Source organism: Indicator indicator, chromosome 19 (assembly GCF_027791375.1).
Source record: "Indicator indicator isolate 239-I01 chromosome 19, UM_Iind_1.1, whole genome shotgun sequence".
Lineage (NCBI taxonomy): Eukaryota > Metazoa > Chordata > Aves > Piciformes > Indicatoridae > Indicator > Indicator indicator.
In genome coordinates, this window is record NC_072028.1 from 13,619,369 (window position 1) to 13,691,152 (window position 71,784).

At 40.5% G+C, this 71,784-nt stretch overlaps 4 protein-coding genes across 4 annotated transcripts in view; 2 read left to right on the plus strand and 2 right to left on the minus strand.

Moving 5' to 3' along the window:
- Positions 1 to 6,494: 6,494 nt before the first annotated feature.
- SHCBP1 (SHC binding and spindle associated 1) lies at positions 6,495 to 20,783 on the minus strand. The gene is made up of 14 exons (XM_054389519.1): positions 20,596 to 20,783; positions 20,338 to 20,474; positions 19,921 to 20,088; positions 19,232 to 19,347; positions 18,123 to 18,331; positions 16,983 to 17,075; positions 13,995 to 14,228; positions 13,734 to 13,902; positions 12,414 to 12,534; positions 9,387 to 9,518; positions 8,859 to 8,977; positions 8,032 to 8,118; positions 7,549 to 7,690; positions 6,495 to 6,811 (listed from the first exon to the last, which is right to left on the minus strand). Exons 1-14 carry the CDS (start codon positions 20,781 to 20,783, stop codon positions 6,495 to 6,497), a joined length of 2,232 nt encoding a protein of 743 aa, XP_054245494.1.
- An 896-nt stretch (positions 20,784 to 21,679) lies between these two features.
- On the plus strand, positions 21,680 to 39,475 carry LOC128973259 (histamine H3 receptor-like). The gene is made up of 4 exons (XM_054389520.1): positions 21,680 to 21,865; positions 35,543 to 36,122; positions 36,202 to 36,368; positions 38,588 to 39,475. The coding sequence occupies exons 1-4, from the start codon at positions 21,680 to 21,682 to the stop codon at positions 39,473 to 39,475; spliced, it is 1,821 nt and encodes a 606-aa protein (XP_054245495.1).
- A 2,489-nt stretch (positions 39,476 to 41,964) lies between these two features.
- Positions 41,965 to 58,396, minus strand: VPS35 (VPS35 retromer complex component). The gene is made up of 16 exons (XM_054389536.1): positions 58,343 to 58,396; positions 56,796 to 56,892; positions 55,995 to 56,118; positions 54,443 to 54,625; positions 53,933 to 54,146; positions 53,102 to 53,185; positions 52,541 to 52,650; positions 50,127 to 50,223; positions 49,887 to 50,035; positions 49,175 to 49,382; positions 48,483 to 48,638; positions 47,246 to 47,368; positions 46,153 to 46,332; positions 44,753 to 44,992; positions 43,972 to 44,115; positions 41,965 to 42,820 (listed from the first exon to the last, which is right to left on the minus strand). The coding sequence occupies exons 1-16, from the start codon at positions 58,355 to 58,357 to the stop codon at positions 42,641 to 42,643; spliced, it is 2,304 nt and encodes a 767-aa protein (XP_054245511.1). The 5' UTR covers positions 58,358 to 58,396; the 3' UTR covers positions 41,965 to 42,640.
- Positions 58,397 to 65,845: 7,449 nt separating this feature from the next.
- The window catches only part of ORC6 (origin recognition complex subunit 6), a 7,651-nt gene continuing 1,712 nt past the window's right edge, over positions 65,846 to 71,784 (plus strand). The window contains exons 1-5 of the mRNA XM_054389521.1: positions 65,846 to 65,910; positions 66,571 to 66,700; positions 68,409 to 68,572; positions 70,187 to 70,276; positions 71,289 to 71,401. Coding sequence (XP_054245496.1) covers positions 65,846 to 65,910; positions 66,571 to 66,700; positions 68,409 to 68,572; positions 70,187 to 70,276; positions 71,289 to 71,401 — 562 coding nt within the window. The remainder of the gene's footprint in view (positions 65,911 to 66,570; positions 66,701 to 68,408; positions 68,573 to 70,186; positions 70,277 to 71,288; positions 71,402 to 71,784) is intronic.

Here is a 71,784-nt window from a genome sequence, read left to right on the forward strand (position 1 = left end):
GCTTCAAATAACTAATGGGAAAAAGCAAAATCAATATTCATCTGTGTGGGTTCTTTTGGCAAATTCTTTATTGATCTAAAAGAAATTGCAATTTAAGTCATCAAAGATATTAATTTACTGTATCACTTAACTACTATTCAACAAGCAGCAAGAGTAAGCTTGGTGTATATGGCCAAAAAAAAAAAATATCCTAACAGAATGTCCATGCATAAATGGATAAACTGAAACAACAACCTAAATCTGGTCAATTCAGCTGTTTCTTCCTATCCAAAAGAAAATGCAAGGCTTCACAACTGAGAAGCAATGTATTACTACAGAATACAATATCAAAAAGAAAATACACAAGTGTCTCTGAAACACCCCCAAGAAAGGAAATTGGATATAAGGAAGACATCTTCCAACGCTATATACTTGAGGCTGCCACATGTTTTACGATACATTTCCACTTAATGTAGCACAAAGAAGACACTTTAAAGAGCAGAAAAACTGTGAGACACAAGTAAAACAAACGGGAAAAAAAAAAGGCAAACAAAAAAGACACGAAATCAGTAGTTCTGTCTGCCCTGAAAGTCAAATGCCAGCACCTAGAAACAAGGAAAGAATGGCACACTATCCCAGGCTGCTTCCTAATTCAAGATCCAGTCTTACAATATCTGACTCTTTCTGCATGTCCTACCTTGCTTGTCGTGTCTTGTATCACCATGAGCATTCAAAAAAGTGAAACATAATACAGATGTCAGTCATAAAATCCAAGGATGCATGAACATGAGTTTGTGAGCTATCAAAATTTGTAAACAGCATTAAAGACTTACACAACCACAAGTACAGCCCCTCCGGAAACTTAAACAAGAAGCAAGTCACATGTCATCATAACTTCCAAGTATATCACCCACGTTTTCACATTACATTTTCTGTCTATAAACACGTAAGAATTTAACTGAAGCATGAAAACGTATTTTGGCTTCTATTTAGAATATTTACTTGGTATAAATGGTAGCAAACATTAACTGCAAATGGGCACAAACAAAGAATGTGCTTGAGATATCCTGAAGAGAAAACAGAACCTGAATCTCAATTTAGGAAGTATTTCTAGAAGGATTTCTCAAAACAACCAAGTCCAAAAATCCAGAAATTTACAGACAAAGGAATACTAACTGCAGGAAAAGCAGAGACGTCAGTGATGCAACATCTTCACAGCAACACAGAAAGTGGGGGGGAAAAGAAAGTGTATCAAGTTTCCTTTTTACGAAAACTTTGAACTTTTATGAAAGCATTGCACTTTCAAATACTAATTTCTGCACTTACACAATCTGCTCCAAGGCCCTAATGACAATAAGAATTATTGTCTGCTATTATTATAAAGTGTAGAAACTAGGATAAACAGAGTCATCTTTGAACAGAGGAAGAAAGCAACAATATTACAATATGGCATCATAGAGTAAAAAGGAAAAGTATTTGCAGGCTGCAAAGAACTAAGACAATGGACAGATTGACAGGAAGTTATGCACAAATTGACCTTCACAGAGATGTAGATAGGAGTTAAAATAGACTCAAGTATTGGAAATACCTTCCTAGAGTCATGAAACACTATTGGCAGTTTACATGAACCAATATTTCAGTCATGATCTCATTTGTTTCAGAATTTAAAAAAGGGGGTGGGATGGGAAAGCCTTAGAAGCACTGAGCACTAGCCTACTTCATTTCAGAGAAGAGGTACAGCCCATCAAACATTAACCCACAGTTTTCTCCCAAACTGCAGTAGAGACATCAGTGAATAGCACTTCCTTTAAAAACAGCTGTGACTTTGTGAAGACTAAGAATGTGCTAATGTGATAAATACCTGTGAAAAACATGCTTCACACTTAAACAAGCACTCCAAATGGGGAGAAACCCGTTTGAACAAAATGGAATGTTTTAAAATAAGCTTTTGAGGTAAAGTTCTGAAAGACTCTTTGAGGACTCTCTAGTAAAGTGGTACTTTCTATTATACTACTGCTTTAAAGTTTTAAGTGGGTTAAGACAACCCAATCATTTACCAAAAATCACACAAGTGCATCATACAGTGTGAGGGATTCAAAAACTGCAGTCTGCATGCCATGAAACATGCTGGTGGACCTACACAGTGCAGCAATCACAGGAGTGATTGCCCACAGGAGCTCAATTAGAAACAAACATGATGAAGCAGCTGAAATTAGTCAGAACAGTGCTGTCTTTCTGTAAACCAGAGGGATGAAAGGGTTTGTAAAAAGAAGGAAAAGGTAACTCTTCCTGCTAGAACTGGATTATCAGTTCACTAAGTCAATAAAAATAAATCTTCATACCTGTGGGCATAAAGAGGAACTCTGGGTCAAGGAGTTTTTTGTAAAGTTCTCACTCTGCTGAGTACTGAAAAATCCAGCAACTCCAGCCTATTACCCTGCATGCATGACATTGAAAAGGATGTTGTTGAGTTGCCTTAGTATTTATCAAGATGTGGACAGTTAATGCATTTCAGTGATGTAAGCTTTGTCTTCCAAGGTATTACAAGTATTTGGACAATGATGTTAGGAGCTGCATTGAAATTGTATGAACGCATAGATTAATTTCCATTTACTCCATTTCCTTTTTTCAATAATGGATCAATACAGTGCTTAATTTACATGCTATCTAACCCACCAACATTATTAGCCTCCATCATCTTCCTTTCTTTCCAACCTTTCTTTTTGATATGAAAGAATAAAACATGTAAAACAATAGCCGTCATCTAATCCAAGACTACTTGATTATAGTGGTTTATTTGGGTCTGTTTTTTTCCATTAATTGAGACAGATAATCATATTTGATAATTGTCTTAGACTGTCTCTGGCTGACATTTTGGCCTTTTATTACCAAATCTCAATTTGGAATAATTATACTCCAGTAAGATGTTTGGTTTGGGGGTTTTGGGGTTGTTTTTTGTTGTTTTTTGTATGCAAGGTGTGAGAGCACTGCAGCAGGAAGGGAAATGCATGGCTAAAGCCCAGTTACTGTGGCCTTCTCACCTAACATACAACAGTCCTCTATCTACATGTGCTGCAACAATGTACTCCCATCTGGAAGGTACAAGAGGGGAGCATGGAGCCATCATTCCCAGAAAGAAAGCACAGGAAAGTCTAGTATGACAGCCAAAATATTGTCAATTGCTCTGCTGCTTATGGGGTATTCTAGGTCTTTTTCCTCCACTGCTGCAGCCTGACATATCTTCCCTTACACCAATAAAGTTCATCCCAACAAAATTTATACTGTAGCACCTTTTAGTTTACCATAGCTAATATAAAAAAAACCCCAAAACACAAACTCACAACATGGTGGTGAGCTAAACATTATGACAAACCTTGCATCACTTGAGTTTTACTTTCCATGGTTTTTTTTCCATGAAAACAGAAATTATTTTTTTTTAGAGAAAACTACTTAATACAGAGAAAATATACAGATAATTATTAATTTTGCTTTGTCTAATTAATCATTTACTGAGCTTTAGACTAGAAACTCCAACTCAACCGATTTGCCTCAAAAGCCATTTCATATACTCTAGGCTCACAGTACAGTTGTAAAATCTTGTCTAGAACATATAATTTTTACTAGCTTAGATGAAGACATGTAAATATCAGTGCTTAATTACCAGAATCTGTGTTGCCTAGGAATACTTTGAGAAAAGGGTATTCAGAAAGCAGGAATATAAACCCAATCTGCTGTCAGAAAAGTGAGCTTAATACAATCTGTCATACATTACTGTCAACGGTTCAGGTGTGATAAGATAGGACAAGAATGATGCATGCATCTTATTCCTCCTGGAAATATTTGTGTGGCAATAATTTATCTATTCAGTAAAGATACAAAGGGACAGAGAAAAGGCTAAGGCAAAGCTCAAGTTTGCCCAGATTTAAGAAAGGAATAGTGGAAAGGTCAGACAAACAATAAAATGAGGCCAAGACCAACTATGGAAACCAGGGGCTAAACTTAAATGCACGTTTAGTAAGTGTCAAATATAGTAAATCCCAAACAGACTAGACACATAAAGATCCAATCCCAGGAGATCTCATCCCGGGAGTTATTTTGCAGCTGCATAAAAACTTTTTTATGCTAAATATTTTCTCCAGCTTTTCTAACAGCTAGATTCTGGAATTAGTATCTCATTTAAGGGGCAGGGAACACTGACAGAGAGGTGAGCAGATCATTAGTCATTGCTATAACATCAAATACCTTTAAAGAAAAAGAAACCAAGAAATTTAAGGAAATTTTAAAATGCAAGACAAAAAAACTTTACAGAAGAGGGAGTTATTTTCTAATTTCAAATATATAATCCACTAACAAAATGCATCACTCAAAGTTAAGTGTACAAACCTTGTGTGCTCTCCCTTTAAGTATTTATCTTTCTGTACTCCAAATGGGAATTAAAGCTGCAAAAAACAAAAAGAAACTTCCATTTATCAGTGACATAAGCAATTGGAAGGACAGAACTCTGAGATTGAGAAGATTCCATTCAAAACTTAATGACACTTGAGCCCCAAAGGACTAAAAATTTAACCACGATTTCATCATACAGTTCCCACACAAAGGAAGCGGCTGGAAGTTGTACTAGCAGCCTCATCTTTTCACATTTTCTACTTGACCTACCGACAACCTGCACAACAGAGTCACCACTGGCATCTAGCACAGGAAAGGAAAAACTGCTAGCATTGAAAGCAGAAGAGTCACATTTTTATTGTTATGTTCATAAATGTAAAGCTGATTTTTAAAAAAAGGAGATAAAAGGCTGTCAAGAGATAAACCAGGCTTAACACGAAGTACAAGGGAAAGAAATGCTACCTATACATCAGGAAGGCAGTTCACTGAGAATTAGTTTTCAGAAGATGAAAGAACCACAAAATTAAGTTTTTAGCCCCAGTCTTTCAAGGATTACACTTGGGAAATAAAGGGACAACATCAAAGCATGAAACATGGCATGTGACCTAATGAATAGCTTAAGCTATGAAAATACTGCCAGTAGTAACATTAGGCTTTCACTTCACTCAAGTATTTCTTTACAGTCACTAAGCGGCAAACATTTGTGGGTTTGTGCACGTTAAGATATTGCACATTTATCAAAACGCAAAGTTTAGTCCTGATACGAAATGTCTGGAGCAGAATAAAAACAGAAGCAGTGGGCTAGCAAAGCTGCCATGAATACTATGGTTCACATAATGGGGGGATAAGGCTTGTAAATTACATCTTTCTCTTCCTTTCTATCACCTGTTCACTAGAGTGAATGAATTTTGATTGTCATCTCACTTTAAAAATGGTTAGAGCAGAAAAATCTGCAGACTAATTACATCCGCTTCTAGGCAACACATTTCTAGTGAAGGCATATGCCTGCTAGGCTACTTTCAGAAATTATTCCAAAGTCACTTTGCTGGCAATGTGCTCTTCTTCACAGTACGTATGATTGTTTCATAAGACATACTGAATCACTCTAAGAGTTAGTGTTTTCCTACATACATTTTACGTACCAGTTCAAAAGCTGACTCTTGAACACAGTACAAAAATTTAAGGGCAGCTTCTAGATTTGTAATTGAAGAGTCCTCCATCAGACAGTCCCTTCCAGTTTTTCCCTCAAGAGAAAATTAATGCACTGTGCAACTGAGCCACTGAATGTTCACAGCTGTGGGTGGGAAGAGGATTGCAGTTGAGAAAGCAATTTTAATTTTCCATTCATTTCCAAACCCTCAGCTGCTACAAATGGCATATGGTTTTAAAAGCTTTACAATAATGCACTGAAAGGTACAGCATGAATACCACTAACAAAGACATCATTTTGATTTCTCTTTATTCAGATTAATGGGATTTAGCTAGATGTTGTCCTCCCTCAGAAAAAGGTGCACAGGCACTGATAGCTGTTGGAAGTAAACAGCTAGGCAAAGAAAAACACAGAGGGCTGAATTATGCTACCTTTCCAAATGGTGTGTTTTTCAGAAATCCCAAGTATGAAACATGGCAGCCAACCACTACATTAAGGAAGAGCATTTCATTAGCTTCTATTTAATGTGAAAAAATTTCAAGTACATCAACGTTTAACAGCAGGGAGCTGCAGATGAATGACACTAAAAACTATGGAGAAAGATGTACCACTAGTTGCTGAACATTTGTTGTCCACTCTTCCATGATGAACTCTGTATTTTCTTTCTTTGAAGATTTCATTTTTTCCCCCCACAATGAGAAGTATAATAATAAACAAACGAACAACAAAAAAACCCCACACAACACTGATTAGTAGAACACATGCACAATCTCCAATTTGGGGTTGTTTTCTACCATGTTATCCATACTTGCAGCAATGCAGCAAAATTTCCATATGCAATATATACACTATTAATAAATATTTGTCACATTTTATTGACATTATGCAAGGCTAATGGCACAGGTTAACTCCTTGGAAAGCAGCAGGAAAAATAGATTGTGCAAATATCTTATTGCAATGCTATTAGGAGTCAGGTCAGTCAGAAAAGAAAGGTACCAAAACTTCCCTTCCCATTCCATTTGAACTGATTTCCCACAATAGAAACAAACACTTCCTGCGACATTAAGTTGTCATCAGCTTCTGTGATACCCAGTTCACTCAGTCTTTTCCTGTGCATCTGGTTCTTCTTTGCAGAAGTAGTCCCAAGTTCATTTGCAATTTCGTAATTGCCTTCAGTTTCTTCAGAAATCTCAGCTTGCTCATAAAGCTCCAACTCAGTTACACATTCAGATAGTTCTTGTCTGAAGCCCCCTACACAGGATGTCCCACCACCTGACTGGGTCGGGTGTGTATCCCCTAAGTCAGGAGGCAATAACAATATCATCAATCACATAAAACCAACAAATCATTTAAAACTCCTAGAATTATATTTTCTTTAGTATTAAGGTGTTCACCTCATCCCACCCACTTTTGGGGTAACTACTCAGTGACAGTCCAATATTCCAAATACTGTGCAAGTTGTTTAGGAAAAAGGTTCTTTAAGATGACTTCAAGTTGCCAAGCAATAGTAATAATACAAAATTACAGAGGATTTACACATTGCTTTTAGTGACAGTTCTTAAGGTATGAGAAATAGCTGTCACATTAATTGCAGAGGAAAAAATTAAAAAAAAAAGAAAAAAATTGTGCTATGAGCAGAGCCCAGCTCTAACACATGAAAGAAAATCTGAGGGGGAAATTAACATAAAGCAGAAAAGCTATAAGAGAAGCTGTATTTGCTTTCCTGATGGTTTCTGTATGGCCAAGGAGGCCAGCAGTCACACAGGCTCTACTTAGCATAGGGAACACAGATCAGACACTGTGGATGTCTGTGCATACACATCACGTAGCGCAGACACCCACAGAATCTGCAACAAGTTCACCCGTTTGAAAATTCCAGTGTTCTGAAAGTTACAAAGAATTATTTCTGCTAAATCTATCTAGATATTATCAAAACATTTAAGAGGCTTGATTATGAATGAGGCAATCAAAAAAACTGGATATAGTAGATTTACTAGTTTGAGGACTTCCTACTAAGAAGAGAAAAAAAATACCTTTTCTTGTCTCTGCAGAAGCATCCTTTACATCACAGGGTATTGCTGGTCTAACCAGGACCACACCATATCCTTCATTATTATGGATCATATTATTGACCATGGTTATCTTGGGAATGTCATTGTGTTCATCTAAAAAGTTCTACAGCAAAGAAACAGCAATCCACTATGTTATGTTCAGCTGAAGGGATGGAAAATCTTCCAGTTTTCAGCAGAATTTATAGGTATTTGCTAGAACATTATTCTTTGTCTATAGAAGTGACATGGCAAAAAGCATTTTCTTCCTTGCAGATAAGTTACTTATTTAAGTATACTGCTATGGTGGACCAATACCAGGCAAACAAGTACCATCACCATCCTATGTGACACAGGAGTTCTACCATAACGCAGCAAGGCTATAAAGCTGAATTAAATACAATTATCTACGTGAATTCTAGTAGCTCAAAGCTTTTGAAAAGCAAGAACATTCTGTGTTGAACTGACCTTTATGAGTATTCCCTCCTTGCAGTGATGTATGCCATTGTCTATTAGGGTGCATGTGCTACCTGGATATATTTCCACACCAGCACCCTACAAGATAAAATTGATAGCAGTTCACAGATAGTTTAAGTGCATTTCCAGTTGAAAACTTGACAACTCCACAGCAGATCTTTGTATTCATCTACCAGTTTGTGCAATGCAAAATTGTATTATCACTCCAGCTTGACGGTCTTAATCAACCACATTCAAGGCAAGTGTCCTCATGGAAAATATTGCCACCAGTTCCTAAAAGCTTTAAAAGAGAGTAACTGCACTGTATTAACATTGCTTTCTTGTTCTTCAGTCATCCACCTCAACACTCAAAGATCCCACCACTCTTCAGACTATCCTAGTCAAAGTTCAGTTCTGCATTTATCATCCTTCTGTAAGAATCAATGGACAAGGTCTCAAAAAAGGTCAATCACTTGCAGAACAAATGCAAGGTTTCATGAAAAAAAAATAATTTATGATCAGAGAAAACTGAAAGCCATGCTCAGCAAGAATTTTAAAATTAATCAGTCCAACAATGTAGCAATGATTATTTCACAGTTGTCCCATTACTACATCATTTTCACATCACACACAGATCTGCATGAGACACCTCATAGATACTATTAGAGTCTACAAGACCACTGAGACCAATCTCTTAAGTTTAGCAACAGGTAGCTGTCCCAAATGAATTTGTAAAGGTTCTTTCAACAGAAGTCACCCCATTACCAACTGCATTATTTCCAAGCAGAAACCTTTATTTTAATCTAGGCAATAAGCCTGCATTAAGAATTTGTTTGTACCTTGGCACCATACAGATCTGACTTCTGCATTAGTAGTTCAGCTGACGTTCGTACTGTTATGCCTGTGGTTTCACATTGTAACACACAATTCTCCAGGGTGGTTTTCCCCTGATGGACATCTACACACACAGAAAACAAATACTATTAAATTCATCAGTTATGGGAAGGTTAACCACTCCAGGGAACAGATGAGCTTCTAGTATTTTTGCAGTGTGAATAAATTACTATTTTGAAACAATATACTTAAGGTAAATTTTAATTATTTGCTCATGCTATTAATCTAGTGTCAGTAGAAACACTGCTGCAAGGGAGCACCAGATTTGTCTTAGAGGTTTTGGAGCTTTTGTTTTTTTTTAAAAGTGACAGTGACTATTTTTGTCATTGCATTCCTGAGATTTGTGAATTAGTAAGATGTTAAATACATGTTAACGCCTGTGTACACGTTAACATCTTCAACACATTAGCATGTTTACAATGCCTGTTGAGACAAAGCATTAACTAGTGACATCAAGATGCTTTAATACTTACTTAAAATCCCCTCCACAGCATCATGTTGTACTAACTTCAAACTGGAGATCCTTATATTGGCTCCTGTGCAGTCAATAAAGTTGTCTCCTTTTCCCTGTTTTTCTATCACGATGTCATCTGGCAGGCCATAGCCTTATAGCATAAATGAAAGATGCAAGTTTGATGAATAAATGTCAACAGTCAGGTAGTCAAGTAAGGAACACACAAAACCCAAATCTTGAACAGGATTTTCCATCCAGCAGTCAGGTTACACCTGTGCCCTTTGTAATGAGGCACAAGCACCCCAAACCAAACTCAAGAGTTACCTTGATAACATACAATAAAATGCAAAGTTATTTCAGACAGCTGAACAAAAGGGTAACATCTCACACTTGCCAATGCTGAAGTTCTCAGTCACAAAAGTTACAACAGACCACAGAGATGCAGTAACTACAGACAGGTACGTGCAGTCTGCTTGCAAAGTACAGAAGTTCACTAAGGCAAGCAGAAGGTCTAAAGAGCACAATGGAAAAGACAGTTGTCACCACAACACAAGAAAGCAAGTAGAAAGGACTTGATGTTGTTAGTAAGCTTTGCTCAGCTTCCCTATTTAAATGAAGCTTGGACAATGCTCCTGTGTTGCTTCCAGACTGATGCAGATTAAAAAGAAACTTTCACAAGCACATGCCAACATTGATTTACTAAGCCATCTACAGTTGTCAACATTCAACCACTTACAAGGAAATTTATGAGCATGTAAAGTTTTTATTGCTTGTCACTGACAAGAATCATGATAAGGAAAGCAATAATGCAACATCTATTAAAGCAGCATGAGTCCTATCATTTTCTGAAACCACATGCAAGCTCAGATAAGAAGTGACTGAGCAGGATGTTAGCTTTTAACCAAGTACATAAACAAATACTGTAATGTGCAAGTCAAAAGGTTAAAAAAACAAACAAGCCACACAAAAGAAACCCAAACAACCAACCTTTGAACAAGAGTTGGCAAAACATTTAAGACAGCAGACTAAATGCAAAGTTAAGTGACTTACAGGGTAATATCTAGAAATCTTTTCCCTCTGCTACCAATTTAAGGTCACCCCTAGGGAGGGGGTGATGTGCAGCAGTTCACTTCCAGTATGTAAAAGAGCACCACAGGACAGCAGATAGTAAACCTAGTTTCACTTCACACCACTACAGAGAGAAGTCAACATCCAAGGCCATAGTTTTAGAAGTAACTGTCCTACAGACTACTTACAGATTTTCTAGCCATTCTTTTAGCTTGCTTTACACTTCACCTCTGAAGCAACTGCTCAAGTAGTAAGAAGGAAGTAGTAATAAGCCAGAGTCACGTGCTGTCAAGTGGTGTTCAATGCACAATCATTGTGGCTGTACACTGTAAGCTAAGTGACTCCACTGAAGCTAAAAGCAGCTGCCATCCAGTAACACTGATCACAGATAGATGGACTGATGCTACAAGTGCCTACCCAGCTTGAGCAACTACTGCACAAGCAGAAGGGAAGTTCCTAGGTGCCTTTGCAATACATTTTTGTCAAGTGTTAGAAGTTAGCCTTTCCATAATTTCTGTCAGATGCTACTGCTTTAGCCTTATTTAGTTCTAGTAGATTTTTATGTATCCCTGATTTACTAATCCTCATACTTTCAACTTTGCACAGTGGCTGGAGAAAAATAAAAGCTCTACTAAGCAAAGTGACATTACATCTGATGAGTCCTTCATCCCAAGAAAACCACTAAAACAGCCAGCTGTTCAGATTAGTACCAGCAATTTTTTCTTGAGGCTCCTGCTTCAAATGTTTTTTGGCTGATACTATTGCTGTAGAGTCCATGTAAGATTAAATACCCTGACATGTACTCATTACTCAGATTGGGTCATACTAAAGATACCTATGTATGTGCCTTGCTCATTAAAGAACAGCTCATCTTTAATAGGTCTGCTACTGCACCATTTATATTACTGTTTCCCCAAAGCTAAAAAAGCAGTAAATATCACCCCACACAATTTGAGAACAATGTCATTCTTGCAGATAAAGCATTCTGAGGTCCTTTATCCTACAGGTGTATTACCTATCAGCCTACATATTTATATAAATCAAACATACATGAGAGAAGGGCAAGAAAGAAAACAACACTAACAGAACAAGGAGGACAAGAAAAATAACTGCAGGAAATTAAACTCAGCCTTCTTCCCATTAAGAAGTTTTGACAAGATAACACAGCTAAATAAGCATCTGAACAGCTGCAGAAGTCCCAATGATATACAGATTATTAGATATGCAGGCTGTTGCAGTATAAAGCAGAGAAATTACACTGAGAAATCAAGAACTGCAAGGAAGAGAGACCAACATACCCTAGACAAGGCAAAAGTATTTAGAACAAATGTTTTGCAAGAAAAATGCAATCATGTGCTGTATCCATTTCTACAGAAAAGACTCACATTAAATCTACAGTTCCCTTCTCTACCTACATGCTTCACATAATGGAGACTTACATTGGTAGCCCACACACTCATAACAGACATGCAGTAAGTGCCATAAACTAAGCTCCAAATGCACTTGGCTCTTTCCCTCTGTGCTATACTGGCAGTGAGTCTGAGTACACCTCTGGAGCAGATGAAGACATGCAAAGAACAAGGACATCTCTCAAGTACTTTTAGGTTAATGAATCTAAAAACTGAAGGCTCTCAAGAATGACTTTTGTGATTCCTAGATTTAAAAAATAAATAAATAGTAGATCAAGCCTGACATGTATCTCTTGAATCCTCTCTATATAATCAGGATTTATCCTGGCACATAGAGGGGGAATGATGAATTTATTAACATTCAGCAAAGTCTGCAGAAGTCATTGTGGCTGAAGAAACTGCTTACTCCATCCTGCATTAGACACAGTTCTACAAGGAGAAAGGGGAACACTTTCAAGAAAAAAGCAAATGCTATTGCCAAACTCTGCAAAAAGTCAACCCTTATGCAGAGCTAGCTTAAGACATTCAGATTACTGTTTTAAAAATCTCTGTGCTAGCAAACTTTCTACCTTCTAGTTGAACTGAATCAGCAATGCAAAACACGCCATCTACAACATAATGACCAGGACAGATGATGACTTTGTCTCCTTCATAACAGGCATTTACAGCTGTCAGTGGATCATTGTGAAACTGTAAAAGAAAAATAATACAATCAGCTTCTGAAGAACGCTATAAAAATAGATGTATTTATGCACTCAAATCTTGCCTTTCAATTAAATGTTGTCAATTTTTGCTTCAAAGAGACCCTTTTTAATGGCATCAATAATGTGTAATTTCTACTTTTCGCTCGAGCGTCACAGCACTCTACACAAAGGAACCCCAAACATTCCTATGGTTTGTGTCATGACCATTCCCCCAGGAGAAAACTAGGGCAGAAACACAGATTTAAGAGGACGTGCACCAGAAAGCAAAACTCGATACGGCCTTGGATCCATGCCAACATTTGAACTGAATCTTGCTACAAATTACTGAAGAAATTGATGGCAGAAGGTGAAGAAAACATAACCAACCGACAAGCTGGTCTGAACACTGACATAACTCTTTACTCTGTTGCAAGTCACCCCAAAACTGAGTTTGGATATAAGAGTGGCAAACATCCAGTCCACGTAGTCCTTTTTCTCACTCAAAGAGGACAGGCTGATACCCTTCATAAATTTTGATGGGGAATTCTGCACTGGAGGATAAACAAGTGTACATAAACACTGGACATTTACTGCTCCAGGATAAGTATAGTGAGAGTGTTTCTCAATTGCCAAGCCAGAAAAACCTAATTTGTAGCCCCAAAGTTAATCCAGGACCTTCCACATGGCTCCATTTAGGTTATCTGTAATTCATGAACTTGATCAGAATACAACAAACAATTTCATTTGGGCCCAAGGAGTCCAGAATGTTCTTAACTGCTGAAGTGTTAAGTCCTGCCTGAATTCACTGAGACTACACCTAGCTGTAAATGTATCTCCTACACAGAACTGGAGCAACAGAAGGACATTTTTCTTCAAACTCTAGATAACTATCAGTAATATCAAAAGACACGGGTATTTCAAAACTAAATGTAAGCATTTCATCTTACCATGTTTCACTGTAGAATTATTAGAGGTTATCTCATTTCCTACACACAGGAAAAAAACTGCTTGTATAGAGCACTCAGCAGAAAAATTAAATTATTTGCATTATGCAGTCATACCATTTACTCTTTAAATTACAGTGGTTTTTTGAACTGAAAAAATAACTGTGCAAATGTAGTATCTTGCACACAATAAATAAACTTATTCTTCCATACTGTTTCTTGTGAAATAGTATCAGCAGACAGACAGTTCCTGTTACTGTACCTGTATTTCTAGTTCTTCACCACAAGTTTTAGGGCAAAGTTTGTCCCTCATCAATGACTGCAGCAGACTTGCCATCATGGTTGATGATACAACATGAGTGATCTTGGTACCCATTGGTCTCAGTCCTTTAGCTTGGAAACCACTGTATTTTTTGTAGCCAAACACATACCTTAAAAAGAGCAAAGCCATCAGTTTTCTTCAGCAAAGAGCATCTGTGTGTAGTTTCACGTATGGCCCTCCTTGCACAAACCCACCAATTACCTCAGCAGAGGATTCTCAATTATCTTTAGCTTCTGTTTTAAGTGTTCTATTTTCTCATACAGTTTTAGTCCTTCCACCATGGAGACGTTTTCTACTTCTGAATCCAAATCACTGCTTGATATGCTGCTCCTCACATTTAAAAACTTCCTGTAAAGCTCTTCACATTGAGACAGCAAGTTCTGATAATCAGCTACAAGACCAGAAGGCACACGGTGTTCAAGAATGTCATAATGCCTGCAATTCAAGCAAGGGCTCAGTATATTTCACATTTACAATTTTGAAAGATCAAATATACATCTGGAGAATCTGAGCAGTACTGCATCAGTACTTCAGTCAAGATTCTCTGCAGTCTACATCAACACTGCTCATTCTTTTTTGAAAGCAAAAAAACCAAAACTCTGAACAGACGCAACCATTGAAAAATTACCAAAGCCCACTCTAAAACAAAGCCATAAGCATAACTATAAAAAACAAAACAAAAAAAGCCCTAAACAGTAAGAATTGAGAAAGCAATTAGGTATAAAAATTAGTCTAGCTTTAAGCATTGGAAAAGCCGAAAAAATTATGTCTGAAGTAGAACAATGTGAAGTCTCTATTAGCAACAATCTAAACAACTACCTGGACAAAAAAAAATAAAATGCAGAATGCGCAAGACAGACAAACCAAGAATCTGAAGGCACCACAAATTTACTTGTCTCAGAAGACTAGAACAACCTGATGTACAGTGTAACGACACTGTTCTCATTAATAGTGCTCAGAGATCTGCAAAGTATCACATGTTGCCATGCATTAATCTCTGCACCCACACGTCAGTGCTTAGATCTCAATGTAGGATAGCACCAACATCAGTGTAGCTTGGAGAGTAGCCTTTACATCAAGTATGATATGGAAATATAAGAAAGGATAACATTTACTTTTCTTCTAAAAGACAAAGTTTAAGTGTTCTGCATGCTTGCTAAAATGGCTGTAATTTTTGGTTTTTTTTCTTAAAGACACCATTCCATGACACATCCTTGCATGTGGTTTCCTTCCACACAGTCTCCGTAAGACTCCAAAAACGCAACTGAATAGCTATTTTCTGGAGTGCAAACACTGCAGAAAGGCATACAAATTCCCTATATAACACTTCTGCTTTAATTTGTGTGACCTCAGAAAAACACAGGCAAATCTGAGTCATATGTCATATTGTGTCCCGTCTGAAATTCAGAGAGGCCTACAGCTACCTTCATAGTCTGGGTAACTCTACAAATTTTATTTGTAAAGCACATGCTATAGTCTAACTTATATAATGCCATATTCTAAATATCATTTCAGGGTAGGTTAACAAATATTCTCTAATCACAGAATGGTAGGGGTTGAAAATGCCCTCTGGAGATGTAATCTAACCCCTCTGCTAACACAGATTCACCTAGATCAGGTTTCATAGGAAGGTATCCAGGTGAATTTTGAACGTCTCCAGAGAAGGTGACTCCACAACCTATCTAGGCAGCATGCTCCAAGGCCTCCAGCACCCTCAAAGTAAAGATGTTTTTCCTTAAGTTCAAGCAAAACCTCCAGTGTTCTAGTCTGTTGCCCTTGGCCTATCTCTGAACACCACTGGAAGAAGCCCAGCCCCATCCTCATGACCTCCACCTGTTAGATATCTATCAACACTGATAAGATCACCTCTCAGTCTTCTCCAGGCTAAAGAGCTACAAGTGTTTCAGCCTCTCCCTGTGAGAGAGATGCTCCAGTCCCCTAATCATCCTCATGGCCCTTCTGTTGGACTCTCTCCAGTATTTCCTTCTCCCTCTTGAACTGGAGAACCCAGAACTGAACACAATACTCCAGGTGCAGCCTCACCAAGATAAGAGTAGAGGAGGAGGAAAACTTCCCATAACCTGCCAGCCACGTTCTTCTTAAAACACCCCAGAAGACCATTGGCTATTTTGGCCACAAGGGCACATTGCTGCCTATGGTGAACTTCTTATCCACCATCACTCTGGTTCTTCTCTACAGAGCTGTTTTGCAGCAGGTCAGCCCCATACTTGGACTGTTGTATGGGGTTATTGCTCCCCAGGTAGAGGACTCTGCACTTACTCTTGTCGAACTTCATGAGGTTCACTGCTGCCCAACTTTCCAGCCTGTCCAGGTCTTGCTGAACGGCAACAGAGTGTGATGATGTGCCAGCCACTCCTCACAGTTTTATAGAACGGTTTTGGTTGGAAGGGACCTTTAAGATAATCTAGTTCCAACACCCCATTTTGTATCAACAGCAAACATGCTGAAACATGCTTCCCAGCATCAAACCTGGATCTGCATAATACATAAACTTCCAGATATTCATGATGCAAAGTTACAGGTGAAGGAACTGAAAAGTAACTCTCATTAACAGTGTGTCAAATCTCAGAGGAAAACCTACAGCAAGAATCACTTTTCAACTATTTGCTCAAGGTATGCTTTCTGGTGTGCTTTGTTTATCTTGCATTCAAATTTAAGCAGATTGTGTCCTTGTGCACGGCCTCAGTTCCATATGGCAGGACAGCATTAAAAACGCACCTTCAGAAAACCTAACGCAGACTAATCCCACTAGGGAAGGGAATACACACATTCCTCCTACAACATGACCAATTTACAAGGTATTGTTTACATTCAGTTCCACTCTGGTTTTTATTCTATGCCAAGAGGTATCAGAGCATCCCACACTAGCTTTAATTAGGATTAAAGTTGGTATGTCGGTGCTTCGAAGACAACTCTAGCTGGGTTTGGAGTGCCATCTGATGGAAGGTTATGGATTATTGGGAAAAACAGGGTTCAGAAATCATGAGGCAACTTCCACTGTACCTTCTTTGCATACAAAATTTTGACTATCAGATAGTGAATGCTGTTAAAACAAACTCACTTTGACCTACTAGTGAACAGGTAGGGGTTTTTTAAACCTAATTCTGTGTCACAATTCCAACATTACTGTGGTTCTACTCTAATAACATCAAAAGGTGTTCCACTTACAGTCTCAGTCGAGGCTCAACACATCGCACAAAGTAATCAAAATCATCCTCCTCCTCCTCATCCCAGGTCCTCCAGATGCACTGGTAGAAGAACCTTTCGAAGTAAAGTAAGTATTGAATCACACAAAGCAAGCCACGTTTGCCCGTGCTGAGAAAGTGTACTAGAATCATGACTGTAATCAATTTGATAATTTATCACAAAGCATTACCTCTCTCCCGTTCCATGTTACTGCCCTGTAAACTATTTAGTATACAGAGCAGTTATCTTTCTTGTCCTATACCTGCATAAAGGTTTTCTTGTGTATAAAAGTTCAAAATTCCTAATAGCCTGAGTCCCACTTCAATAAAACAAAAACGAGCAAACAGCTAAAAGATGGATTTGAACACCAGACTTACACTCTTATGATCTTGAGGCTTTTTGGTTTGTTGGTTTTGGTCAGGAATTCTTCAGCTAAACTTTCTTTTTGACAATGAGTATTACCTCTCTCACCCAATCCTCGATCTCAATTACTGAAATATTCTCAACAGAATGTGTCTCTCCTTTTCATCTTGCACTGACCACTTCTGAAACTCACACACTTCTGGACAGGAAAGTCATTCCTCCTATTTTTGCTTTTTCATCCAGTTCTACTGCCTACTTGTAGACAGCTTTCAAACAGCATGGAGTATATGAAAAGAAGGGAGGTTGAAAGAGAAAGATGATAAAGAAAATAGAACAAGTAAGATGTGAACAAGCTCCTGAGGAATAAAAAGCAAATTTGGGAAAGAAGGCAAAATGCAGAAAAACGAAATAAAAAAAAAGAGAAAATGTTGTAGAAAAGAAACACTACACCAGAACCTGAAACTGATACAATTCAAGGAAATCTAAAGTGAAAGAGGAAAGCAACACAATTATTTTTTCCCCTCCTTTGACACAGAAGCGTGACAGTGACAATAAGTTGCAGCCAAACACATCTTGTAGTTGTGCAGCTGCAGGGGACAGATATTTTCTTTGTGAGCAGTCTCCTCCCAAAACCCATCATTAGACTTAACTTCATAAAGCTTGCCTTGTGGAGCTGCCAGCATGACCACAAGAACTCAGGGCATCACCCAGGGTGCAATTGATCAAGAAAAAAAAAAATAACATTGAGCATTTTCCTACCTGACATGCTCTACAGCTAGTGCTGTCTGGTCAAACTCCCCTGTCTCATCATACACAACCCACAGCTCCTGTAGTGGTATCTGACGCTCCTTCAGCTCCAGCAGCTCCTGCATGCACTCCAAGGTAAAGGTGCTATCCTGTGATTCACACAGGAAAGGCTCTCTAAGTCGCACAACTGCTTTCAGAGCAGAGTACTCCACATCAACAACCTGTTGGAACAAATAGTTTTCAGAATCTTAGGTACAGATGAAGAATGGCTAACAAGGAGTGCCTAAGTCAGCAGGCCACACTGCCCATTGACCCACACAAACAAATGTACTCTGAAGCAAAGAATCTTTTCAGCTGAAGTGATGAACCTGGAATTTTTTTTCAGACCACACATCTAGAGACTTTTCTACATTTAAAACTCTGTTCAAAACCCTCATAATACTCATACAAGGCTAGTAAGCTTATCAATTTTGGTTTTTTTTCATTCTTTTTAAAAATAGGTGAAAAACAGTAGTATCCTCAGACTCAGACAAATCAATACCTTAGAGTTCTTTGGGACTCTTTTGGAGTTCATTTTGCAAAGTATCCACAAGAAACAAACAATCCAAAGAGTTAGCTTGAGCCAGTGAAAGCCATTTGTCACTGACAGCACTGAAAATTAAACATCCAAGGATTGCACAAAGATATTTGACTTGGACACTGGCAGACCTAGAAATAGTACACCAAATCAGAAACCCTCAGTGGGCCTATGGCAGAAGCATGCAATGGAGAAGAGCTGTTGTCAATACCAAGGTGAGTTAAAAGGAAAAATTATACTGATAAAAAACATGTCAAATTATTAGAGCCTCAAAATTTAAAAAACATTACAACAGCCAGGTCTGGCCCAACTCTGTGTACAAACAGCTCTACCCCACAGCTCATCAGCACTGACTTGGGGTTCCTCCTTCCATTTTCAAGAAAGAAGCACTTTGAGAAAACTCCAATGGCTTTAGCCATCACTGGCAATTAGATATGAAAACATTACTATTGTCTCATGAACTTCAGATAGAAATGATCTGCCTGTTGCAGAGGTAAATTGTGATAATTGGAGACAAATGCCAGAGCAATTGCATTCCATTTACCTCAACAAGGACCTCAAACACATTAGTGCGCCAGACTGCCTGCCATCCAGATGGTTCAATGACCTTCTCCAGGTACTCAGCTGTAAAGTCTTTCACTTCAGAAGCTTTACAGTCAGCTAAAAAGAAATTGAAGACAGTACTTTTATGAAAGGAAATAAAAAAATTCATCCAGATCACTGGAAAATTACAGTCACCATAACTGAAAAGTTCCTCTGCCACATGGAAAGTTGGACTTCATTCTGTCTTGCTCATAACTATCAGCATTTCTGCTCTCAGTACTGAAAGAGCAGAAAAGTCATCTGTTCTTCTCTAGAAGAGGTCTAGTACTCAGCCTTCCAAGTACTGAAGGCTTCAGTGCCAGTGGTGTTAAGTATCTTTGATCTGTGCCTTATCTTAAACAGTCTTACAATACACAAAAAAAAATCTAGCAAGACCAGTTAAAATCAAGGCCCAGAATCCACTATTAGCACCTTTTTATTTACTGATATTAAACCATTGCCCCCCAGGCCACTAGCTAGAGCAACTAAAATTACAACATAAATTACAGTAGCACACTACATCTTTTCTAGTCCCTGTTATTAAGTGCATCTCATGCCATTTAATACAAAATTGAGTCCACTCAAACTGGATCATCTAAACAGTCAGAGGAAACCTGACTGCATGTTCTTTTCTACTAAGAAATTACTTACCTAAGATGTAATCCTGGTAAGCTTTAAAGCGCTCATAAAACAAAAGATGATCAGTATGAAAAGTATCTGGAAAAAGTACATTCTTATCAGGCACAGTCCTTCCTAAAGCAGTCCCTGGTTTGTCATGACTGCCATAATCACTGCAAAAATCATCTTCCTGGGGCAGATCTGGGAAGAAGAGTGGGAACAAAGCAAACCCCACAGTCAGTTCAATGCTATCATCACTCACTCCTCTATTACCAAAGAATTTCTGTTCAACCCTAGTTATATCACGAACCTACTATCTACAACACAAATTATACTTGGCGAAGAGACTGTCTCACTTGGTTACTTCATAGATTCATAAAGTGGCTTGGTGTCCGAAGACATCCTCCATTCCCACGTAGGGCACCATTTCCCAGTCCCCATGGCACGCACCAGCAGCCTTGGAGCCCGGGGAGAGCCAAGCCACACCACGGGCTAGCCCCAGGCACCGCAAGCTACACAGGGCGGGCTGAAGATAAGAAACATTGTCCCTGTAAGGGTGGCCAAGCAGCAGGACAGGGGAGGCCGAGCTGTAGAGCAAATAGCCGGAACAACTCTGAACAGCCCTAAAGCTAGACGGGCGGTGCCAGCGACCCTCCAGCGGCTCGCCTCTCCCTTTCCCAGGTGGGACATGTGCCTGCGCAGGTATACCCCAGCCCCGGCCCCTCGACGCCGCTCCGGGTAAGCCGGCGGGGAAACCGACGACGGCGCCGGGACGCACCCGGCCGTCGGTGGCTCCCAGCCACCTGGGACAGGGGACCCCTACCTGTCTTCCCCTCCTCGACGCACTGCTGCAGGCCGGAGCTGCTCTGTGCCAGCAACGCCCCCGAATCGGCCATGCTACCGCCTGCCCGCGCGCCTCCGCCCGCAGAAATTTCAAACTGCCCTTTCCATTCACCCCTGTAACGTCACTAGCAGCGGCCGCTGCGATTGGCTAGCGACAGCCGCGGGCGGGCGGCGCCGCCAGAGCCGTTGGGACCGCCTTGGGGCGGGCTGGGTGGGCCTGGGGTTGGGTGTGCTCGTTACCCGCTGCTGTGCCGGGCGGCAGGGGTGATTGTGCCCTGGTACCCTCCCGTTTTCCAGACGGATGGTCGCTCTCCCTCTGGAGCCGGTTGTCAGCCGGAAAGACTGAAACGGAACAGAATGCTTAAAACCTTCCACCTATCAGTCATAGCCAAAGCGATACATGTGGCCCATTCTTGCAGAACAAAACACCGAAGTGCCAGCGAGGAAGGGCAGCACCTATCCACAACGGGGCTTTGCTGCCAGTGGTGTTTCTGTCCCTACGGAGAGGGGTTTCCTCAGTGCACTAAGAGAAGGAACAGTCAAGCATGGCCACAGAAACATAAAATGAAAACCCAACAATCTCCTCAATCCCCAATAAATAAAAAATAACTAAAATAAAACAAACCCGTAATTCACTGAACAATTCCTTCACTCAACTCCAGGAAGTTACATGAAGCTTTGCTTGTGGCTCAGACAGCTACATAAAAGACACGTGACAGAAATACAAAGCACAGGTTTGGCTCGGGGCTTTTGACTTTGTGTCTCAGCCATCTTAGCATCACATTTCTGTCTCAAAATCTCTTCATATTTCACAACACAGCTCTTCAAGCCACCATTGGTGTTTTGAGCTCTGCTGCCACAAATGCCAATATGGATAAAGGCCAAAACGGTGTAAGTAGTAGGGTTGGACAAAGCAATTGGAAGACATTAATTAAGTAGGTATGATAGGATGACTGCAGCTGACTACAGAATCATGGAACAGGCAGGAACTAAAGAAAAAGTCAAGATGCTCTGCAGAAAGTGTGCAGCCCTCTGTGCAATACAGTTCAAAGAACCAGGATCAGAGTCCTGTGACAGAAGACTGATTTGGGACAACAGAGTCTGCTCATGTAACACCAATGCTGAAGCTAGGGATGTAAGATTCCAGCTGTAGGCCAAGCTTTAAGAGAGTTGCTCCTGCCAATTCTACGACTTGAGATCAATACCACACAAAACCTGGTTTTGACCTGTATTGTCGCCACAGGCTGTTGATGTTATCAACACCTTTAACAGCATTACAGCAGAAATGTTAAATCAGGAAGCACTCATTTCTCCTCCAAACAACGGCTATTTTCAAACGGGGTTTGAAACAATTACTTCAAAACATCAACGGCCACGAGGGGGCTGCCTTAGATTTCTAACAGCCCAATTAAACAGCAGCCAGGTCGAAGTTTCATCTTTATTTGCCAAATATTAATTGCTTTTGCAGCAGCAGAGCAATGCCCACAGCAGTTTGGATATTTAGGATAAACCCACATCCTGGCATTACACGAGTCTGAGTTGCTGTAGGTCCACTGAAATCAACCCTTGCTTTTCATAACTCCAGAAGAAAGAGTCTCTTAGTCCCTGAGACTTTTCTGCAGTTTGCTATCAGAATTTAACCATTATACTGGGGATGTATGTTTAACCATATTCATGTAGTTTTCCTCTATCACTATCAGTTACATTACACTAAAACTTCCAAATCCCACCACCTCTCCAAACTTATTTTTGTGGTAAGGCCAACCTTCAAAGCAGTGAGTTTGTAAATGAAAAGTCTGTAAACTGGTAAGTTTTAAGTAACTAAGAATTGAGAGTTTGTCACTACTAAACCTGGATAATGAAGAACAGCAATAAGATCTTCCATGATAGCAACGAAGTACTGAAAAAGGGATCTTGCACCAAAATGACAACCGTCTTTTCGCACTTAGGTCTAATCCCTACGCTAGTGGGATTTTCCTTGCCTTGTACTCTTTTCGACAGCTAGAATGAAAAGAGACTATCAGAATGACAGGACAGGAATAGTAAACACAACAGGGAAAAAAAAAAGCTAAATAACAGACAGGAAAAGCAGAATGCCAAAGATAGCCTAGATAATCTTTACTATTACATATTTATTTATAAATCTTGGGCCTGCAATCTTGCCTGTACATAAAACTTACATACACTTACAATTGTAACGTTATGGATATGTAGATTCCCATATTATTTAAATGCTTAGATTACTTTTTCTCTAGATAGCTACAATGAATTCAGGAACTCATCAGGGCTCCATTTACCCCTGTTTGTTCAGTTTTCAGCTGAGCTGAAGGCAGAATTACTATATGAAATATTATATATCTTACTACATGACACTTCTACAATGTTCTGTTAATTATCCCAAATCCTTGAAATTATCCCAAATCTTTGAAGCACAACAGAGCTGTTGTGCTTCAAAGAAGCACAGTCCAGGAAGGTACTCTTACCTAGAGTTCTTACTCCAGGTTTGTGTGAAGTGCAGAGGATTGGCAAGACTTTACATGGAACATTAATGCTCCTGAATTTGAAAGGAGGAAGAGGAAGTGGTTGCCCTCATACTCTGTATTCTGCTCTCACACTTCTGAATGAAATCTTACTGCTATTGCTCCTGTCAATGAGATGTGTGCATTTCAGTCACTCTAAAACCCCTAGCCCTATCTTATGCCCCAAATATAATTTTCTCAGCTGCTTTTAGTTTGAAATATTAAAACAGTGAGGAATGCTAGTTTGCAAAGAACTCTGACATTTGAAATCTGAAATAGACCTTCACTCGAAAACAGGGCATGACAAATAGAATTTGTAAATCACAGAAGGCTTTACAGAAATTGATGCAGGTATAGCTACATAACCTAAGGAAACTCAGAAAGCACTAGAGCCTTAGTACTAAAAGATAATTTTCTTTTGGTATTTCACTAAAGGAACACAAAACACATCCCACATGTGGTATTTGTCTAGTCCGGGTGTCCTGACAACATGCACGTCACAAGCAGCTGAACTGCAGTAGCTCCCATGCAGGTTCAACACAGGAATCAGTAAGACTGTGCTGGCTCAAAGTCTGGTGGTAACCCACAGCCCTGGCTAAGCGAAGCAGCAAGCCAGAAGGGCTGCTGAAGCTGACACATGCAAGTCAGACTATAATTGCATGTGGAGCCAGATTGGCATGCAGTGAAAAATTATTGCTGTGTAAAGCTATGCTGAACTGTTGCTTCAGCTCTCCATAGTGTATGTGTAATGGCTGCCAGTTATTCAAGATAAGAGCATGCAGTTCACAGCTAAGAATAGCCCTTCCTTTTATATGTGGGCTTATGATGAAAAAACACCCATTTACAGAAATGCATGTAGGATAACAAACTTACTTGATTATTTTGGATCAGAATTCATTATGTGCCACTAAATTCACTGGAATAATGGATGTTCATGCCAAACACAAACTTGGTTCCAAAGTTAAAACCTGAAAGAAAAATAGCAGTGTTTTACCCAACATTCTTACAGAAAGAAAAAAACCAGGTTAATTCTGATTCACTTCTGGAAGATAAAGGCCTTGATATTAGTTCTCTTTTGTGGACATCCATATCTCAGTTAAGAGCGCTCTGTTTTAACATAATATCTTCTTTGTCATATCTCATTACAATGTTAAAATACCAATGTTATCAAATTATCAAAGATCAAATTATTTTATTACACAATGAAAAAAATTGCTAGTTAATACAAGGCTTGCAAATCAGAAAATGCCTATCAAATGTGTGAAATAAGCAGTTGAGACAAGCTAGCAGAGATGTGATAGTAATGGGAAAGAAACAACAGATATGCACAAAAGACACTAAAAAAAAATACCTGAAAAGGGGCTGCTACATAAGACAGGAAAAAAAATTCTGTATACTTTTCCTCATCTTGACATGCATTTTTCTCTGTAGCCATGGCAATTACTTTAGTCTCTAGGCCTCCATTCGCCTACTATAAAAACGCAGATAGAATTTCTCAGTGATTATGTTTTATTAATTAATTTGCAAATCACTTTTATATCTGCAGATGAATGGTTCAGTTTACATATTGACTTAGAGAAGGAATCTACGTTACAATGGAAAATTCAGTTCTGTGCAGATTGCTTGATAAATTACTCTTCTTCAATACAAGTGTTATTGATCATGCTCCCCTAGTATTGGGTAGGCCCCTTCTCCAGATACTCAACTCTCTGGCAGAAGGTTTGAAAAAAAAGCCAAGAAGCAATCCTTTTTTAGATGCTTCAAAGCTGTCAAGATCTCTGGAAGATACAGTGAGCCTCACACAAGGTGCTTCTCAGTTAACGTTGGAGGTACAGCAGGAACATAGTCCATAATAAAATGTTTTCTTTCTTTGGAGACAAACAATAGGCAGACAGATTTTCCCACAGATGTTAAAATTGAAATTGAGTGGGAATAAATAGAGACTTTGGGAGAAAATGGAAATTGTAAACAGGCTTCAGCTTTATGACTAACACTGTGACATTTAGTGATCAGGCATTTAACATTGCATAGCCCAATTTCTGTCAAAATTTTCATTTGCATTAGTAAGAATCGGCACCGTTGCCATCACCAGCCCATTAAATTTCTGCCCATCTAGCACTACTGACCACACATTTGAAAGAATAGCAAAGATGCAGTGATTAAAGGATGTAATCATGATTACTGCAGATGGAGAACACAACACATCAGTAGACATAATTATGTCATGAAGAAGGCATGCTCGAATTAAGGCTCTTTCCTATAACCTGGAATGTTTTACGTTGTGTGCTATTCAGCTGTGAAAGGGCTCTGACTCAAAACTGCCTACGTCTTGCTCCAATTGCTGCAGAAGAAGCGGTAGCCCTGAATTCTCTGTTCTGTTCTTACAGTCTCCTCACAACTCACCCTTCAGACAAAAGAATAGTTTATAATCCAGAATGTTTCACTTTGTGTGCTAGTCATCCGAGAAACGGCTCTGGTTCAAAACTTCATGTCTTGCCCAGCTCCTGGTTCAAATGGGTGAGTTGCAACCATTCCAAGTTGTAAAGTAAAGATCCTAGCCCCACATACAATGAATGTAACAGAGACTTCTGGGCTACCACTTTGTCCGGCAGAAGCTGAAGCAAGACATACGCAATTTTTATACAGAGCCAAATAGTATACAAAAATGAAACATTCCAGGTTAAAAGCAAAAGTACAGAACCTAGCCCCAAATTCCTTTGTTCCATGGGTGAGTTGGAAGGAGTCTGTAAGAACAGGAACAGAGAAGTCTCGGCTAGCTCTTTCTCTGCAGGAGCTAGAGCAAGACATATGTAGTTTTAACCCAGAGGCCTTTTGTGGCCGAATAGCACACAAAGTGAAACATTAACATTCCATGTTATAATCTAAAGAGCCTATATCCAAATTCCTTTGTAGGGTGGGTGAGTTGCAAGGACTCTTGTAAAGTTAGGACTCAGGGTTACCGCTTCCTCTACAGGAGCTGCAGCAACACATATGCAGTTTTGAACCAGAGCACTTTTTCAGCCAAAGAGCATACAAAGAGACACATTCCAGGTTATGAAGTAACATAAAGAACCCAGCCCCTAATTCCTTTGTTTTATTCATAAATTGCAAAGAGACTGTAAGAGTAGCACAGAGAATTCAGGGCTATCACTTGTTCTGCAGCAAACTGGATCAAGACATACGGCATTTTGAACCAGAGGCCTTTTTCATTTGACTGGCACTCAAAGTGAAATATTCCAGGTTATAAACTGAAGGACAGAGCCTATCTCCAAAATCCTTTGTTTTAGGTGTGAGTTGCAAAGAGACTGTAAGAATGGAACACTAGTGATTATGCATGATTATTGCAGCCCCAGAGGTCCCTTCCAACCCCTAACATCCTGTGATCCTGTGATCTCTTCGTTCACTGTAAAGGAACCAAAATTAATTTTATTAATGAGGCAAAAGAATGCAGCTGCTCATGATGGGTTATGTTGCTTTGATCAGCGCTTCCTTTTGTTTCAGTTAAAATTTGCACATGGCTGCTCAAAAGCAATTCTCCTATAATGTTGTGATAGTTCAAGTACTTTAAGATCTTTTTTCCCAAAGAAGTCGGATGTATCATTAACTTGACAACTAATGTGTAGTGATGATGGCTCTGGTCTTAAAAGTCAGCTATTGAAGTGTGTTGAAAAAGAGATTAATTAGCATGAAGTGATTTCTGACAAACACTCGTCAGTGAGCTTACGAATATATCTTAACAGATGGAAATCTGAAAGGCTGGAACTATCTGAACTTTGACTGATAGTCAGAACAGTGACACACAGAGAGTTCATTTTGGGAATTATAAATCAGGCATGTTATACTTTTGTAATTGTTTTTCTCCTATTGACTTGTTTTCCTGTGCTCTGCAATCTGCTTAGCAATTTGTGCATAATCACAATAATTTTACCACATACTACATTAATGTATAATGTACAGAACCACAGAAGCATAGAATGTTTTTCTTGGTTAGGGACCCTAACCCTTACCTGAAGCCTTGTCTTTTCCAGTCTGAACGAACCCAGTGCCCTCAGCCTGGCCTTGTAAGAGAGGTGCTCCAGCCCACTGATCAGTTTTGTGCCCTTCCTCTGGACCCATTAGGTCCACATCTTTCTTGTGTTGAGGGCCCCCGACACAGACACAGTACTGTAGATGAGATCTCACTAGAGCAGAGCAGAGTGGCAGAATCAGCTCTCTTGATCTGCTGGTCACACTTCTTTTGATGCAGCCTTGTATGCGATTTGCCTTCTGGGCTGCAAGTGCACATTGTTGGCTCATGCCGAGCTTCTTATCCACCAGAATTCCACATCCTGTTCAGCAGGGCTGCCTTCTAACTGCCTGTAGTGACGACTGTTCTGACCCAGGTGCAGTACTATGCACTTGGTCTTATGAGGTTCATCTGGGCCCGCATCTCTATCTTGTCCAGGTCCTTCTGGATTATTATGATAAAACAGATAGCTACTTACATAATTAAATATCACAGGGAAGTGTGGATGTGCTCAGCTGTGTGTGCAGTGGCTGGCAGCATGGTGTGGATGAAAAAAATTCTATTGATGATGGTGCTGATAAATAAAGGCTGATCGGCATGCCCATCGCCTAACTCATCTTTGATTACTAAATATGCAGCTTCCTGATAGACACATAAAACTCCAGCACTCCAAATTTTGTCTACTGAAAAAGAAACAAACCAAACCAAACCAACCTCTTTTACTAACTTCCCTCTATGGATATCAAGTATTCAGCAACACTTATGTGCTTTCAACTCGTTTTATTTCTATGTTACCTAACTCCATTCAAAGTAATATGGATGTTCATGTTGTCAGCGGCCACAGTATGTTAGTCACCTGTACCATGATGCCATACATGGCACATGGTACATGCTGAAGCCTGGAAAAACCTCTTTCAATCTGGAAACCTCTTTCAGCAGGTACTGACATACAACAGATGACCTGAAAAGCCTTTGCAGGTGTATCATCAATATACTTATAATAAACATGCTCAGTGAGAGATCACACTTTTGACAAGACTGCAGACAAACTCTCTCAAAGGCTTCCAAGAAATTGCACAGTACTAATTCCCCACATGCGGCTTCATAAATAGCTGGTGTTATCCAGTGCTAAACAATGGTACCTAGCCAGATCTTTCACCTTTGGGGGGGAAAAAAAAAAAAAACACAGAAAACAAAAAAAAGAGGCTGGGAGAGACAGTGCTTTTGTTCAGAGCTCTCTTACTGAGAACAGGAAATGGTTTTCTCTAACAATCTAACCTGGTCCAAAATGCCATATTTACATGTATTTGCTTGCTTTACACCTCACCCATTCTGACCTTTAGCTATTTCCTTTAATCTATCAAACGTCGTTCTGTGTGGAACTCTGCATACAAATGGAACGCAACATACAGGCAGGCTTTTTAAAACACGACAAAATAAAATGCCTCAAATATCTGACTGCTGAAACTGAAATACAATATTGTACTAATAATTTGTCAGCCTGGTAACAATGACTTGTCACAACCCCTTGCCAGAATTCATATATACTTAAGAATGATAAAAAATTACAGCACTTAATAAAAGGCCAGGACTGAATCTGGTTATTTGCCATGTGAATCATACCACAATACCACTTACAGTGAACTGCTGTACTGTATGGGAACCAAATGGTCCTGCAGAAACTTGCACAGTCAGGACAAACAACTCAGGGATAAAACATAGCCTTTGGTTAAAGACCAAAAGAGTAGCACAAATACAAGCACAAGTGAGTTTTAAGGTAGGACAGAAAAAAGTAGAGTGTGTGTATATATGAATACATATAACACGCATGGTGAGACCTTACTTAATCTAGAATCACACTGGCTTACCTGGGGATAGAAGTAGGTCCTTCATACCATGAAAGTTTAGTAGAATCAAAACAAATGTGAGACACACAAACTACTGAACTGTTAGCTGGAAAAAGGCAGCTGGTTCATTTAAAGCAGCCAGCAGCTACCGCTTCTTTTTTGGGAGTGTTGTGAGCAAACTGGAAGTGAAATGGAGACTGCTCAGGATTTGTTGATAAATGCACAGGCTGTTCAGGGAGAATTTCCTGACACTAGCTTAGTAGCAAAGTTTGATCAATATTTTGTATAAAAAAGTGAAGCTGTTATCAAGATACCAAATGAGGAGAGCAAATTAAAAGCAAAGCCTTTTGCTATAGGGAACTAAAGAACCCTTATTTTTCTTATTTTCATGTCCTGGATGACTAAGTGGAAAACTATTTTAAGATAACACTCTCTGGTTGGTTCTATGACCTCCTAATTGCCAAGAATCCCAGGCATTGTGCATCTCTGCTTCTATGTAAAGTTTTCATGCAGACACAACCTTTGCATGAAGACTGGAGAATCCTAGGAGGAAAAAACACAAACTAAAACAAAAGGTGCCACATACAGCTTCCTCAGATGTTGATATATGTCATAGGAAGGCAATGAAAGCTATGTCTATGGAGCAGATTTTGCTTATCTTATAAGCTCTTACTGGTTAAGCATTCCTTCCATGGCTGAATTCAAAAAGCTGATCCACAACCTGAACAGATGCATCAGAGCTTGACTCTAACTACAAGGAGCTCTTGAAAACTTAGCCAGATGATTAAGGGCATCTAACACAGGAAAAATTGCCATAAAAACTACTAATATCAATGCAGTATCAGTCATCATTTACCATAGTCTCATCTCTCAAAAAAACAGTATGATCTTAATCATGACTGGTGAAGGGCAAAAATCTTTGAGTACTTTTTTTCAGCTTAGGTCTTCACTGATGAAAAGTTCACTAGTAAGACAGAGTAGACAAGCAATTGAAAATTGATAATGAAATACTTAAGAATAGCATACTGTAACAGGCAACTGGGGAGAGAAAAGGAGAACATTTAAGTAAAAAGAGAATTGTTACATGCTCTTCACTGTGACATTTCCCAAAAATTAGTTCATCTTGCCCATGGAATAAATTAGGCTTTTGCTGTGTCAGACAAATATTTTTGAATGGATATCTGATGGTAGAAACCCCATTAATCTCTATAATAACATTACAAGTTCATTACATAGCACTGTATGAGTACAGAAAGTGCAGCACCTGTATTGCCACTCCATTTCAATTTTATTTTTTATACAAGTAAGAAAAGCTGAATGCATCCTCTCTTTTTCAGTCTACCATAAAAACTAGTTTTCTAAAAAGAAAGAGGCAGAGAAAATAGGTCAGATACCTGGGGGACCAAAAAAAAAAAAAAAAAAAGACACACATCTTCAATTAACCCTCCAGGTCAGCAATATTACTGGAGATTAGTTAAACCATATACCTGGACATTAGCAGTGCAGATGAAAGAGGTGACAGGCCAGGAGGAAAAGGAACTTTTCCAAAGTTTAAGGAAGAAGGAACTCAGAATGAGTAAATCTGGGTACCTCTGATACTTGCAATGTCCTAGTCACTAGTACATTGAGAGATATTTTCTGAACATCTATCCATCTGAGTAAAACTGAAAAATATTCAATCATTTGTAATGTCCTTGCAGCCAAGAGACACAATTGTGATGATAATTTCATGGTAGCAACATAAATGAAAGTGTCCAAGTGAAATACACAGAGGAACCAGGATGGGAAGGGTACAAATGCCAAATATGCTGCATTGCTAAACTTGGTAATACAGGATACTTGTACTAATAAGTGAAACTGATGATGTATGCAGAAGGAACAAAAGGAAATCAAATTATTTGTAGTGCTTCTCAATGCTAATATCATTTTGGTGTAACTTTATGGCAATTGCCTGTGGAATAACTACTTCTGGTACCTTATTGCAGAGTCTCATCATTCAAGTCCTTTACTTAAACCACGTTTCAAATCTCTCATCTATATTAATCAAAACCATAAATTTTACTTCTTGAAAAATTATTATTAAAAGAATAAAGCCAGATGTAGAAGGGCTCTCAGGCTCATGATATTTGGATGAATTCATATAGAGAGACATGACAATCGTGACATCACCTAAAGTGCAGAACTGAATCATCCTGGCCTAGCCCCTATTATCTGACACCACATTCTTATATCCATGTAAGTGCAACAGGACTTGATTGAACACAAAATCACAGCTGAAGCAGATGGAAACCAGTTTGTTAATGTCTGAACAGGTGGCTCATCAAGAACTAAGGGGATAGCAGTCTGTTTTCTTTATACTATTAAGAAAGTAGTACATCACCTTTAAGCTCAGGCCATGCCTTTAAAAGTGTCTTAAAAAAAGTTGGAATAACTATAGACAGGTGTTGGTGCTGATACCTACACCAAACTTCGCAATCCTACAAGCCTCATTATACACAAGACTGAATGTTTCTTTAATGAAAAAAAAAAAGAGAGAGAGAAAATGCATAATAAGTAAATGGTAGGTAATGCTGTGTACTCTGAAGCAGATGCCTTTCCCCTGGCACAGATCAGATAGGTGTTTGTTCTCTACACATGCAGAAACAAGAATTATTTTAAAATATTAATTGTATCATATGCATGGAGACATGTACAGAGCATTAAACAAAATGAAGGGAATCAGCATGAAAGTAAAATCCTGACTGGCAAAGACTTTAAAGTTAATAGGAAATCATCTTAACAGAATTTAGTTTTCATCCATTTAACTAGGATGAGCTCTGACAACAGAATTTGATGTATTGGTTGATAAAGCCATGTATACATTCTCTAAGTCTAAAAATCATTCCTCATTTCCTGGCCCAGGAACCTTTTTCTCTGCCAAATACCAATCACTCATAGTCAGAGGAGAGTTGACAACAACCTGTAAATATTAAATAGGGCTGTTAGCAATTAAATATTTTGTCAGAAATTTGGAAAACTACTACTGAATAGTTTGCTTTATGTAAGTGAAGGTTCCAGCTATAGTATGCTTCCATATCCTTCACTGAACAATTGCCCTCCAGTTCAGTAGGCAACACAGCTTAAGTAGCAGACAGCGTGTGACATACAAAGGAGTAATCCTCTATGTGACATCCAATGACTAATACTTAGTGTCATTAAAAGGCACAAGCAGAGGAAGAAACACTATGTGCAATATGTTATTTGGTAAAAGACACAATTTAGCTTTGAGTTCAGGTTCAAGGTAAGCATGCTGACTGCCTTACTTAAGAAGATAGCAGCTGAGAAAGCCTTCTGCATCTTCTGCACCACAGGCTATACACCCAGCCTCTACCTAACTCTATTTGGAAGTTGAATTTGGCCTGTTCCATTGAAAGTGTCATCTGTCTGTGGTGTGTGAAAAAACATTCTGGTTTTCTATCATTTCTGCAGAGACACTCACCCACATACATAAGAGGCATGGTTAACAGCATGATACAGACAACTCTCTATTTCAAAAATTATTGCTGAACTTGGTAATACAGGATACTTGTACTAATAAGTGAAACTGATGATGTATGCAGAAGGAACAAAAGGAAATCAAACTATTTGTAGTGCTTCTCAAAGCTAATATAATTTTGGTGTAACTTTATGGCAATTGCCTGTGGAATAACTACTTCTGGTACCTTATTGCAGAGTCTCATCATTCTATAAGGAAGCCTTATAGAAAAGAAAACAAGTATAACTAAAGAAATCTCAGGAAACAAAAATTAACATTTCAGACCAGGACAACATTGATAGGCCTTGAAAACTGTTGCATTTTTCGTTATCTTCTTGGGCTGTTGTCATTCCTCCTTTACCAGTTCTAATCAATTCTGTCTTTTGTTCCAAGGATTAGATAAAGAACAGAAACAAAATATTTTCAGAAGTCTACAATTCAGTCTTACACAAAGACACTTTATAAAGAGTTATTCATTGATTTTTACTTCATCCTACCAGGATCCATTAATCAGAGTGTTCTCCTTTCAGGACAGACTGCTTGGACCAAAGAGCTGATAAGGTACAGCTCTCTCCTTCTTTTAAAATATTTTTTTCCAGTGTGTGAATGTATCTACATCACCATAGCGTATGTTATGACGTAAAGTGAAGCTCTTCTTGCAAGAATTAATGTTCTTAAAAGAAAATCAATATAGCTCACTAAAAAATATAGTAACTCATGGGTACAAAAAACCCCATCATTTTTTCAGGAAAAAGAAAATGCTCAAAGTCTGGATTTTTAAATCCTGCTGTTCCAAGAGTGCTGGCCATCAGGTGCACATTTGGATTTGCTGTCTGCAAGGATCTTCAGACAGGACTAGTACAGTCTTCAACAATAAGTCCCCAAAAGAGCAGAGTCAGGCACTAACAGTTCATGCTTCTAGCATTGTGTTAAGAGTTGCAGTCATCATGCCCTGCCAAAGCAGCAGTAATAAAGGAGCATCAGAAGACAGCCAAGGTGGTGATTATGGAACTAACTGAGAATCTGCCATGACATAATACATTACAAAAGCTACTTCAAATACAGTTAACTGCAGCAAAATTGCCTTACATTAGAGGCATTAAAGAAGATAGTAATTATTACTGAAAGAATAAAATAATTATCCCATGTTTTCCTGGTGATTGAGATACTTGTTCTTTTTTCTTCTTTTTTGCATCTCTCAGCTGCCTCTTTTGCATTTTATACTCCACAGCACAATCAGACAGCAATAATTATGAACAAGCTTTTTCCTGCCCAAACTCAAGTCAATGGAAAACTGCCAATTTGGCTCAAAGGGAAGTGAAAAATGAGTCCCCAAATTAGACAATAATGATAATCACTGTAGTAATAAGCTAAAAGGATTCAGTGCTTTGTGTGGCTTTACTTATTTGCTTTAGGGAGATAATGATACGGAGGTATATTTTGCTCATTGCCATTAGACACGCAGCTGCCGTTTCTGTCCCTGGACTGACATAAATAGAGAGGCCATATCATAAGCAGTGGAAATTGCAAAATCTCCTCTGTGGAGCTACTAACTTATAGGGATTACCTAGCCTGGAATTTGTACTTCCAGCCTTGAAAAAGGCTTGATACTTTCCTCTAGGGAAAAGGCCAGTCTACCCTGAGAATACATGCTCAACCTCAGACAAAAGTAGGCAAGTTATTAAGCTGTTCTTGTTTGTCACACCTGGTATACATCTGAACAAGCTTTTAGAAAGTGGCAGTAACTGCTTCTAAATTGGTTATTTCAAACTGTGCATTTATATAGATCTTTTATAAAAGAAGAGTTTACCACACGTGAAGCATTGGCTGAATTAAGTGAAGATTATTGCACCTCCAGTGACTCGTTTTGAGCAAGTTCTGTTTCCTTTTAATGACAAAAGGGCTGTGCTGAAGGCAGCAAGTCACAAAATCCTTACAGTCTCTAGGAAACTCTCATGGAAAGGAATGCAAAGCCTGTCAATGGCCACGTATTTTAAGGCAGGTGCTTTTTAACACCTCCAAGGATGGAGATTCAACCACCTTCCTAGAGAGCCTGTTCCAGCGTTTGAGAACCCTTCCAATGAAGCATTTTTTCTAATATCCAATCTAAACCTCTCTTGGTGCAACTTGAGGCCATTTTCTCTCATCCTGTGATGACCCAGTAGGACAAATCATGAGAACAGAGGTAAGCTGCATTTCCTCTCTAAATTACCCTTCAGTTTTGACAGAATTCAGCAGCCTCTGCAGCTTATTCAAGAGTCATTGTCTCACTCCTCCTCCCCAATACCAACACAAACATCTTAGCAGAAAGTGATAGAAGACTTAGCCCTTTCCTGGCTACTTGTATTTGGTTTCTAGAATAGGTCTGCCTTCTGTGACAAAACTGCCTCTCCAAAATTGACACGATGCCCTTTAAAATCCTGCATAAATCCGCTGTCAGTTTTGAAAAGAGAGGTTGCAGAAATACTGTGTTCCCACGAGTTTTTTGAAAATGAGCACTGAAGCCTTCTTAGTGCTTCCGCAGGTGGAAAGGCTGAGGTGGCCACAGCCTCATATGCCCCATGAAGCAGGGAGTTGACCCAAGGCCACAAGATGGCTGCCCAGTGCATCACCGTGACACTGGCTCTGCTGGGCCAGTCAATGCGCAGTGGAAAGGAAGCAGAAAGTCAAATAGACGTGTCAGAAAAAAAAGATAATTTCAAGTCATTAAAGTTGAATAAATCATCAATCCAACACCATCATGCCCACTAAACCATGTCCTGAAGTGCCATGTCTAAACAGTTTCTGACCATATCTAGGGATGGTGATTCCACAGCCGCCCTGAGCAGCCCATTGAGGACCCAGCGGGCTGCAGGAAAAAGATGTAGATACGATGTAAGGCAGTGAGTCACAGAAACAAAGCAGACAACTGAAACTACCCCACCAGAAACAGCAAACGAGAAGTGAACTGGGAGCGCTGCGGAGACCGCGGGCGGCACTGGCGAGCCACAGAACGGACGAGAGGGAGCCAGCTTGCGGCAGCGGGGCTCTCCCGCCCACAGCACCGACAGCACCTGCGGTTCCACTCCGAAAAGTTTTACCTCACCTGCACAGTCTCAGCAAAAGCTCGGAGATAGCCTGGTTGCGGGCAGCACCGAGCCGCGCTTTCAGCCCACCGCAGCCGGCCCCTCGCTCCGCCCTATGGGGGCTGTGGCGAGACAGGGGCGGTGCCAACAGCAGAGCGCGGCGGGCGCCGGAGCCGCGGGGAGCCATGGACCAGGGCTGGCCGTGGCTCAACCATTCCGCCAGCCCGCGGGCGGCGGGCAACGCCTGTGCGGCGGCCGGACAGCGCGGCGGGCCCTTCTCTGCCGACACTGCCGCGCTGTTGGCGGTGCTGATGGGGCTGCTAGTACTGGCCACGGTGTTGGGCAATGCCTTGGTCATTCTAGCGTTCGTGGTGGACCGGAGCCTCCGCACGCAGGGCCACTTCTTCTTCCTCAACTTGGCCATCGCCGACCTTCTGGTGGGTGAGTTCTGGTGCGCCGGGAAGGGCGGAGGGCTGCGGTCCTTGTCGCTGCACGTGTTACCGCCGAGCTCTGTCCGCAGGCGGCTTCTGCATCCCCCTCTACATCCCCTACGTGCTGACGGGAGAGTGGAGGCTCGGCAGGGGCTTGTGCAAGTTGTGGCTGGTGGTAGACTACCTAGTGTGCACCGCTTCCGTCTTCAACATCGTCCTCATCAGCTTCGACAGGTTCATCTGTGTCACCAAAGCGGTAAGGGCTGCGCAGGTGGTCCTGGGGGTGGGCTGGAGCAGCTCCAAAGCTGCCCTCGTGTCGAGGGTGGTTTGCTTAGGGCATCTGGCTCTCAACCCCATTCCATCTCACAGAAAACAAGCGGCTGTAGGCACTTTCCCATGGTCCTGAAAATAGTTCTGGGAGCAATGAGATTTGGCAAAAAAAGACACGTACCTCTTCCAATTTAAAATCTGCTTTAGAAACAGGCACTTTGCATATGCTACTTTCTCAGCACAAAGGGCAGGAGGGACATGGTGTGCTTACTTCCTCCCCAGCCACACCTTAGATAAACTTACAAGTTACTGTCCAGCTGAAACAGACCATCTCCCTCAAACAACAGCAAGGCACCTGTTGACAACTTGGTAGCCTATAGCAGCCTAGCTGCATCCCAGCTGCAGCACAAGGCAGATAGATCTCTTGGCAATAGGTACCAAACTCACAGGGAGAATTAGATGTTTACTGCTGTTTACGGTTCGAAGGTGGCAAAATATAAGTTAACTAACATCCTCCAAAGGAAGCAAATGTTATTTCCATCTAACAGCCACAGAAATAGATAGAGCCATGCCTCAGTCACACAGCATGTCAATTACTGAAAAAAAGAGACTAGACTTTGGAAAATCTAATGCTAGCTTCATTTTCACCTAGAACATTCTGCCTCCACGTATTCAGGATGGTGCCAAAATAATACATTTTCCTTGATAATAGATATCAGTCTTCTAAATGTGCTTCTTGGTTATTCTTCACCCCCCCTGTTCCATCCCTATTTCCTCAAAGCATTAATTTACCTTCATTGCTCACTCCAAATCACACTAAGAGGCAATGATACTTTTTTCCAAACAGTATAAAGAGAGGCTGCAAGATCACTTTAACAGCTTACAGGTGTTTTGATAACTTTTTTGAAAAGAGAAAAATGAACAGATTAATTCTTGAATAGTCAGCACTCACAATTCCTTTATTTTCTAGGTTCTGAATTAGCCATTAATTTTGCTTTCATAAGCCAAACTCATGACTATACATGGTGTATAAATATATAGACTGGATGGTTTCAGAAACAGAAAACTGGTCATAATAAATGAAAAACAAACAAACCAACCCCCCCCCAACACTTCAAAATACTTCACATTAATCCTCCATATAAAAATCCCTCCCCAAGCAAGAGTACAGAAGCTGCCTGTTGGGTTAGGGCAGCATAAGAATAAATGAACAGGAATATATGAAGTTCAGAATTATTTTCTATCTCAATGAAGATGGTAATCATCCTACAAGACTGCTGCTGAAATCATTAGCAGATTTGTCAAGGACTGCAAAATCAGACCTGATTCTGACAAACTCAAGATTCCTCAGCTGTGCAGGTATTTAACCAGAGCAGCAGTGGCTTTGTAGATGAAGATCCACAGGTTGGGGCAGTAAATTATGACTCGTATACAGAATTCAGGCTTGAGGACTTAACATTCCGAAACACTGTATGGGTAGTATAGAGATGTGAAGCTTTAATTCCAATTAATTATATTAATATTGTCCAAGAATTAGAATATTGAGAAGCAGACGATTTTCAGATTCCACTGTTCTATTGTTGATATGGTTTATTGACGTACTAGGACCTTTTACACCTTAGCTTCTCTATTTTCTAAATAAGGAGAATTAGTCTTCTGGGAAAGCAGTTTGCAGACCAAAACACTCCATCTATGCATCTCCATGGCAGGTAAGAGTTCTGCAAGTACTCATAGAAGAATGAAACTAAGGATGTCAAAGAGACATTAGAAGCTAATACTCAGTAAAATTTTCTGATGCTATCATTCTACAATGCCAATAGAAAGAGCTTGCATGGGTGTTGTATGAATTCAGATCCTTTCTGTATTTTAAACTATTTAAAAATTCTAAGTAAGTGACTTTTGAAGGGCTGTGTTTTTAGATATTTTGTAATGCAGTTGCATTTCAACCCATTCAACAAATAGCAGTGGTTATTTACTTAGGAAGAGACTCGATTTTCTTGCTTTTAAGATCTGATACACGTTCTCAGAACGCATCCAGTCACCTGTTGTTGGAATGGGTATTTCAGAAATAGCTTTTCTGCAGTTCCAGTAAGGTTGGTGTAACCCTCATGTCTACACCAACATATTATCAAGTGATAGAGGATCATCCATCACAGCCTTGTAACTGAGATACTAGTAAGGTATGTTGACTTTCCTCTTCCTCAGGTCAGTTACAGAGCTCAGAAAGGGATGACCAGAAATGCAATACTGAAGATGATCACTGTATGGATGGCTGCTTTTCTTCTCTATGGTCCAGCCATTCTCAGCTGGGAGCACATTGCCCAGAAAAGCATCCTCCTTGAAGGAGAATGTCATGCAGAATTCTTCTACAACTGGTATTTCCTCATGATTGCCTCTACTATTGAATTCTTTACACCTTTCATCACTGTTACATACTTGAACTTAAGTATTTATCTCAACATCAGAAGACGCACATCCCTCAGAAATGAAAGGCTATCATCACCTGGTCAAGAGGACTGTGAAATGAGTTTCCAGGGGGAAAAAAGGGAACACACTGTATTTTTTGTAAAGCCTGTTAACAGACACAAACATGAGAAGACAAGAGCAAGCAGCCTTTCTCCCTCAAAAAGGGCTTCAAGGCTCATCTTACATAAATTTGACCCTCAGTCAAATCTGAATGTCGATCAAGACCTTCCACCACTTCAGGTACAAGTGGAGGCTGAGCCCCACCAGAACAGTTTCTACAAAACTACAGAGAGCATTTGCAACAGCACCAATAGAGTGGACATGGCTAACAGTGTGGCAAATAGATGTAGACTTTCCCGGGATAGAAGAGTAGCAAAGTCTTTAGCAATTATTGTCTGTGTATTTGGTTTGTGTTGGGCTCCATATACGCTTTTGATGATCATCAGAGCTGCTTGCCATGGGCACTGTGTGCAGCATTCACTCTATGAGACTTCATTTTGGCTTCTGTGGGTGAATTCGGCCATTAATCCTGTTCTATACCCACTGTGTCACACAAGCTTTAGGAAAGCCTTTATAAAACTCCTGTGTCCAGGAAAAGCCAAAATTCACCCTCATATTTTTATGTGAAAAGTAGCATGAAGGCTGACAATTAGTACACCTCACTTGCAGTGGGAACAAACTGGCTAATATTCATCTGCAACTATCAAGGGCAATGTGCACTGAGTAGTTTATGGAATACTGGTAAGTAGGTACAAGTACAGATATTTATGAATGTATAGAAGTACAGTCACCAATGTAGCTGGAGAAACCACAGCAATGAGGAGAAAGATAATTTCTCAAGGTGCTGAGGGAAACAATGCCAACAGTATGTTTCCTGGGAATAGTGCACTAGTGCTAAAAGTGCTGATAAGGGAATAGAACATTCATGGCCAGTAATGAGAGTTCAGGCTCTCTCACCTTTAATAACTGTAAATAACGCTTATATGGAATTTAATGAAGTTGCAACATTGGGCCTGTTGGGTTTTAACCCCAAATCCACTCTTAAGACAGCAGTAGTCTCCATTGTTAAGTGTAGTATGCTTTCCCCTGAACCCACTCAGTGGCAGGCCAGACAAGATCACGCAAAAAAAAAAAGTAACTACTGGTATCCCATAAAAGCATGGGACAGTAGGCAACAGAACAGTTGGGTTACCAGAGAAAAACAGGTAAGGGAGCACTGATTTGCATGGAAAAGGTGATTAAGAAATAGAAATTTTTAGAAGAATTAAACTCAGGAACAGGAATATTAAAGGATTTCGAAAGATCTGTCCTAAGAGATAGGAGAACTGAGAATTCATACATTTGGAAGTTTCACCATGAGTTTCCTGTCTCATCTGTGTCTTCCTGCCTCTTGCCAGGGGACTGCATGGGCAAGAACTGACATGAGTCAAACCTCTGCTCACAGGATTGACAGATATTACTCCATCTTTTGCTCAAAGTACAAAGGAAGCATAATTAGTCTGTAAGATCAATGATGGATCTTGCTATAGACAAGTTTTAGGTAAACTGCCCTTAGAGTAATTTTAAAAATATTTCCAGTTAGACTTTTACTAGTGCTGTCAGGAATAATTTTTTTTCCTTCTACCACACCCATTGGATCTATCCATCACACCATCAGTGGTCAGCCAAAAAAAAAAAAGTATTACTTGATGATTTCAGACATTTAAGTCATGTGTCATGAATAACAAGACTCAGTCTTAAAATTTGGAGCCTTACTATTGACCATGAGTGTGAAAATTAGAATGTAAACAACTACATACAGACTCTGCCATTCTGCCTCTGCCACATGTGAAGCCTGCACAGCCAGATCCTGTGTTTTAGCTAAATTTGTCCCACAAAAGATACTGATTTGAACATCACTACGGTACAAGTTGTTTCTACCATCATAAGCATTTTCTACATTGCTTAACAGTGGTTTCCTTTTCTGACAGGAAAAATAGTTACTGAACAGCTATAGTTCTTCATTCCAAAGCCAAATGCATGTTAGTACAGTTGATCTTAAAGTTTACAGACAGTATTTTGAATTCTTTCAATTTGTAAAATTGCAATAAAGGTATTTAAGAATTGTAGGTGAGTCCTACCTTTGTAGCTTTAAAGATTACATGGAAAAAAGCACTAGCCTACAACATTAGGGTAACTGCAGCTGAAGCTGCAAAACCACTATTCAAAGACATTTCTTAAATTAGAAGGACTGACCATGGGGATTAAACAAACAGCAAATACTGTAGATTAGCAGGGCATATTCCTACTATATGAATGTATCTACATAAGCATGATAATCATGTTTGCTAACAGCAGAATCAGCTTAATGGTTCTCTTAAGAGGAACATCATACATGGACACAAAGCAACATTAAGAGTTTTGAAAGCCATTAATTAAACCACTGTGCAAGTAAAGCCGTTAGATTATCTTCCTATTCCTCCTCCACTGCAAGCCAGACTTATACACTAATATACTAATGTCTTGTTCCCCAGGATCATGTTTGCCTTCTTCAAAAAACACCACTAAATGACTGAACATTCCCACAAAGGTCTCATTCACTACCCAGTGAAGGCAGGGAGATTTTTCACTACAGCAGGCAACTCAGAGTTAAGGAAGTTAGTTAGCTTTACAATATTACATTCAGTTAAACAGACATTTCAAAGCTTTCAGAAGCTGGCATTAACCTACAGACTAAACCAGTCTTCATAGGAGCTGACATAGGCAATTGTTCTACTGTTCAGTTTCCTACAGCTTTGTCATTTAATTGCCACTTATCTGTCTCCCACAGACCTACAATCCAATACGATCCTCCACAGCTCTCAGGATGTGTCATAAAAGTATTCTGAAATGGTAACATGCATTGTGTTTCAGCATCATTTGGAAAAATACTAGTCTGAATGACAATTTATTACATTAGAAAGGCTAGCAGCTTCCCAACTTACACAGGTTAACTGCCTTGTTTTTAATGTCCCCTACAAAAGGTCTTTTGCTCTTATCAGAAGATTCAACATCAGCACTGGGTTTATCAGTGGGCTCTGAAGAGACATGAAACAACAGGTGTTAATAGCAACTTTATTGTTTCACTGGTGCAAAATTGTGATATTGAATAAACCTGTGTAATGCATTTTCCCCTAAATTTACAGTAATTAAGGTTATACATATCTATATAGATTGCAATTTCTCTATTTTAATACTATTTGGAACAAAATTATCTTGATAAATATGCCCTGTGCACAGTACTGGCCCTTACTGAATGTCACAGAGCCTTCATATGCAAAATATAACTTCTGTTTTTGAACATGTACTTTAAAACTCTCCGAACATGCATTAATATATTCTAGGTTTTAGGGAAAAATATTACACTTAGTTTTAACCTGCATTAAAAGAAAAGCACAAGCAGAATCTGACATACAATAATTCCAACAATCTGATGCTCTGTAAGGATCAGACACAGTTTCAGATGACAGTCACTGCCTGTTTAGAAGTCTAGTGCTACAGAAGCAACAGTGAATAGACAAGAAATCAGAACCAAAGAGCCCTAGCAATGTCACATGGATTTCATAGAAAGTTTCAGCCATGCTAACTGAGGAAACCTGTAGTTGCTGGTCCAAGCTTTCCAATTTGTTAGAGTACTCAACACAAGTGTTTGAAGTGCCAGACTGAACACATGAATGCTAACTTAACTTGATGTTTCTGAAAGGCACAACCTATGAATCTATCTTAAAAAAAACACAGGGTATGTAAATGAAAAGAAGTACAGTAGGTATCTTCCTAAAGAACAAGACCTTCATAAATGGGCCCCTCAGATTCTGGTGATTCCCTCCTCAGACGCAAGTGCTCCAGTGTGTTGTGAAAGTGTTTGTTAATTTGTTCTGTTTCTTCAGTAGACTCAAGGTTTGGGAGATCTTCTCTTATCTTTTGTATAAGCTGATTCAAAACCTGAATTGTCACCTACAGGAGAACATAAACAGGAGTCATCAACAAGACCTGTGTATAAGCACATAGACATTTATCAGACTTGACTCTAAACTATGGGTATTTAGACAGTCGTTAGAAGGACTGCATGCAGACAAACTGTTTGAGACTGCTTTCTCTTGTTCCTCATAGGGCACCTTCAATTTCTGAGTTGTGGAAATTACTCCACTGCAGCAAATTAAGAACTGAAGGTACTGAACCTGATAGCTTTGTAATCTTTACCACAGTATTTCTCTCTAGTTTATTCAATAGAAAATTTTAAAGCTTCAGACAACTAAAGAACAATCATATTGTCTATGCACTCTAACAGCAGACATCAGGATGATAACAAATTTAAAGTTACTCTTAGTGACAAAGTTGTTGCCATGGAAAGTACAACTGCCTATGCTGTCAAGCACTACATACACCACACACAACCACTGTATCCAGAGGCTGTTTTTACATCTGCCAAGTGCTTTGAAAATCAGTTTAATTTTTCCCTCTTATACTAGTGTACCACTACAGCAGGAAGCCAATTCAGTTGTTGAAAAGTCAGCAAATCTCTAAAAACCTCTTGGGATAGTTTCTCAAAACTACAAAGTATTGTTTGCTCTTGATCAAATGATGACATCAGATGGATATTGATCTCAAGTGGATAAGTTTACTAGCAATCTGCTAACAAAAATTTTAAAAAAATGTATGAGGTAAATAACTATCTCAGATTTTAGATGCAAAATTGGGCTGATACATGAGATGTCTTATCTCTCAAAATTAGAGCTTGCAGCACACTCAGCAGTGACCTTTAGCAGCTGTAACAATCTTCTTGCTCTTTTGCACATATTAAGTTAGGTGTCTCTAAAGTTAGATGAGAAAAATTTTAAGATTTTAAGGCCTAGTAAGTTTTGATCTAGTAAATACTTCAGGTAACTCAACTGCAAACATTTGATGTTTTCCCCCATGTAAGAAGAATGAAGTTTTATCCACTGTTTCACTAGTGTATCGAGAACTCCATTATTACCAGAAGTTATGCCTTTTGTGAGACTACACAGCAAATGGAAGAGACATGATTTGGGGTGCAAGTGTGAGTACAGAGCTTAAAGAAACACTCTTTAAGAAAGAGATGCAGAAGAGACTGCATTTCCACTCACCGCCTCGTTTTCCTTTTCATAAAAATAGATATATCTATTCAGAATTTCTATGAAAAGTTGGACTTGCAGAGAAGGGTCCATACACTGATTTGCAATCTTCAGAGCCTTCTTTAGGCATTCCATCACTCTTTTTCCTCCATGAAGCTAGAAGGAAAAACACAAAAATTAAAGAAATAAGACCTTTAGGGGGCTTTAGTATCTCCTCCCTTGGCATTTCTCAGTTGTCTGCCACAGAAACAAAACTATACAAACTGTGCAGAACAAGCTTTCACTGAAAGGTTACCCTGCCTATCACCATTTTCAAGTGGTCAGACAATAGCATAAACAGTTACTGAAAGCCTTTGATTATGAGATCAGTCACAGTCAATTCTAATGCACACTGCAAAACAGATTGCAAACACTGTTCTTTATAATTCTAACTGCTTATGTGGCACTTTTCTTTTTCCCCCCTCTCTCCACTTTTAACTTCAGCAACTTGTATGATTCATTTGGACACTTAGTAGTTCATGTGCAAACATGTAAAATGCAGGCTGGACTTAGCCAGTATTCAACTAGTTGACACTCAAAATCTTGCATGGTACCTCCATCCTTAAATCTGAGTTACCTTTACTTTTGTATTTATGCATCATGAACTGCAGTGAAATTTGGAAAATTCATATATTAGAAAACATTCCAACCAAATCTACACTACTAAGGATACATCTACTTTAGAAGTGCCTTCAGAAGAAAGGCAGAACAATGTTACCAAGACATGTTAATGCTGCTGTCACTTTGTACTTACCTCCTCTCCATTCTTGTCAGTATTTCGGCCAGACCAAAAGAGATGGGCACAAGTGCTCACAGCCCGGCACTGGTCTGGCTTCTTAAGGAGCTTAGAGGCTGCCAGTGCACACTGAGTCCTCAAAGGCTCATGGTTCTCCTCACTGAAGCACTTCATCCTCTCAAATGTGCCAATTATCAAGGTGATTGCAGCCAGCTGTGCTTTTGAATCACTGATTTCGTCTTCGTATAAAGAGAAGGCCTAGCCAAAGGAGACAAGAAGATTCTTAATCACCACTGCAGAACATCAGAAAAAAAGCCAAATCAAACCTGCCAGTGACGTGGCAGGCAAGACAAACAGTTATATATTTGTTAAAATATTCGGGAAAGAAAAAAGGCCTTCCTTCTTGACAGTGTTGAAATCAAGGTAAATCCAGACTGGAGTACTTCAGCAGTCCTAGTAAACAAATACAATGTACATATAATCTGAAGATGGAGCTTTCATTCAGTTCAAGCGTCTGTTGAATTAGAGAACTTCAGTGGCAGAACTAGTCCCTGAAGAACCTTTGGTTCTTTGAAAGACAAAACAGTAAAGCACAGGCTGAATGGTAGGTCAGTGACCACAGAGTAGGTAGTGTTTGCACTGCTGCTATATAGTGGAAGAGCCTTGAAAGGACACACGAGACAAAATCTTGAGCTATATCTCTAACAGAAGGTACGTAATTGTCATGCTGCTCTCATCTTGTGCTACAATGGTAACTGATACAAGACAGAGGAAAGGCTGAGGTTATCAGCCACTCAGTTACAGAACATGCATTAGTAGCAGTATTAGGGAAAGATTAGGGTAAAGCTTGCAACATGGATAACATGAAACACAACAGCTCTTTATCTGATGGGGAAGTTGTGGTTTTGTTGGGTTTTTTTAACAAGTAAGGTTTAAGGATCAAATAACAGGTTTAAGGGGATTTTCATGAGTAGTTTATAATAGGTTTCACTACAAGGATTTAATTAGCAAAGCCCAGCATGGCAGTTGGGAACACTGCAAATTGTAAAGAACTTCCAGAGTGCCTGTGGTCAGCGCAACACCAGCGAGGTAACAGTAGCTGGGAGACAGTCTTTGAAGCAGTGAAGGAGCATGTGATGTTGAGAAAGCTACACTCCTCCAGCAAACCAACTATGCAAGTTAAGAGGCACTGCCACACAGCCCATGTCAAACTGAGTATTCAAATCAGCAGAGCAATGGAGCTCAATTCCACAGCAGCTGGGGAAGCAAAAATGAACATGAGGAGTTTCTACCTAGCAGCATTAGCTGTCAATTGTTCAAAATGTTTTAATCACACTGGATGGTTTGGTGTTCAGGAAACCTACCAAGGCCAAATTTAAGGTAGGACAGGACAGTGACTGTAATAGTTGGACACTCACCTGGGACATGAATTCATAGGCCACAGTTTCATGATTCTCAAAGCCAATCTCTCCTGCAGCCAGTGCTCCTTGTAGGAAGAGACGGAGAGGCAGCTCTGCCAGTTCTGCTTTGATCAGAGCACTGATGGTCTGATGAGCAAATGAGAAGATCTTCTGGCATTTCTTTTCCCATTTGTCATCCTAAAGAAGCAATATAAGCCAAAGCTTGAACAAGATTATTGCCATAGGGAAAAGGCAATCTAAATTGTAGTAAGATCTTGAAGTGCTCCATTCTGTTGTCTTCTGCATGCCACTACAGCCACTCCTTTACTGAAGCAGTAGTGAATGCCCCAGCAGCACTGTGCTCACCTCAGTGAGTCAGCAAAGTAGTACTTTAGTTTACAAAAAAGGTTCACACCCATTCTTCCTACCAGCTCAGAAACCTTCTGAGGAAGTCTACACTGAATTGCAGTTACCAAAGCTATGCCTGGAATATAACCTAGCAAAAGCCGTATTAGTTAAGTGGAAAAAAACTCTGTTCAGTCTGAAGCAATCAGAAGTGGAACGGAATTTTTAAAAATTGAGGAGTGTTTTAAAAAACAGCATTTTACTTATTTCCCAACAATATACCCCCCACAAAATTATATGTTCAAGCTATCCCAAATGGGAAGCATTGACATTTTAGTGTGCACTTTTGCAAATACTGTATGGTAACCTACAAAGAAGCACTTGCTTTTAGAAACATTAAATACTGCAGCTACAGATTTATAAGTTGATAAAATTTAATATCTGAATTTAAATTAGTTTCAAGCCATCACTTGCAGCCTTGTGGCTCTCTGTTCTCCATGTGAAAACACATACTAGTCACTTTCATGAATAAATTTCTCCTTCACCATTCCTCAAGTGGTGAGGTAATTCAATATGAATTGATAAAAAAATCCTCCTTAAATTAGAAAGCACTGACATCTCAAGTAAAGATCAGACTCGAAAAAAAAAATTAACAACTAATCGAGCATCCTGTATCAAGTGTTAGCATACTGTAGTCAGCCAAAATGCACTTTTTAGAAAGCCAAAAGGATGCAAGTATACAAGAGTTACCTAGAAGCAAACTTACCACTTTTGAATTCTCTTTGTAGCGAAAAGCAAGCTGATATGCAGCAAAAACCAAGGGTGGCAGCGTGAAACGAATACGCTGGTTCCCACCTGCACCAAAGTGTTTCCGGGCAGTGTTTAGGATCTAAAACAGAAGCACCACAAGCTTAGAGAATTCTTGGAAGAGCTGTTATGTGCATCTGTAACTTAATCTGCACTCTATGGAATGAGAGCAGCAGAAACACGTGAAGAGCATCAGATAAGTTACAGTATTTTGGGCATGCTAGACACAAGTTGCTTTATTTGAATTAAGTGCAGTCTCCGTAGCTTTTTTATGGTATATGCTCAGACTTTTCCTATAGCTGCTTAATAGGTGTTAGGCAACACTTGTACTACATTAACTGCAGATACATTTTGGATTGTGCAGTGAGAAAGAAGTTGCCTGAGATTGCACTTAATAATGCCACTGAATACATGCTCCCCTCAGCTGAATGGAATTGCAAACAGGGATTATTCTTTCTTACAGTAACTTGTAAAAAAGTAAAAGAAACCAAGTTTAATGCAACTAAACACAAGTCAGTAAATCTTTTCATACTCTGAAACAGACTAGAGCCACATGCTGGCAGTCACACCTGCAGCTCTTGCCATTTTCCCGTCCTTAGTTTTTCATTATGCTCATACATGCTAGCTTCTTTTACTGCCTTTCTTAGTTCTGAGAATAAGCTGCACACACAACATGAATGTGGTACTTTCCCACCTATCACCCTTGTTCTAAACCTGCAGAGAGGGACAAAGGAACTCTACTTTTCTGCACTGTTAGCTTCTGCCCCACTCTAATTTTGGGATTATTTCTGCCTATTGATAATCATGTATTGTTAAAACTGTAATTATCAAAAAAAGCAAGAGTTCCAGGTATCAAAAGAGAAATTAAATCTGGGGCAGAGTGCCATTAACCTGCTGAATTTTAGATAGATGGTCATGTGAAGGGGTCAGAATATTAATTAAGTTACCACAAATTAATATAGTTGCATGCAAACTGCCAACTCATGGGAAAGTGTAAATTTACAAATGTTTCTAAGTCCTCTTCTGATTTTTTTCAAATAAGTATTTCATTGAAGGTGTCATATATAATGTTTTCTACTGAGTTTGTAGTGCCAGAGCAATGATGCTCCAGCTCCCAGCTGCACTAAACTCATCTAGTAAATAATGCAAGAGCTGACAGTTCAAAGAGCACAAGCATTCAGAAGCATTGGTCATACCAGATACTGTTGGTCAGGGTCATCTGAGCGCAGGAGATGAATAAATCGTCCCACAAGACTCTGCTCATCAGCAAAGTCCTCAGGGTCAGGATCTTCAGCAGGCTGATCTGGTTGATCTTGGATCAGTGTGGATACCAAATTCATAATAGCATCAACCTGTTAAAGACAACATAAGCTCTGTTTTAACTAGAGTAGTCTATAAGCAGAAGTTGACAGCAACTGAGACTATCTTTACTATTATTATTACTATACACAGTGCTGACAAAGCACATGGAGAATCTATTAGCTGGAGATGCTTTAGGATGTATTTGCCTTACTCCCTGAAGAAGCGTCCCTCCTGAGCACAAGTGGGACAGCACAGTATAGAAGAACCTCAAATTTCAAAAGCACTACTCAGCATTCTCTGGGTAACAGGACTAGTTTTAAGGTGATTCAGGGTCTTTGTTCAAATGTGTAGAAGGGGTCTCTAGGATGAGGTCAGGGAATAGGCACAAGACAAGGCATTTAAAGACATGGGTGGAGGAATTATCAAGTAGCATAAAGCCTGTGCTACTAAGACAGACAGGTGGGAGCATGCAGGGGCATGAAGGCTAAGAGACAACTCATGCCCTGCCTGAAGCCACTAAACATTTTTGTTCAAACCTTCAAACAGTAGTTTAAATACTTAGGATTTCAATTAACTTGTGTCATACCTGTTCTTGGGACACAATTTCTGTGTTATAATCCAATACATTGCTAAGCACATAACAACTCATGCTCTTCCTGGACTCATAATCAAAGTATTCAAAGAGCGGGTGAAAATGTTTTAGTTTCAGAACTGTCAGGATATTGTTGTAAGTATCAACAGGGATTTTCAAAAGTCTAGTCAGCTCCTTCGAAACAGCACTGCTTGTTGCAATACTACAAGAGAACACATGCAAAACACACAATCAATAGTTCACACATGTTGACAGGATTTAAAGTCTGCCTCAGTATCAACTCTGACGTACACAACATCTAAGCAACTCACTGCTAGGGAAAAAGGAAATAAAGTATCAAAGCAGTTCACCTTGCTCTTTAGGATGTACAGCGCAAACTGCACCTTTTATATTACTAATAGCAGAAACTGTGATTGCAAAATCAGCAAGAAGAACATATTAAAGTGCTGTAAGGGATGAATAGATGACTACACACAGCTTGGAATACACACTGTGTAGCTGTACATGTATGCAGTAGGATTTATGACCAGATGAGCAAGTACTGGTTAGTAGTTTATCATGATCCTCTACAGCTTGGGCCAAAACAATAATCTCACACATGTGAAGCATGTCTCTTTGCTATCTTGCCAGACATGGGGAAACGCAGAAGTCAAGATTTTAAAGTATTAATTACACTTCAGAGAGAATGCAAGAAGCATTTACTTACTGTTCCAGATTCAGTTTATTGAATATTTCCACAGTTGTCTCCAACACCTTATCAACATAGTCAACTCGGTCTGGGTAGCACTTCATAGCCAAGTTAATGAGAGAAACTTGCAAAGATACTACATCCTCTGAGGGCATGTCCTGGCGAGACTGAAATTCAAGACAGCACCAAGCTGATAAAAAGAAAAGCATGTAACTGCAAAAAAGCACCCCAAACTTGCATGCAGGAATACAAGCATACCTGTATAACGGTAGCAACCTGCTGTGAAAAGATGTCAAACAGTTTGATATCTGCCGGGATACCAGGTCCATCTTCACGATGTGCAAATAAAGCTAACCTGATAACAGATAAAGGAAAGCAGCTTAGTCAGCATGGTTTTTCCACTCCTTTCATACAGGCCAGAACAAGATAATGGCATAAAAAGCAAATCCTTTAGGTATACTCAAAAGCTTTATTACAACTTAAAAGGAAATTAAAAGTCAGAAGCCTTAGAGCAACTAAGCCTGGTAAAAATCCTGAAAAAAAGTGCTGACAGTGATGGCAAGATAAAGAGCAAGAAGGACATTTCATAATCCATGTTCTTCAGCTAGTAGCAAGTTTTTGGTTCTTTCCAGCAGATAAAGGGGTACAGAGTAGGCCAATGGAAGAGCAAGTATCCTACTTCTGTTGAGTGACATTGCTGAAGTCAGACATGCAGTATCATTCTCTGAAAAGCAGCCTCCAGAGCAAAACCAGAATAAATAGGCTGACTTAAGTATGCTTTGCCTTAAGAAACAGATTAACATGTTTTGGTCTTCCACTGTTTAAAATGAGCAAAACACAGTGAATTTGAAGCAGAGAAGAATACTGTTTTGGAAAAAAATAAAAGGCAAGAGATTGCTACCCAGCAAGAATTCCAAATGTGCTCTACAGCTGTTTCTGTAACAGAAGAAAGTCATGGCAATCCCCACTTCTGTAGAAGTCAGATACAAGATAAAAGGAATCACTGCAGGAAGGCTAGCACCTTACCAAAGCTGCAGCTTAAAAAGGTAAGCACTGTCATCTTTGCTTTTAACTGTTAGGGGATTATTCTATTCTGAAATAGAGGAAGACCTACAAAGATATTTAGAAAAAGGCACTTGATTAGATTTTTAGTTAATTGTCATAGGGTTTCTAACCTTTGATTCTGAATTAACTTTGGGTTTGAAAGAAGAAGTCAGGCAAGAAAAAGCTGAAGTACCAGGACAAACAGACATTGAACTACTCTTGTATTTCCTTAGGGCAAGGAAATACAGCAAGCAGACTTTCTAAAGCCCTAACAATCATTGCCTTCCTCAAAGGAACGAGCCAGCTTTTCTTGGCAACAGCTCAGAGGGTAAAGGCCAGCACGCTACAAAGTATGATCAAGTTGCAGGCAGATGGCTGCATAATTAAAAGCTATGAATTGTTTAGTAAAGCAAGAAAGATCCCAAAGCAGCAAGACTATTTGCAGGAAGATTCCTTTAACAAGAAAGTCCCATGAGAATAGGGACTATAGCTTCACAAGCTTGCCCAGCAGTCACTGATGTTCCATTTCAGTTATCCCATGCCAGCTGAAATAAAGATAAACGTCAACAGGTACTACCTGCATGGCATAGATTCACATCTTACCTACACAATACTGAAACACCTAACAAAAGCTAACAACTGCAGTCCAAAACCAGGGGCAGTGTCTTCCCTACATGCATGGATTCCAAGAACAGATCCCTTCAGTTCCTCCAACACTTGCAGTAACCTTACAGTAAAAAAGCACAAGCCATATTACAAAAGTGAATATCCTGTGACCTCTCTTGAAACAGTCTCAGAAATTAGCTTGTTGTAGGCATCGGGATTTTGGAGTTGTGTTCTGTTCAAAGCTAACACAATTATGAAAAAAATTCATCCATGGCAACAAAGTGTAGGAAACCAGCAAATATCTCAGAGGAAGGCAGAGCTACTTCCCTGCAAAATGCACAAATATTGATATCCTGGTAAGACCAAAGACCTGAACAAATAGATCTGATATGACCTAGAGAAAACAAACTATAGATTAAGTAAAAACTTCAAAATCCTAAATGACACCAGTTATGTTTAATGCACATGGTCCATCACCAGGCCTTAGAGAAGATAAAGAAGCAAGCCACAACAAATCAGTGGGACAACAAATGCCAGTGGGACTCAAGATCCCTGTGGTAACAGAAGTCCATACATTGGTACATGGACCGCATATACAAAAGCAGTTCCATTCCCTGTTCCCTCTTTTCTGAAGAGGCATGCTATGTTCTCTGATGAAAACTGAAGGTAAAGTAGCCATTTGGGTCTCCAGACTTTCAAGAGGTTTCTATAACTAGCATGACTGTCAAAGCAGAACACTGCAGCCGTTTTGGTTCGGAAACATGGAACTGCTCAACACTAAATGGTTGCTTCCTGGATTAATCTGTTTACACGTTTCAATCAGTCCTTAAAGCGGGTTTCACCGGAAGCTGCAAAAGCAGCTATAGAAATATACCCTTCACTCCTTTAATCACAGCTGACAGAAAGACACAGAAACAGTGAAGTTAAACAGTATCAAAAATGAAAAGCTTTCAAATGCTAGAATTATCTGCTTGTGCGTAACAAACTTAATTGAGTCAATTTCCACCCCATTGGTCACTCACCTGTCAATTAAAGCAATAATTATATTTTTCACATTCACATTTTGGTGCAGCTCAGCACAGGCTCTGAGAAATGGGTTCAGGGTTTGGAGGTGAAATTCATCTGGGAAAACCTGAAGTTTTAGATCAATAGTCATCAAGTTATAAACTGAATTTGCCCATTGTTATACAGCAGTAAAATGCAACACTAATTCTAAAGCAGACAACCAGAGAGTAAACATGGTCTGGCCTACAAATGCATTAGGGTTCTCCATGCTGGCCTTTACTGGGTACATGCACGATGCAAGACAACCAGGCAACCTGAGGGCCCAGCTATCTATTATGATTCATACTGCAGGCACTGCTAGCTCAGATGCTTACAAGCTTTTGCAACAGAAGGAGCACCAAATAGATCCATCTCTACTATACCCATCTGGTTAAAAAATATGGGACAAGCCACTGTGTAGGAGTTCCAGTGATTAAGTTTTCCAGTTCATGAGAAATGTGAAAGCAGCCACAGTCTCACTAAAACTCTAGAAATGTGTCCCTATGTCCCACCACTGCAACTGAATTAAAGCAGCTCACCTGTATGATGCACTCCATGAGGTACTCCTGAGCTAAAGCATCTCTACAGTTTACAACTTGCTCCAATATTCCAGGCAGAACAATCTACAATAGGGGGGGAAAAAAAAAAAAAAAAAAAAAAGTCTCACAGTGATTTCACTATTACTTTCTAAGGTTCTATTCACACATAAGCATTCAGTCCAGAGCAGTATCTATAACATCTCTCAGCTTATTCTTTCTATAAAGGCGGTCTGATAAAAAGTCCCAACTTTCAGCAGTTCTACCCTTCAGAACGGGAAAACAACAATCTACTGGTCTCAGACATCTGTCCCTTTTATACATTACTAAATCAAAGCTTGCAGGTTGAGTAAGTCTGTGCTGCTAGCTTTGCTGGCACACTCGAGGTCTCAGCAGTACTGTTCAAAAATAATTTTCAGCAGGTATATGGTAGAACTTACCAGTGATAGGCATAAATGATGTATTTGGTTGACTATGATTTCATATGAGTTCACTTGAATACTTTATGAAACAGAGCCTCGTTTAACTTGTAAAGTCTTTCACAGAACACTATGTGTACATATTCTGAACATCAACTCACTCTTAAGTAAAATGGGAATCAGGAAAGGGTTTTAAACTTGTCAATGTAACAGGCAAGCTGATAAGAAAAATGCACAAGTCATATTTAGCCACACAGCTTCATTTAGCATTCAGAACTCCTCACGAGTTCAAGAAGCACCGGGATTGCCGAACTTCTAGCATAGCTCTAAGAATTGAAGCTGCTCATCTGAAAGGCCTAACTGGTTGCATTTAAAAAAAGTAATACAAGTCAAAAACGATGGAAAGACACCACACCTGCTTATATCGCTCCACATTCACACCTTCCAGCTGACTGAGGCGAACCAGGTTTGTTCCTACTAGGATCCTCAGCTCTTGCCTTTCTCGCTCCCTTTTCTCTCTGTCCCGACTATGGCCCTGGTGTTGCATTCGCACCCAAAGCTTGTTCATCTCAGCAAAGTTTAGCAGCACAAAATCCATTGAATCACTGATGTCTCCAGTGGTTTCTTCACTGAAATTGAAAATGGGTTAGGAACAGGAAAAGCTTCAGAGGTGTTCATTCTTCCATCCACAGCTGAATACCAAATTTTTAAGTAGGTAGGAATAGGGAAGTCTGCAGTGGAATATCTGGGTCCATAAGAAAGGATCATACCCTTAGTTATGACAAACCTTAGTTCTAGAAGGGGATTCTTAACATCTGTCAAGTTTACAGAGTTCTAACTCAAACTCTCAAATCTGAAGAAAGTCAGAGAATTTTTTTTTTTAAATTACTGTTAACAGAATGAAGTTATAGCCCATCATTCTTACTCTGCTTGCTCGCCTTCATCTGGTAAGATATTCCTGGTACACTGCAGAAGATAGTTTCGAAGGAAAAGGCCTCTAAGAGGATGCTGTACACCACGGCACATCTCCACTAGGTCTTTCAAAATATCCTTCCTGGACTGTGGAAATGACTTGACATAGACAACACCTACTGTTATGAGGAGATACCTGCAAATGGCACAGAAACAAACTGCAAAGTCACTCAAAGGCAACAATACATTTCTTCCTTCCTGACAGTATTACCAAGGCAGAAAAGGCAATAAAGTATCATACAGGTCCCAGAATGTCGGATATTCAGTCAACTTCCAACTCTTATTCTCCTCTTCTGCAGAGCACAGCAAGTGTGAACAGCCACTTGCCTCATTACTGTACTTTATACATTACATGTATAAATGTTTAGCATGAATCAAGTTCTAAATGCTCTCCAACTGGCTTGTCTGTACTTCCAGCACCCCACTAAGCTGGCCAACAAGCTCTGCCACATATAGATAAGTAATCTATTATGGAGAGGCAATTAAGCCTCTTTCACACTGTGGTCTCGAAGGCTGTTACACTCCTCAGGAATCCCCAGGCCTCTATTCATTCCTTCAGCATCTCTCTACTAAACAACAGGTAGAAGGAACATGCAAGATGCAAAGCACTGATGATCCAGTACACATGGACTCTCCTTCAGATTATGAGAAGAAACATGTAACACTCAGAGACCTCAATACTCTCTGCATGCATCTCTGCCTCGTACACGGATACGCACAGATCCTTCACGTAAGTATCAGAAGCGCTCAACAAGGAGAATTCCAATTTACGTCAAGTAGACAACTCAAATGATTGTGCAGGGGGTAAAGACATTGTGCTAGTTATTAGAAACTGCATGAAGCAGCAGCTTGCTGTCTTCAAAGACTTTCTGTCATGAACATAAGGTCAAGAACTAAAAAACACAGCACAATTCAAAACCTGAGCCCTAAGTCTGAATACCTAAATGTTCTACAGCCCAATGGTAACCCATTTAAAGATAAGCCTTCCAGTTACCATCCCAAAGCATGCTAACATATAGCCAAAAATAACCCCAGCACACATATTCAGAAACGCAAAGCTTTACTTGACAAAAATTTCCAGCTTCACCCTCACTTCTTGCACTCCAAAGAGACAGATGGTCATGAGTGAGGATCTAAGATCCAGATCCTCAGGTACAAGTCCATAAACAGGTAAAGAGTCAATGTATAGTCAATCTCACTGGTCAGAAAGTGGTACTTGATTAATCTTCCACTGACCAGCTCTTTAGCCCAAACTCAACTTTATTCTAGTATCAAAGTACTTCCACCTTGGTCATGTACAAAACCAACACACTGGCTGAAAGAACAGACCTGCAGATGGCCTAAATCTTGGCCTTAATCTCCAAAGTCTGATAGCAATCCATTCTTAAGATATTCAGAAACATTAATCACCACTGCACATGGAATTCTTGCCGTCAAGCAAGAATGCAGAGTTTGACCACTATGCACCAGTTTTAAGAAAATCAAAGCAAGCAACACACACTTACAGTCTTGGAATAATATTTCCAGCGTACTGGACAAGCTCATAAAGATCTGCCACTTTCCTTCCTTTGGCAAATTCATCTGTCAGGTAGACTTCCAAGTAGTGTAGCTCATCAGAAATTGCCATGTCTTTTAATCATAGTTAAGGGTTTTAAGTTATACAGATTTACAGAATCATCTGCTCATTCATATTGAGGAAAGATGCTGTGCCAAATACAACCATGCCCAGGTAGGTAGTACTTCTTTCTGAAACAATTACCACTATGGGAATAAACATGTAATATTAACCCTAAGCCTTCAATTCCCGTTTTTAACATATCAGGAAAATAAACCAACTCTAAATCAAACCAGTGAGTAAACGAATGATTGAACAGAATCATGTCTCTCAGAAGAAAATCATCCACACACTGAGAAAGTAGTATTTGCATATATTCACATTCTATTCCCAAGTCTCATGAAAAGGTTCTCCTGCTTCAGATACCAAGCGTAAAAAGCAAGTTAGCATTACAGATTTTGAGGCAGCATACTGCAAGCAGAGCTAATCTAGAGCCGATACTTGTGTAGAACTAGACTTCTGAGACCTCTCAAAGGAAGGTATGAAAGCCATTAAAGACCTGGTTTATACCAAAGGGGAAGGGTGATCTTAAACAGTGAGAAAAGAGTATAGTCTCCTACACCATATGCAGACAACTAAACATTGAAAAGTGCTAGTAGATACCCAAGACCAATAAGACGTTATTGTACCAAAGAAACACATGAATATTTAATTCCAGATTCAGAACAACTGTTTCCTCTTCAAAGGATACAGAGCTCATAGTAGCTCTTTGGAGATAACATGGAAGTCCGCAGCTCACCAAGCATGTTGGAAGCATGTTTCAGAGCATCCATGAGTTTGTTTTTGTCCTTTAGAGGAAGAAAGAGAGAACAGCCTGTAAGAAATCATACTAAACAACTACACATTTAACTTTTTTAAAAAGCATACAAAGATTAAGTAACCATCAGGAAAGCAAGAATTCTAATTCAATCAAGTGATTTAGTATCCAGCTTGTACTATGTTGCCCATCCTATTTAAGTGAACACTATGCTTGAAAGCGGCAAGACTACACACATGAAGACAGAGACAAAGTAGTAAACTGTAATACTAAAAAGCACCAAAAAAAAAAGTGTTGCTTATGCAGGTATCTCCATCTACCACTCAGATCCTATCCAACAAGCAAAACATATTTCCTCTTCCCCCCACACCCACTCATCTCTTATTTTGTTCAGATTTCATGAAGAAACCTCTAACATGAGATGATGTGCATTGTCAACAGACCATTGCTATAATCATACTCCTCTTCCCCTATTTCTCACCCAAGAGTGGCACCTTACTGAAAGCCTCAGTTGATTATGCTACATATAACTTCTGCATATAATCACCTGGCATCACAAGATGCCATCACAAACTGCTACTCTACCACCCACACACAACTGTTAAATCCATTGTAAAAAGTGGCATTAAGTTTTGGGGGAGAACTACAAGATTTGCTAGTTCTCTTTATATATTTATATATATTGTTACTCAGTCCCAGACAGCAGTGAACAGCTCAGCTACAGCTACTTCAAAGATTTCAAAAGCATTCAAGAGTATAAAACTGGAAGAGGTGATACCTTTCTTGCTACCGTCACTGAGCTGCAAAGTTCATTTTCCTAACCACACAAAAATATATGGGAATATTTAAGTTGTCATTGCAACTTTCAGTAGTTTCTCTAAATAAAAACAGGCTTCTCAGCTCCAAGAAAACTGTGCAAGATGACATCATCTGCCTGCATTGGCTACAAATTCCAGATAAAGCACAACCTAACCAGTGGAGTTTTCCCAACACAGAGGAATTCATGCCTCAGTCTACAGTTAATTACTACAAGATGTATCCTGTGCAGCAGGTAATTCATCATTTGCCTCACAGTCTGCAGTTGATGCCAAGAAAAGATTACATGGAAAAAACAACAGTATGTTGAACATAATTAGTTTCTCATCATATAGATCCACATAACACGATTTTGAGCAATAACATTCTGATGCCAAATAGCAAGCTGCTTCTCAGTTTAGGTTTACTTAAATGCCAACACATAAATCACAAAGTTACATCATTATAGTTTTACTTGTCAAATACTGGAGCAAAACCAGGAAGATACATTCAGAGAATACTCAAGGCTCACCCATTAAGCAGCTGCTTCATGTATTTGAAAAGCTTTTGCCAGAAAGATGCACAAAGGGTTAATTTCCCTCACAGCACTAGAGGTTAGTGTGTACTTACTGGTTTACTTCTAGCAGACAACAAGCTTCATTGCATTTTTAAAGTTACATTCTTACCAAGCATCTCTTCATCTGGAAAGACTGCACCTTCACAGCCTGAATGGCTTCATCCAGGAGCTTTTCCTGCTCATCCTGAGGAGACTGCTGTGTTGTTGGCTGGAAGTTAAAAAAAAAACAAAACAAACAAAACCACACACACAACAAAAACCCAGAATTCAGTTATTATGAAACTATTTTAGAACAGTGCAATTGACACCGCAGCACAACCACTCAGGAGTTATCAGAAATAGCTATGTGATAGGTAAGGGAGAAAGTTCCTAGTTGCGGTGGGTTGAAAATTCCCCCCAACATTAAACTGTCAGACCAGCTCAAGTGGGAAGCAAATGAAGCTGTATTTAAAAGCAAAACTACAACCTAGGAGGAAATGCAATGAATATGTACAAAACACTATTCACAAATTTACAGGTATTTATAATTTACAAACAGCACAAGATCCCCCCTGGCCAAACCCCAGGGGAGCTGCTAATAGCTTCCCATTCCCTGCCCCTCTCCTTACCCCCCTGGACACAAAGGGACAAGAGAAAAGAGCAGAGTTATTTTGTTAGGATACTCAGCCAAAACAAAACATAGCCAAGGTCAAGCAGAAGCCAGTTAGTTTCTTCCAGAGTGAGGAAGCCAAAAGAGAAAGTTTACATATCCAAGTTTTATGTCTGTTATCTGTCCAATGGGATTGTTCAGAACTTAAAATTATTTTCCTTTTAACACACAATAGTGATTTATTTACATTCTACCACTTTCTGTTCAAGATCCATGGAAAATTTTAAAGGTACAGCCTAAAACTACCACACTAGTACTCTGCAAAAACCTGAGGGCAGGGAGGAGACAGATTATGATGGGCAGCCTGTAAGAACCATTGCTTCTTGGGAGTGCAAAGCTATGGGGACAGAACAGGGTCAACTCTTCCCTCCTGACATTTAGAGGTCAACAATCCAGTGCAACTATCTGGCAATAAAGAGCTTCAACAGAACGCAAAGACATGGCTCTGCTGAGAGAAAGCATCATTAGCTCTTTTCACAGAGCTTCAAAGCCATACGCAAACTGCAAACACTGCAACTGTTTATATGCTTTCCTGTACTCACAAGTCACAAGTTCTCAACTGCTGAGCCACACAACTCTATTAAAGGACAAGTTTCAGATAAGCAAAGGATAAAGTACAGTTGAAGCAACTTGCAGAGAGCAATAAAAAAAAAAAAAAAAAAGAACAACCTTTCCTGTCCCCACTTGTCCCAGTGACCCTCTTAACCTCTCCTCAGAGGCACATTTCAGGTGTTGAACTTTCAACACCTTTAGCCTTTTCAAGGATCATACTGCATTTTCGTATTAAATCCACTGGTAACAGCCTTAGATTTCTTCCCAACCCAGCTCTAATAGGTCTTTTCTTACCACAGCTGCTCCCTGCCCTCTACCAGATGGATAAGATGATTTTCTAATGAGCATCTTAAAGTTATCCTCTAAGATGTCCACTTGGAGCACAACTCCTAATGCTCTCCCCACCTGCAACCAGCCTTCCTCCTAACACCTTTAAAGAAAACACCAGCATCCACCTACTTAGGTCTACTCTTCAGCATCTCAATAGAGCATTCCAGCCTCTGTCTATCTTGCAGTTTTCAGATGGCCTCTCCAAAATACTGGTGGAGATAAAAGCACTGATGTTGTGTCCCAGTCACATCTTCGCCAGTCTTGACAAATACTATGTACACAGTGATTCACACAGCAGTTCTCCAAGCCTGCAGCTTCAGTAAATTCTGAGCTTGCAATACTTGCTGCCCCCATCGACTGTGTTCAGAAGGTTCCTGGTCTCTTCTTTTGATTAAATACCACCACCAAGGTAGCAGGCATGAATTATATCATCCTAATGTTTTTTAAAACAGCATCTTCAGTACCAACTCCTCCTACATACTCCAATACCTGGAGTCCCCATACGTACCTTTTGAGGACAGATTAAAATTGAGGTATTCATTAAAAGAGGTTTTCATTTAACAGCAACCTAATGGCTATAGAGCATTGCAATGCTGGCACACCCTGGTTTTCTCCCATATTTGACTGGGTTCTTGTTTTACAAATAGATTCTTCCTATGAAGTCACAGACATTATCACTCTCCTGTTCTCCCAAATACCCTTCTCCACATACAGAAAGCAGACAGTGCTGTGCAATACTGTTCTTGCCTTGATCACACCCAAATAGGTGATGAAACACTGCCCATGAAGGTTTTCGGTCACCTAACTAGACCAAACATGGCCGATCTGATCGAACATTAATGATAATCCTGCTTTAAGCAGGGGGTTATTCCTTACAACCAACAGTTCCATGACTCAGCAACATACAAACCATGCATAATTAATTACTGAGTTTACTCAATTAATTACTGAATCTACTCAGCCAATAGAAAAGTCTGCTAATTCAAGTGACTGCACTTCTTACAAATCTTTCTATATTTTACTACAAAGCACAGGTCCTCCAAAAAACATGTAACTTAAGTGTAACGTAAAAGTAGTATCTATGGCTAGATGATCCTCCTTCCCAAACAATTTAATCATTATAAACCCCAGAAAAACCTCCAACTGTGAAGCAAACATGTTTTGCCAGCAATTTCTCTGTAACTGCTAAGCTTTACCTATGCCATGACAGATCGGACTTTGAAGGAAGAGCAAACGACAGTGCTCAGACTCGTGTGCAACAATCAAAACATCATGCAACAGATCTGCTGAGTTATGCCTATGTCAGAACGTTTGTCACACTACAGTCCTCTGAACCCATACTGGTGTTTTAGAGAAGACATCACTACTGAACTGAACACCATATGCTCCAAGCACATCAAATCTCTCTGTATTAAAGCAGAGCTAGAAACAGTGCATAAAGGTTAAAGCTAACTACAACCTCCTAAACCTACTTTCTCCTAAGGGACACTAAGCTTACAGAGCTTCCAGTCCTGCTCTTCTATCCCCAGATGTTCACACTGTAGTGATGAGAAAGCCGTTCAGGCTGTAAAGCATCGAGTACGCTAGACTAGTCCTGCTGATTAATTTTCCATTCACCCAGTTAATCCTACAATCACATAAAACACTGCAGGTAGGGCTGTGAAAAGAAGGCCTTCTGACAGCAACAGCAACTTAAAACATTTATTGAAACAACGATTTGCTACAGCCTGAAGAAGTGATTGACACAAGTGCAAGCACCACTCCCCTTATATTTGCTGTGAAAACACTAGTTAAAACATTATGGCTACTCCGACTCTGAGACTATGCTTTGCACCATATCAATAATGATATCACCAGAAACATATAATTGAAGTATACACTTGCTTATGCAACTTTAAACACTGTCTTTTAAAAACAACTGGGGAAATAATGGAATTCCAGAGCCTTGCTCTGTCAGACCTATCTTTCCCATTTACAATGAACCAATGTCAGCTTTATTAACAGCTTCCATCTGCATTAATAGAAGATATTAATGGTATTTCTGTTCCTGCTCTAAATAGGAGCAGCAAGGTCCCACAGTGTATTCAGCACTGGGACTGTACTAAGTACAAAATTGAATTCATCAACACAAACATTTCCATATTACTGTGACAGAATAACTTTTCCTTCTGTATTTCTTGAAGATCAAGAGTAAAGTTACATTCAGCCCTGTTCTGACTTGAAAACTAAGAAGGTGATTCATGTAGACAAAGATGTCTTTACTACACAGGTACTGCACTTTAAAGAAAATACAATCTCAGCATTGTAGTCACAGATAGCAAGATAACCTATGGTGTCACAAGCACACAAGGAAGCAGCTTAAGGGACAGTTTGTAGCAGCTTTACTGCTATACAAAGAAAACATCTTCACAGCAGTACCACTCACCAAGTTCCTTCAGTTTTCAAAGTCTGAATATTTATCAGCTTACTATTTTCTATTTTCACCTTCAGAACTATGTAGGTTTCCACACAACCTGGTTATTGTCAGGTGATACACAAGAACACGTTAAGATGCACATAGCCGGATGCATTTGCCTAAAGTCTGAGGAAGTTGTAGGAAAAAAATAATCTCAAGTAAAGAGAACATGTAGCAAAAGCCAATGACAAATTACAAGGGCACAGAGCACGCTAGAAGTCAGGTCTGCTGTCAGATACAATACTGAATATAGCTGCTAATGTTCTGCATCTTCCACTTGAAATTAGTTAACACAGAATGGTATTTTCAAGTGTTAGTCTAGCAAAAAAAAAAAAAAGGCAACTGTGCTGTGAAGTCTTATGCCAATCTACAAACAAGAATCCTGAGTGCAAGCTTTTAAAGTGGAAGATACTTAAAATCTGGAAGAATAGTACTCCATAATCAAGTCACAGAATGTCCTGCCTTGTCAACAACAGATACAATGAGGTATAAATGCCTGCATAAAAACAGGATAAGCAATTATGCAGCCAATTAGACTTTAGAAATTCCTGAACCATTCACCCATTAGATGAGCTGCAAATGTTGAAGAAAAAAAAAGTTGTGTGAACATAGCTTTCTGCTTTATTTGTTCCCTACCCTTTTTCCCTCTGAAGCCACAAGGAAGCAAGTGAGCAGTGGAGAAACGACAGAGAACCACCCCTTTCAGTTGCACTATCAGTTTCTGCACAACAGACCATAGTCTTTTCCTAGCTTTGAAAAAAAGGACTATCAGAAGTTTCCACACGTAAGTTGTAGGAGTCACAACAGGCAGCAGCTGAACTCAGTATGAGGGTGAGGAAAGCTGGCATTTGGTGTGGGGTTTTTGGAGTGCATTTTTTATTGTTTCAGTTTTGTTGCTTTGATTTATAAATAAAGACTCCTGAGCTGTAATCTGCCTTGGAGAACAAGGATTTTTTTTTTAAACCCCAAAAGCTTGCAAGAAGCCTACTGCCTGGCTGATCAGAGTAGGTAACACATTATCTTGCAGATGACAAATAGAAAAGCGTATCATTGCAGCAGCAAACATTTTTTGGGCCATGCTTATCCTCATAATAGCAACTATTCTTGAGGATACAGAGTGCATGTTACACCTACCGGGTACAATTCACTTATTTTCTAATGCTCAGTTCCACAAGACGTCTTTGAAAGATTCATATGTTATTTTGTATTTGACATTGCACTGTGCTCTGCATACAGTTACTATTTTGGATTGATGTGTAGACTAGTTAAGATGGTGATTCCACTTAAAAGTCTGGTAACTTGCAGTACTAAAGAGAAAGAATTTCTTAGTATTGAAATACAGGAGGATTCAAGGCAAGCTTCCAGAGCCTGCCAAATAATTGTATTCTGGCAATATCAGGCTCTTAAGCTGGATGCAGAGTATAAATAACAAAGTAGAAGGTTTTACTTCTGTTTCATTCTAAAGTGCATTTTCACCTAATTTCTAAATGAAGTACTTCTCTTTAGATAACTGATGTGGCTTAAAATCCATTCCATGCCTGACTTTTCCTTCTGTTTGTTCACTTGCTTGTGTTTAGCACCCCAGTGAATGACATTCACCCAAGTTAGTTTTGCTGCTTCCTTCCAAATGAATTTTCTTTGGACTACCTAACCACCAGTCACCATTGAGACATCTAAAGGGAGTGCTACCCAAGAGAGAAGATGGGTTAGCTACAGAAGCAGATTGGGACAACTGGCACCCTGCAGATGAAGCCCAGGTGCACACAACGCACTGCTGTAGAAGCCATTGAGCTGCTTGGAACTAACAACAAATGCACAAGCGATTTATACCATATAGGAACCAGCAAAATAAAAACATTTTTCACATGTTTAAATTGGTATTTACTGCCACAGAAGGCCCCAAGAAGACATTAACAAGAATCAATTAACTGGACTTCTTAATCATGGAATGATCAAAAAAAGCCAAAGCCCTCTTAAAATCAGTCTTGCTAAAAGTATTTAAGCCTTTACCTTCAATGTTTAAAGCAAGCATGGTCATAGGAAAAGGCAGTGGAGCTTAATTCAGTAAAGGGGATTACTCCATGTTTAACACCTACAAGTTTATTTTTTCTGAATCATCTGAGAGAGGAGACACGAGGCCAGACAAGTCCCAGGCCAGTTCCCATGGAAGTGACAGGCATAAGAAAGGTGTGTCATTTTTGAGTTAATGACCAACACACAGTATTTATGCAGAGGACAGAGACTGTTAGCTATGTAGTTAGCATTTCTCATCACTCAACTAAGTACTTTCCATTCATGTTTCAAATAACATTACAGGCTTGGCCCCTACACACTTCTCTTCAGAAAACAGTATTAAATTGATACCAACAGCCTGTCTCAAAAACCTAAGAACTGGGCAACCCCTACTTTATAAAGCATTAAGACAGGTTTTACCTCACTCTTTACTGTTAGCACTCTATACTCCACACTTAAACTAGTTAACACACCATGATGGTTAGAGCAAGTGCTGCTTAAAATTTTACTGAATATTAAATACCATGAAAAAGACACTACAGAGGTAGACTTTTTGGTTTTCCAAGGGAGCTTGATTACCCCCTTGTTTTTATTGAAAATTGTAAAGCATTTCTCACTAAAATCTATTTCTTTATTGAAATTGCTACTGAACATCACCGTTCCAAAACAGCTCTATCGAACCAGACACACCAATGCAAAACCACTTTTTCTGGAGCAAGTGAAAGAAAAGTCTGAAAGTCCTGAAGGATCAGGAACAACCTGAACAGCACTGCAACACTGACAAGAGCACAAACGCACAAAGCTAGAAATGGCATAACCTCGGATTTATGACAGGAACAGCAGGACAAAAACACAATTACACTCCGACCGCAAGTGCGGCAGCGGTTCCCTAATAAAAAGACCTACTTCCCCTGCGCCCCTACAGCTAAACTCAGTGAAAACCAGTAAAGCTGAGGCTCGTACTGACCGGCGGACCACGGGCAGCTTCACTACAGAGCCAACCGTTACAGTAGACACAAGGGGCCTAGACCCTGCCTCAGCCCCACCCGGGCCAGGCGGTGGCCTCTGGGCCCGGCTGCAGCACCCCTGCCTAGGCCAGGCCCGCCTCCACCACCAGCTGGGCGCAAACACTGACTGCGTTCCCGAACGGCACCGAGCAGAAGTCCACGGGCCCAGGCCGGCCCCAGGCAGGCTGGGCCTGCCCCTCGGCCACCGGCGAGCGCGGGCTGAACCCCTCCCCCCTGCACACAGAGCAGCGGCGAGACCGGCACCAGTTCCCACGGGCGGGACTGGGTCGCATCCTGCAGCACCTGCCCACCACCCCCGGCCCGGCCCGGCCCAGCTACCCGCAGCCCCTCACCATGGTCGCGCTGCCGCCAGAAACCGCCCCCGCCAGCAGCGCCCCACAACGCCGCGCACCGTCATGTGACTGCGCCGTCCTCGAGGTGCCGCCCCACCGCCGCCGCGCTGCGCACTTTCCCATTGGTCCCTGCTGAGGAAGTGTCCCGCTGCGGCCCGACTGGTGTTAGAGGGCGATGATTGGCGGCGGGGCCGGCCAATCCCCTATGGAACCTGCCCCCGCGCTGGGGGAGCGCGCGCTGTCGGGAGGCCGCATGGAGCGGGGTGCGGTGTGGAGTCTCGCCGCCCGGCTGGGCCTCGCCAACCCCGGGGTCATCAGGTACCGTGGGCTGCCTGGGTGGGCGAACGGGAACACGGGACAGCTGTCCCGAGAGTGATGTCTTCCTCCGGCGGTCGTTATCGCGGGGTGGGGATTGTAGCTGTCGGGAGCCGATGCCGTCACCTCACACCATAGAGAGCCCACGGGACACGCAGCGCTCCTGGCCGCTGCACACCAGCTCAAGCCACCTGTCTCGTCTCGGGAGTGTTGTTCCCGGCAGGATAAGGGGGTCCAGCCCTGTCGTTCTGGCCTGGCCCGTGCCCTTCCAGCTGCCGGACCTGCCCGGGTTCCCCCTGGGGGCATCAAGCATCGGGAGCGCTCCTGGCACAGCAGCGGAAGCCAAGTTGCCTCACGGCCTTGCGATTTGCTTTAGTTCTGGCCGATGTGAAAAATGCCACATGTCCATAGGTGAACGCGGTTAAACGCAGGGGCCGCTTCAGGCTAAGCAATACAAAGCTGCTGCTGCGCTTTATCAGGGCAGGCATTGTTTCGCTGTTTGCCTCCCTCTTCAGCACCCCTGTCCCAAAGCGTCTGCTGCAGCCAGGGCTGGAGCCGGGGTGCTGGTCTCGGTAAACCTGGGATCAGTTCCTGCCCTGCAACTCTAGATGTCCTGTACCGTGGTTCTCTTATCGAGGGCTTCGTGTGCTGGGTGTTTTGCAGAAAAGCTGAGGAGTATCTGCGACTATCCCAAGTGAAATGCACAGGATTAATGGCTCAAATGACAGCGACAAGCAGCGCTGTGATGTGCCTGGACCTAGCAGCTAGCTTCATGAAACAACCAGTTGACAAAGTAAGCTACCATACGTGACCTATACTATTTTCTCCATCAGTCCACTGAAATGGTTCCATGGATTGTATGGTGGGAGGAAGTGAGAGAGAGTAATAACTGGCATTACCCTAGAGCTTTCCCTACTCAAGAGTGTGAAACTGGGCAAATTGAGGTCACTGTTGTAGGCACTTAACAGGTTGTCCTTACTTTGTTATAATTTCATCTCTTTCAGTAACAAATAATCTACTAGCAAGAATTCTTAAATTTAAGATGTGTTCTTGCTGTGACATTCCTTGGGTACAGTCAGCACGGCTTCACCAAGGGCAAATCCTGCCTGACAAACCTGGTGGCCTTCTATGACCAGGTCACAACATTAATAGATGAGGGGCGAGCAACTGATGTCATTTACCTGGGCCTGAGCAAAGCCTTCAACACTGTCCTGTACCACATCCTGGCCTCCAAGCTGGTGACACATGGGTTTGATGGGTGGACCACTAGATGGATAAAGAACTGGCTTGATGGCCACACACAAAGAGTGGCTGTCAATGGCTCCATCTCCCAGTGGAGGCCACTGACAAGTGGAGTCCCTCAGGGCTCAGTCCTGGGACCAGTCTTGTTCAACATCTTTGTTGGTGACATGGACAGGGGCATTGAGTGCACCCTCAGCAAGTCTGCTGATGACACCAAGCTGTGGGGTGCAGCAGACACACTGGAGGGAAGGGATCCATCCAGAGGGACCTTGACAGGCTGGAGAGGTGGGCACAAGCCAACCTCATGAGGTTCAACAAGACCAAGTGCAGGGTCCTGCATCTGGGTCAAGGCAATCCCAAGCACAAATACAGGCCAGGCAGTGACTGGCTGAAAAGCAGCCCTGAGGAGAGGGACTTGGGGGTGCTGGTGGAGGAGAAGCTCAACATGAGCTGTCAATGTGCACTTGCAGTCCCGAAAACCAACCAGAGCCTGGGCTGCATCAAGAGAAGTGTGGCCAGCAGGTCAAGGGAGGTGATTCTCCCTCTCTACTCAGCTCTGGTGAGACCCCACCTGGAGTACTGCATCCAGTTATGGAACCCCTATTACAAGAGGGATATGGACATGCTGGAAGGTGTCCAGAGAAGGGCCACCAGGATGATCGGAGGGCTGGAGCACCTCTCCTATAAGGACAGACTGAAAGAGTTGGGGCTGTTCAGTCTGAAGAAGAGAAGGCTCTGAGGTGACCTTCTTGTGGCCTTCCAGTATCTGAATGGGGACTACAAGAAAGCTGGGGAGGGACCTTTTAGGATATCAGCTAGTGATAGGACTTGGGGGGAATGAAGCTGGAAGTGGGGAGATTCAGACTGGACATAAGGAAGAAGTTCTTCACCATGAGAGTGGTGAGAGCCTGGAATGGGTTGTCCAGGGAGGTGGTTGAGGCCCCATCCCTGGAGGTGTTTAAGGCCAGGCTGGATGAGGCTCTGGCCAGCCTGATGTAGTGTGAGGTGTCCCTGCCCATGGCAGGGGGGTTGGAACTAGATAATACTTGTGGTCCCTTCCAACCCTGACTGATTCTATGATTCTGTGATTAACCTGTCTGTGTGCAGCCAAAAGTTAAAACACAAATTTGTTTAAGATAGCAATTTGACTTTATTGTATGGTGTTGTCTAGTTTCTCTGGAATATGTTTTGATTGCTTGAATAAGATGTTGAGAAGGAATCTTGCTAATTCTTGGGATTTGTCTGTGTCTTCTTAAAAGAGCTATTTTGTTAAACTCTCCGGCTTGAACAAGATGACCTACCAGAGCTCTGTGAAGTCGTTGGAGTGTTTGCTAGAGGTGAACCCCAGACTGGGAATGCGAGACCTAGCTGTGCAATTCTGCTGCACAGAAGCAGTAAACAGAGCTTCAAAAATACTGCAGAGGTGAGGATGCTCTCATGAGCACGCCAGTAACTGCTAGTAAGATTCTGTGTTTGTTAGCTGCGTAAAGAGCTTGATGGTTTGAAGGGCCAAGTATCTCCACTTGGAGTGGTGAGGTGAGTTCTTAGCACTGATACTCCAGCCTTTTGTTGAGATTGCTTCTTAGACTACATTAGAAAGACTTAGCCTGTGAATCTCATTAAGTCATTGTCCAAGTCCCAAGTCTTAAATACAATATAAAATATTAATAACATGAAGAATACAGGACTGTCAGTCCCTGTATTTGTCCATAGTTTCACACTGTTTTCTATTTAAGTGCTGGTTAGGTCACAGTTCAGAAGTAATGCTCAGTAGAAACAAATCCTCCCTTCTAGAGAAACAGATCTCTTAAAATGCACAGTACTCTGCGTGCAAAACCAATGGGTAGAACACTTAAATGGAGAGTCAGCAGATTTAACTAAAATTTTTCATTCTGTAACATCTACTTTAACATACCTTAACTTTCCTCAGTTTAGGAAAAATGTTGAATTGCTGGAGCATGTCCAGAGAAGGGCAACGAGGCTGGGGAGAGGCCTTGAGCACAAGCCCTATGAGGAGAGGCTGAGGGAGCTGGGACTGTTTAGCCTGGAGAAGAGGAGGCTCAGGGGAGACCTCATTGCTGTCTACAACTACCTGAAGGGAGGTTGTAGCCAGGAGGGGGTTGGTCTCTTCTCCCAGGCAACCAGCACCAGAACAAGAGGACACAGTCTCAAGCTGCACCAGGGGAGGTTTAGGCTGGAGGTGAGGAGAAAGTTCTTCACAGAGAGAGTGGTTGGCCATTGGAATGGGCTGCCCAGGGAGGTGGTGGAGTCACCATCCCTGGAGGTGTTCAAGAGGGGATTGGACGTGGCACTTGGTGCCATGGTTTAGATAGTCATAAGGTTTAGGGTGACAGGTTGGACTCAATGATCTTTGAGGTCTCTTCCAGCCTTCTTGATTCTATGATTCTATGATTCTATGAGCAATCACTGAAGACTTCTGTTCCAGAGTGCTGTCACCCTGCTAGCACGTATTTAAATGCTGTCAGGGATTTAGAATATTCTGAGTTGCAGGTCAGTGAACAAAGGCAATGTATGCTTGTTGGTACTTAACACAAACTAAAAAAGATAGCCTGAGGACAGGCGGACAATGAGAAATTAAATTCTTTCATATTGCACATCCCGCATGTCATTTTCTACATGTAAGCGTTCATCTTTGTAATAAACATATTAGAGGAATACTGTAATTCTGCATTCTATGATAAGGTATGCAAAGTATCTTACAGATGTAAAGTAGAGATAAAACTGCTGTGTGGATAGAGAGCACATGAAATAGATTTTACTGACCTGCCTTCATGCAGATCCCTAATTCAAAATCCCTTCGGTTTAAAAAGAGGAGGTGATCCTAATGCCCTTCTTTTCCTTAGTCTCTTTAGTTCATCTCAGCCAGCAGCAGCTGTTACTGCTTGACTGGGTTGCAAAGGAGGAAGTGATCCAACTGGAGACCTGATCAATTGCTGAGTACCATGTGACAAATTCATTTCAACAGCTTCACTGGCAGCAAATGCACTATGCAATTAGCTCTCTTGTTGTTCTTTAGATATGAATCCAGCCTCTCTGAAGCACAGCGAACAGACCTTAATTTCTCAAAGCCACTTTTCCTAACAGCTGCACTATTCACTGCATGCAGGTGAGTATAACTTGAGGGTCACCCAACCCAGTGCTTGCAGCATAAGCAGTTGATTAATTGAGCATTTCTGAAGAGTCTTGCTTAGTGCATCCTGCTGCTCTGCTCCTGGAAATGGAGACAGCTGTAACAAACCAGCCCTTTCCTTACAACCAGGTCTGCAATCTATACTGCATTTGCCTTCAGAGAAAGGAAAAGTATTATATCAAGTGTACAGAAAAAGATCTTGAGTTAGATATACTAAAATAAATCGTTTTCCTTGGTGGGTGAGTGGATGCTGGAGGTAGTTCCATTAGGATACATCCATGACAGCAGCTGAATGACTTGTGTTACTCTTTTGCACTCCCTCCTCTCAATCTAACCAGCATTACAACTCCTTACTAAAATTTTCAGAAGTTTTCTCCCTTGTCAGGATGGACTTGGCACAAAACAAAAAGTAACCTTTGGTGAGATAATGCTCAAGGTGCTAGAGTGGCTGCAAGTTTACTTCTAAGCACCAAAAAACAGCCATTCTGAAGAAGGAAAAACCTTTGGGAGATGGATCCAATAGCTGTAGGCCTACATCAGTTTGGAAGATCGGTGTCAAGAGCACCTGACTCAGCCAGCCCTGTGTAAGAGTTCACTTGCACGCAAGTATTGTCCCTCTTGGTGTTATGCCTTGTAACAATCTTATGAAGCAATTCAGGTGCTGTGTACTTGTGCAGCTCCGGAAGAATGTTCTCTTCACACCCGGGTCCCATTCAGCTTTTTGCAGTAGTGGGATTTAGTCCTAGTTGCCTCAAAATCTGAAAATTCATTCCTCAGGTAAACTGAACTAATCCTGGCTGTCAGTTTCTGACCTGTACTGCATAGTGTAGAGGTCTGGTTTTTGAGCAAGTTTGTTTCCGATTGAGACAAGGATTACGCAGGACAAAACTGCAGTCCTACCTTCCTCATTCTCACAGGCACTGTCACCGCACCTGAGTGATAGTTGCTGAGTACTGCTTTATACAGAGGTAGCATCTTTCTCTTGTAGGTGTTTGAAGCTAAAAGTGGACAAAACTAAAATCTTGGCTACATCTGGAGTAAAAAAAGCAATATTTGACCGGCTGTGCAATCAGATGGAGAAGATCAGCCAGCAACTCAGCAGTAAGTTTTATTGGTTTGATCCCTCGAAGACAGCAGAGCCATCACCTGGCCTCACGGTGCCCCATTCCACTAGGGATGTCATTCCTATTACTTTCAGCTGTTCCCTGTCAGCCAAACCTGTCCATCCATTCCACCATTTCCTTCAGCCCAGTTCCCGGTTGAAATAATTGTTTCTGGGTAGGTCATGACACCTGAGCATGGAGCAAGGCCAGAATGAGATATTTTCCTCTGCTGCAGCAATTTATTCCCTGCTTCTCCCATACTACATGGCCTATCTCGGATTCCTCCTTCTTGCTTCGCTTCTGTATCCTGTTAACATGGCAACGTGACACACAAATTAACATAAACATCTTGCTACCTCTGTTGCTTTGCCTGACTCACTT

Coding starts and splice junctions, on each gene's coding strand:
- VPS35 (XM_054389536.1), bottom strand. Junction 53,186..53,932: donor ATGTGGAGCGATATAAGCAG/GTGTGGTGTCTT, acceptor CCCCTATTGTAG/ATTGTTCTGCCTGGAATATT. Junction 44,116..44,752: donor CTGACAAGAATGGAGAGGAG/GTAAGTACAAAG, acceptor TTTTCCTTCTAG/CTTCATGGAGGAAAAAGAGT.
- LOC128973259 (XM_054389520.1), top strand. CDS start 21,680: ATGACTGCAGCTGACTACAGAATCATGGAACAGGCAGGAACTAAAGAA. Junction 21,866..35,542: donor CCAATGCTGAAGCTAGGGAT/GTAAGATTCCAG, acceptor CTACCCCACCAG/AAACAGCAAACGAGAAGTGA. Junction 36,369..38,587: donor TCATCTGTGTCACCAAAGCG/GTAAGGGCTGCG, acceptor CCTCTTCCTCAG/GTCAGTTACAGAGCTCAGAA.
- SHCBP1 (XM_054389519.1), bottom strand. CDS start 20,783: ATGGCCGATTCGGGGGCGTTGCTGGCACAGAGCAGCTCCGGCCTGCAG. Junction 17,076..18,122: donor CTAGCTGTAGAGCATGTCAG/GTAGGAAAATGC, acceptor TTACTTCGAAAG/GTTCTTCTACCAGTGCATCT. Junction 8,119..8,858: donor CAGATCTGTATGGTGCCAAG/GTACAAACAAAT, acceptor TTTATCTTGTAG/GGTGCTGGTGTGGAAATATA.